Source organism: Nuphar pumila, chromosome 12 (genome assembly GCF_984573655.1).
Source record: "Nuphar pumila chromosome 12, dmNupPumi1.hap1.1, whole genome shotgun sequence".
In the NCBI taxonomy this organism is placed as follows: domain Eukaryota; kingdom Viridiplantae; phylum Streptophyta; class Magnoliopsida; order Nymphaeales; family Nymphaeaceae; genus Nuphar; species Nuphar pumila.
In genome coordinates, this window is record NC_143260.1 from 61,678,402 (window position 1) to 61,750,490 (window position 72,089).

General features: G+C 37.7%; 2 protein-coding genes across 2 annotated transcripts; both read left to right on the forward strand.

Annotated features, from left to right (window-relative positions):
* Positions 1-13,360: 13,360 nt before the first annotated feature.
* LOC149820974 (DEAD-box ATP-dependent RNA helicase 40-like) lies at positions 13,361-53,722 on the forward strand. Its single transcript, XM_089982205.1, has 8 exons — positions 13,361-13,496; positions 19,857-21,043; positions 26,913-27,134; positions 49,268-49,336; positions 49,879-50,148; positions 50,490-50,840; positions 51,955-52,232; positions 52,601-53,722. Exons 2-8 carry the CDS (start codon positions 19,859-19,861, stop codon positions 53,493-53,495), a joined length of 3,270 nt encoding a protein of 1,089 aa, XP_089838331.1. The 5' UTR covers positions 13,361-13,496; positions 19,857-19,858; the 3' UTR covers positions 53,496-53,722.
* A 9,604-nt stretch (positions 53,723-63,326) lies between these two features.
* On the forward strand, positions 63,327-66,295 carry LOC149820975 (dihydroorotate dehydrogenase). Its single transcript, XM_089982475.1, has 3 exons — positions 63,327-63,590; positions 65,214-65,285; positions 66,048-66,295. Exons 1-3 carry the CDS (start codon positions 63,363-63,365, stop codon positions 66,207-66,209), a joined length of 462 nt encoding a protein of 153 aa, XP_089838601.1. The 5' UTR covers positions 63,327-63,362; the 3' UTR covers positions 66,210-66,295.
* The last annotated feature ends 5,794 nt before the right edge of the window (positions 66,296-72,089 follow it).

Sequence of the window (72,089 nt, forward strand, 5' to 3'; positions counted from 1 at the left end):
GATACCTACAATTTTAGAAAAGTGAAGAAAAAAAAATTTACTGTGGTGGCATGAGATTTCTGAATTTGTTTTGAGAATGTCCATTACATGAAATATTTGTTCCAATTGTTTTCTTAATTGCCTAATATTCTTGAAAAGTCATTCCTGCATTTCATTGATGTTTATGGGTAGCATCTCTGCAGACCCTCACGAGACCTGACTCGTCCACTGGTGTAAGCCAGGGGTTTAAAGGGCTTGTTGCATACGCTAAATGCAACCGTGATTCCTACGAAAGTGAGTTAGTTTTGATGCATTCATGTTTAGCATTTCTTGTTTCTGTTGCATAGCATAGTTAGGGTTTGTTAAGGGACTAACAAACATTCAAGCATGGGGGTATTTGATGATGCATGAAATGCACATCATGTTAACAAGTTTTTTATGCATTTTGTAATGAGTTTAAGGTTTTAAACCCATGTTTAGATGTATTTTGATAGTAAGGGGTTGTGGTTCGAATTTCAGAGAAATCAGAGTTAAAATGAGAGAGTTATGGCTATTTTAGTGTTCGGGCACAGATTTTAAGGTAGATCGGATCCATATCCGACCTAATTAGGCTATTTGGACCTTGGATCAAACTTTAGAAAGCCCAAAATCCAACCCACATGTATATACATATCCATTTCAAATAGTTTTGCAGAAAACCCCTCAGAAAGTGGCGCCTAGTGAAATATTTTATTATAACCTTGTTTTTGAAATTCCAAAAAGTATAAATATACCTTTTAGAAGAACCCTAGGCGTCTTTGGCATTGAGATTGGCGCCCCCTACAGTGAATCTAGCTCCAGCCCCTTCCAACCTATCGTTCCATCACATTCTCCATTGAAGATTGGTTTATGCTTGGAAATCAAGTTTCTTTCTTTCTCCCGTTTCATCTCTATTCACTTCTTTATCTTCCTTGCTGCGTTTTCTCACCATTTTCTGTATTTTTGCAGGTGTAGCAGAGGTGGAGACCATTAATCTTGTTTGGAAGTGCGCAACACCCCAACAAGATGAGCCGGCCCTACCTCCATCCGGTTTTTTGAGCCCTCCGATTGCGAATTGGCCCCCGTTCCATCTTCGGTGGATCTCCAACGTATTGCAGCCGTGGAAATAGTGTTTGTGGTGATATTCCAGCATTCTCGAACTGTTCGAGACGTCAAACCAAGGCCAGTGTCCGCTCTTTTCTTCCCCGCGATCGTCGGATCACCCTTGAGGTAGGTCTTCTTCTCTCTTTTCTTCTAGATAAAGCCTAAATCGTGTGTGTTGTTTTTCTTTTATTATTTTCTGCGTGTTTATTTTATTTTTATTGTTCTATCCATAGTATAAAGCTCGTGCACAGACCAGCACGGTAGATCTAGGTTTTGTTTCATTGTTTTTGTTGTTGAGTCTTGATTTTCTACTATTTTCCCTAAAAACGTGAAAAACGGCTAGAACCCCTTCTAGTCGATTCTTCCATTCTGTCCAGCGTCTTTGTTATGTTCTTTTTACAGAAAAATCATTTCAAAAAGTTTCTTTTGAATTAGTTTAGTAGATGTGTTTGATTGATTATCGTTTCAATTAAAAAGAAAAGAAAAAAAAAATCGGCTAGATTACCTCTAGCCGATTCTTGTGTTTTAGAAAGTTTAGTCTTTGTGTTTTTTTTTTCTGTAGTTTTATTGCGTGATCTGAGTTTGCTCAGTTGTTTCCAGTGTCATTCATTTACGTTTTAGGTGAGATTTGAATTCTTAGGTGTTGTGTGAATGTTTTTCAAACAATCGTTGAATTAGAGTTCATTTTGTTAAGTGTGTGCGCTTTGATTGTGTAATCTGTATAGTTTGTAGTTTGTCTGCAGTTTAACAGACTTGTAAGGGTGTGTGATTCAAGTTTATTGCATTTGGGTCTCTCTAAATTTTGTTTTGATGTTTTAGTGTTTTTGGTGTTTAGTCATATTGAGAAAAATAAAAAATCGAGTGTATTCTTTTGGTTTATAGTCTTGTTCAGCCGGCTGTAGTAAATTTTCGTTTAGTTCCAGTTCGTTAAAGTCTTCTAATTTGTTGATTACTATTTTAGTGAAGGTAGAAATTCGTCTTTCTGATAGAGTTAGTGTTACTTGTGTTCAATGATTTGTGTTTAGATTAGGCGTGTAGCTAGATTACAATTAGAATACAAAAATTTAGCTCATCTTAAATCTCAATATATTAGATAAAATGTTTATAATTGCAGTAGTGTAATTAGTTAATTTCAGTTAGGTGTTAATTTAGTTTTATCACTCTTGTAGTAGTTTTAGTGTGATTTTAGTATTGTTTTGCTAGTCGTCTTCCCCAAGGAGAGGCGACAGCCATTAGAGCTCCATTAGAGCTCTAGGCTGTCTTTGGTAGGAGTTAATTGCAATTAGGTAGGTTTATTAGGGTGTCTACATTCATTGTATTAGGTTTTAGTGTTTTAGACGTTTTTTTGGAGTCCATTTAGGTAAGTCTTGAAGTAGGTGTAGCATTTATTTATTTTAGAAAGTTGTGTTTTCATTGAATTACTAACCTTTCATTACCCTAGGTAGTCTTTAAATTACTTAATCTAGAATAACCTTAATTAGGTATTGACGTTTTTTTTAGAAGAAGGGTAAGTAGGTAATCTTCATTAAAAAACGATTTTGGAAATTGGAAAAGCTATTCAAATTCGTGGACTTCCATTGGAGAAGAGTAACTCCTCTTTCAATTTTTGGAGTTGGAATTTCAATTCCCAAAATAGTTTTAGGGAAAGATTTTCAAAATCTCATTTATTGCTTTTAATGCATAACGAAAAACGTGTGAGGGTCTTTGTGCTGGACGGTTTCACTCTCTCCACTTACCCAAATCAGTTTTAAATGTCATTAAAGAAAATCATAACCTTTGGGTTGGACGATTTTGGATAATCCAAACTTTCCAAAATTTGTTAATTGGCATTTATCACCTTCTTTTCCAACCTTCTATATTAAATTCGATTAGATTGGAATTAATTTTAGGTTATTAAAGTAGTCAATCTAACCTAGCCAATCTAGGTGAATCGGGTATCTAGTCCTAGTCAAATGAGTCAACTTAGTTGACCCAGTTAGCTAAGTCAAGACCTAGCCTAAGTCAAGACCTAACCCAAGTCGAGTCAACCTAATCGAACCTACCCTAGTCAACCTAGTTGACTTAGTTAGGTGAGTCGGGTACCTAACCCTAGTCAAGTCCTAGTCCAAGCCAGGTCGAGTCAACCGAGTCAACTTAGTCGAACCTAGTCTAAGTCAACCCTTAAACTGCACCCCTTTGGTCTTTAGTTGTTCATTGGACTTTAGTTGTGATTAGTATTAGATATATGGTAAGTTAGCTTAGTTAATCATTTGCTTGATCTAACTAAATTTTAGAAACAAGTGTTTACTTACATCATGTTTGATTATTGCGTGTCGATTTCTATAGGTTATTTAGTTCTTTCTATCTACCTAATGTGCACCGTGATCAAACCATGACACAGGTAAAATAAAATAAAGAAAGAAAGCAGTAAACACACACGACACACTTGCACCCAAACAAATATTTTGCAAAAGGCAAACTATGAGCACAATATCAATCATGCACAGTCACCTCCTAGGGGTAGCCTAATAGGTGGGTCGTGCAGGAATAGTAGACTGGTCTCTAGGGTTCACAAGCACATGGTTCTATAATCCTAATTACTGAAATAAACTAGCAATCCTAAGTAAAATGAGAACACACAATGGGCAATAAAGTGAATACTCGTATCTTTCACCGTTCTCCGGCAACGATGCCAAAAATTTGGTGTAAGTTTTATGAAATAGATTTTTAAATAATATTTTTGATAAAAACAACTGTGAAAGCCAAACACCAAATACAAAAAATTGGCTCGCACGAGTGGTGGAGCCCGAGTCGATCTCAAGGAACAGGAGAAACACTTTGTATTCCACATAAAACTAAGCTACTCTTTATTGCCTTTAAAAATAAAAGAATTAATTAATTAAATAAGAGTGTGACTTTGTGCGGAGGGCTTAAACAAATAAAAATAAGTTAAGTGGCATTATTACAAACTCAGAATAGATAAATGAATAATTCTCAAGCTAAAAATAAATAAAAGGTCTTCAATGCTTGAGCTTCTAGTCCCTCTTGATGATTTTGATAAATATTCTTATTGCTTATTTGATTCATAAAGGGGCCCTTGAAGGCTCTCTAAAGGAGATTGAAGGGCCTTTTCAAGACCTCTGAGGGCTCTTCAAGGGCTCAAAAGAGGACTCACTGCACGTCTAAATGCTTTCCTGTAAAAACACAAATACGTAACAAAACAAAAACTGGACAGAAACTAAGAGTTAGTGAAATAAAAATCAGAAAAAAAGAATCTAGATAAGAACTAAACAAACTAACTAACACTAGAAGATGAAATAGTAAAACTAACTAACAAAATAAATAACAAACTCAAGCTATGCAGTACTAACTACTTAAAACAAATTAAATCAAACTACTTCTTGAAACAATCAACTAATAACTTAACAGACTACTTAACTATTTAACCAAAACACATGAACTCTAAAACTAATATAGCTCACTAATTGAATCTAATTACTTATACTACTTAACGGTAATGTAAAACACTTAAGAGCAAGAGACAGATTCACTAAGAATGTATTAAACTACAAAATATAATCAAACTATTATTTTATTAGACTACTCAAATAAGAAGAAAAGAAGGAAAACCACATTGTTGCTAAAACGCTAAAGTCAGCTAACTATGGTCGAATTTGAAAAAATAAAACAACTAATGAACTGAGCTAATAAAATAAAATTACTAATGAGATAAAATGACTAATTTGCTAAAACCCGAGAAATCAAACCTAAAACAACTAATGAAATCAAACGACCTATTCTAAAAACATGACTAACCAACTATGATATGCAGCGACACATGCAACAACAATGAAGTCAATCAGGCCTACTTAATTATTATTCTAAAAGAACCTCAATGAATCAGATTGAATGTATCAAATACTGCTAGAGTTGGACTGGTATTATCGTCAATCACGTTGAACCGTGATTGGCGATACTTCTTTAAGAAAACCTAAATAGCGTGAAACGTTGTACCTGCGTTCACGTTGGTTTCCAGATTCAAAGAAAATAAATATGAGCAGTTACGAACTTCTAGCCTTGGCTCAAGTCGATGGTTCAGACTGACTGAGCATTGGACCTGGTACACTGAGTGACCAAGATTCAGCTACTCCAAGGAAGATCACTTGATTCAAACCTGCTGGATCTGGCCCAACCTAGTAACAATCTTCATAGGTCGGCTCCAATGATTTCACGTTGGTGCAACCAGTCGTGAGGTCAGACATGTGAACTCAAGCATAGATTGGTTACTACCAGGTCTCACTTGGCTGGATTAGAACCAAATCAAACTCTACCAATCTAGTGAACTGAGTTTCAATCAGATTTGCAAAACTAGTCTAAAACAACAACAACAAAACAAAACTGACTATAAAAAAATGACACAGGATTTAACTACCCAACTATATGCTATATAGACAAAAATCAATCTTATGCTACCTATGCAATTCTGAACATTATTTTTATTTTTGCTTTTGATAAAACAAAAATTAACCTAAACTAGATGCACTCACTATGCCATGATCAGATTATGCTATATGCAATGATGATAAAAAAATTCAAATATGATGCATTAATATAAAAATGCTATGGAGATGGAGGAGAAGAAGCAAACCATGTAATTTACCTTTGATGGAGGGGTTCAGAAGAAGAACGTGGTTTTTCTTCTGAGCGGCACGTACCTCTGACAATGGGGATAAGGAGAAGTCGACGATAGCAGGGATTAGAAGTAAGACAAAACAAGAGGGAAAGAAGAAATGGGGGAGGAACCGGCCAAGAGTGAAACAAGCGAAGAAGAAAAAAGGGGGAGAGAGATAGTGGTTTGTGTTTTCCAAGAGAGAAGACACCCCTCTTAGCTGGAAAAATAGTTTTTATAACGACAAATCTAGGTCACACAATTTTTCATAAGCGGTTTGATTAATTTTCAAAATTTCCAAAAAACCACCTCTAGAAAAATATGTTTTCAAGGAGTGGACACTTCTGAACTAATTAAAATAATTATTCCAACTCTTAATCTAATTAAACTATAAATTAAAAAGTCTTAAACTAATCTAAACACTGGAAAATGCTTAAAAACACAGGGAAGAGCTTGAATATGCAGTTTTTCCTTTATTTTCAATTTAAAACAATTTCTCAAAAATGTTGATAAGAATGGATTTTTAATACGCTTTTTTGATTGATCATGCATAAAAATGTATGAATAAAATGCAAAATATTATGCATGATCAACATTGAGAAATGCTTTATCGTAAAGCACATACATAGTAGAGAGCAACTGTCAAATAAAGAACAACCAGAGTCGAGAAACAATGATCACACCACAGAAGGACCAGTTTAAGCTTGTGAAATGAAAGAAAACTGGTTTCTGAGAAAAAGTATGAAGCAAGGGTCATCTAACAATGCAATAATTCGTGCTTCATGAATCCTCACCTACAACAATTGTTTCTGCCTAATGCCTCTAGTACCCTAAATCTGTTATTAAGGAGGAGAAATAGTGCAAGGAAGAAAATTTTCACGTAAGAACAAAAAAAACTCTCAAAAAATTTATCAGATAAACATGATTCATCTAGGCTCACAAGACGTCAATCAGACTAAGATTCCTCTCCCAACGTCCCAAAATAAAAAGTTCATAAAAAAAAGATGACCTACCCCATACAACCTGTTTGGTCCCGACCCAAGGAGCAAATTAACAAGTCAATTGCTTGGTCATAGAAGGAAAAAATCACATCATCAAGCTTAGTCATGAGCTCATCATCCAGTTTAGTTCAAGTGTCAGTTAGAGACCTCTCTAAAAGGCCCAAGGTCTTCAAACCCGAAAGAAGGATTTATAATTATCACCTCAAGAGTCATCCTATGTACCAACATAAGCAAAAATATATAAATGGATGGAGAAACGCCTTGTGCATGGGGTACCAATCATTTAAGAGACTAAAAAAGTGAACAGGGCAGAAAAGAGTCTCTTTCAGTAGTGCAAAAAGTAGGAACCTAAGGTCTGGGCTACAAAGGACTTAAACAGAAAAGGGCCAACTGTCATTAGGTAAGTGAAGAGTTTAGTTGTATCTGAGAATACAGTTCCTTTGTGTCAACTCAGCCTCAACTCACAAAGGTCAAACAACAACTTAAGCTCCTATTTCATCCCTCTTAAAAAAGATCTGTGTGCTTAGAGAAGTTAATCACAAGTTAGGGCATATTCACAATGGTATGGAGGAGAAAGGACATCTTACACAATTCACTATCCCTCGACCCAAGTAAGTCTTTAAAACCTGGATTCTGTAAAACAGTCATTTGAAGAACAAAACAAAACTAAAATACCAAAAATCTTAAAAAAATAGAAAAGTTTTGAAAATCCCCAAAAAATAAAATATTTAAAAAAAAAAGTGAAAAATAAAAAAAAACTCAAAAATATTTTTCTTTATAGGGTCCAAACTATTCTCTTCATTGCAGGATCATACTAGTCATATTGGCAAGACGAAAAAAGCTTTTGTCAGACCTTTCTTTTGTTTTCTCTGACCATTCACAATGATGCATTTCTGTCTAAATCATGTGGGGGCATATCAAAGGAGATTAAACATATCTAAAACCCAAAAAGTCCAAATCTCTTAGAAAGAAGAAACTTCTAACAGTCAACCATACAAACAATCATTCTCAAACTGGCTCAACCTCGTTCGACGTGACCCAAATGGTCTTAAAAATTTGATTTACCTTTAGACATTGGTCTGACCTCATTCAGACCCACAATGGTCTCCACATTCGAGTTGTCTCAAACACTAGCTTGACCTCGTCCGACGAGACTACAAAATGATATCCACACTCTAGTCATCTTTAAACTGATTTGATCCCATTTAGCAAGACCCATAATGGTCTGGATAGTCTAGTTCACCTTTACTCCAATAATTATAGGAGGATAAAACTTTATCATGATGCAAGACATATCATTAAAAGATCACTAAATGTCAAAGATCATGTTTCAAATAGATCTAACTCTCTTCAAAATGGCCCTTTCCTCAAGTATATCCATGTACCCGAGAGTTTACCATATAAGGCGTCCAATCCTTAGGGTAATATAGGGCAACGATACTGTGAGACTAAAGTACTTTAATCCAATAATTTTAGCCTATAAGCATATAAGGATAACTTATAGGGGCATGAGATCATTATGAATGCATGTGTGTCAAGCCTGTAGAACCCACCTAGGTAACCAACACTCTAAAAAAAGGGCCAGGTGTTGAATACCCTCAATACTAATTTGCTTCATAAGTTGCCCCACAAAGGAGTCTTTTTCTTTTATCTTTATAGTAAAAAAATATCAAAAAAATAAAATAATCAAAGTACAAAAAAAATAGTGCATTTTATGCTAACACTTATTTTGAGTCCATGGCGAGGTGGCAAGCTTCGGTTATGAGATTGTCTTAAGGGTAGACATTGGAATAAAAAAATGAAAAATAGAAAAAAACCAATACTTACCTCTAGACCTATGACAAGGTGCCACACTCTGGTCATATAGCTTTTGGAGACAGGTTTGATAGTTAGGAGCATTTCACTTTGGCTGGGAAGCCATAAGACTCATGGTTGCTTTGTCAAGGCAGGTTGCTTTTCTTTGCAGAAGTTGTTGAAGGACAAGGAATGGTGTGGATGGCCTTATATCCTTGAAGTTCTCAATCTCACTTTCGACTCATCATTGAAACATGTCGTTTGGGTAAATCTTAATAAGATAAGAAACAACTTAGAAGGAAGGGGAAAACCAGCTGAGGTTCCTCAAGAGATTTTGTCCATATTGTACAGAATGAAAAATATTCAAGTGTACAGAGTTTTTTGTCATTCCAATTTTTTGGCTAGATAGATGGCTACCCAAATTGGCTAGAGCAGGGTTAACCAAATCCAAGAAGGATCACCCTCTGGTTTGGAACCCACAAGATGTGAGTCTCCTAGAAGGATCGCCCTCTGGATTGGAACTCACAAGATGAGAATCTGTAGTTGTAATTGCTCTTTAATCTTATCAATATAATAGGGGTCTGCCTAACCCAAGCTTGACTTTCGAGAGAAAAATCACAATTAAAAAGAATCATATTTTCACCTTGGAAAAACACAAAACACAAGATTGATCTCTAACAATCAGGCCATGCCAAACACATTCATGGGGTTAATAAATTGATTCCGTATAGCTTATACCAATGATATTTCATATAGATTTGTTGGATGCAATTATGATGAAATATTGACTTTGGTTGACTGTACCATACTCTAGGAAATACTTGGAGGTGCATGCTCTTTATCCATTTTTATGCCGCATACACATTTTCTCAATACATGTGAACTTTTTCTTTTCAATAATGAGATTTGGTTCCTTTATAAGGAACTAAACTTTGTTTTAGTAGTTAAAATCATTATTTTTGTCCCATCTTGAAAGGCTTTTGAAGCTCTTAAAAGGGATAATATTGGCTGCCCTTGATTGTATCATACTCTCTAGTAAAAACAACTCGTTTCTTCAAAATTTCTTGATTTTTTTTATGGATCAAACCTTATGGTTGTGATATATAAGGCTTGTTTAGTTGAAAACAAGTTTTATAACGTCCAATCATGTTATATAATTAGTTTTTAAAGGGGCTTCGAATTTCAATAGTCTACAATGCTTCAAAATTTTGTGATCGATAAAATCATGTTTTGTCGTCAAAACTACACAATCCAAAGTGCATTTCCTGGTAAATGGATTATGTTGAACCCATTTATGAGGTCAAATTGATCAAGTAAGGCTTGTGTCTATGAGTTTCAGCTAGAGGGTACGTTGCTCTAAACTGTAGCAAATATTTCCCCCTTTTAAAAAATTGTTTTATTTAACACAAGTGAATGAACAATATTATGTTTTTGACCGCTGATGCAACAAAGCAATACATGGTGAAAAAAGGAAAAGGTGGCTTTTACTGGAGAATACGGTACCATCAAAACAACAACAACAACAACTACGCCTTCATCCCAAAACAATTGGGGTCGGCGATATGAACCAACAAAGAAAATCATTATGGGTCTTCCACATGAATCCTTCTCCTCCATTCATTTCTATCCAATGACATGTCCTCGGTGAGGTTCAAAGCATTCATATCCTTTCTTATCACCTCCATCCATGTCTTCCTAGGCCTACCCCGACCTCTTTTAACTAATATATTTTCCCATTTCTCCATCCTTCTAACTGGAGCATCATTAGGCCTTCGTCGAATATGTCCAAACCACTGTAAACGATTCTCTCTCATCTTATTTTCAATGGGTGCAACGCCTACCTTCTTACGTATCTCCTCGTTCCGAATCTTATCTTTTATTGTATTTCCACACATCCATCTCAGCATACGCATCTCAGCTACACTCATTTTTTGAATATGATGTCTCTTGGCAGCCCAACATTCCGTACTATATAGTAAAGTGGGCCTAATAGTCGTCCTATAAAATTTTCCTTCAACCGCAATGGCATTCTACGATCGCACAACACTCCAGTTGCACTCTTCCATTTCATCCACCCAACCTTTATCCTATGATTTACATCTCCATCAATTTCTCCATACTTTTGAATGATAGATCCCAAATATTTGAAAGAATCATCCATCGGTATTTCGTGCTCACCAAGCTTCACTACACTCCCATCACTACTTCGTTGCTTACTAAATCGACATTCCATGTATTCTGTCTTACTCTTACTCAACTTAAAACCTCTTGCTTCCAATGTCTGTCTCCATAATTCTAACTTAGCATTAACCCCAGCTCTAGACTCATCAATCAAAACAATATCATCAGCAAACAACATACACCATGGCACATTTTCTTGAATTGATCTCGTAAGTTCATCCATCACTATAGTAAATAGGAAAGGGTTTAAAGAAAATCCTTGATGTAACCCAACCGTTATAGGAAAATTTGTTGTCACCCCTCCACAAGTGCGGACATTGGTTACTACTCCTTCATACATATCTTTAATTATACTAATGTACTTGAGAGAAACACCTTTCTTCATCATTGTCCACCAGAGAACGTCCCTAGGTACTCTATCGTAAGCCTTCTCCAAATCAATAAAAACCATATGCAAATCTTTGTTCCTCTCTCTATTTCTCTCAATAAGTTGTCTAAGAAGATGTATAGCTTCCATAGTAGATCTTCCAGGCATAAAACCAAATTGATTCTCCGATATCATGACAACCTTCCTTAACCTATTCAATCACCCTCTCCCAAAGTTTCATAGTATGACTCATGAGTTTTATACCACGATAGTTTGTGCAATCTTGTATATCACCCTTATTTTTATATAGAGGCACCAAAGTACTCTTCCTCCACTCATCAAGCATCTTATTTGTCCGCCAAATCTTGTTAAAAAATTTTGTCAACCATTCTAAACCTTTCTCTCCCAAGCATTTCCAAGCCTCGATAGGTATACCATCTGGGCCAACTGCCCTTCTTGATTTCATTTTCTTCAAAGCCTCTGCAATTTCTTTCTTTTGAATCTTGCGCATGAAGTCACGATTCATCTCATGAAAAGGAATGAAAAAGTCTCCATGATCCTGAGCATGACTTTCATTAAATAGCTTATCAAAATAATCTTTCCATCTCTCCTTAATCTCCTCATCTTTGACTAAAACCCTTTGCGTTTCATCTTTGATACATCTAACCATACCCAGATCCCTCGATTTACTATCTCTCATTTTTACAATCCTATAAATATCCTTCTCACCCTCTTTGGTGTCCAACTTGTCATAAACCTCCTTATATACCTTATCCCTCGCGTTCCGAACTACTTTTTTAGCTTCCTTCTTTGCTATCATATACTTCTCCAAATTCTCATTATCACGACTTTTACTTAGATTTCTATAACACTCTCTTTTAACCTTAATAGCTAATTTGACATCCTCGTTCCACCACGATGTATCCTTACCTAGCGGTGCACCGCCTTTTGACTCACCAATACCTCCTTAGCCACCTTTCTCATGCCACCCGCTATCTTATTCCACATAGATTCTGAATCCTCCTCGAGACACCAATCAACTTCCTTAACTACCCGCTCTACAAACATTCCTTGTTTAGCTCCTTTCAGTGCCCACCACTTAATTCTAGGATCTATCCTATGTCTATCCCTTTTGCGGCATTGTCTAATTCTAAGATCTAAAATTAAGACTCTATGTTGTGTAGCTACACTTTCTCCCGGTATAACCTTACAATCGATGCAACAACTCCTATCTCTCTTTCTAAGAAGGAAAAAATATATCTGACTCGTATTAACCCCACTTTTAAATGTTACTAGGTGAGACTCCCTCTTCCTAAACCAAGTGTTTGCTAAGATCATATCATAGGACAAACCAAAATCTAAAATCCTTTCTCCACTATTGTTTCTTTCTCCTATACCATAGCCTCCATGGATACTCTCAAATCCATCCCTACTAATGCCTACATGCCCATTAAGGTCACCGTCGATGAAAAGCCTTTCTCCATAAGATATCCCTTGTACTACTCCATCTAAATCTTCCCAAAATTGACACTTAGTGGAATCATCTAAACTTACTTGAGGTGCATAAACACTAATAATATTAATAATATCCGTACCTAATACTAATTTAATAAGTAAAATCCTATCACCCTTCCTACGGACCTCAACTACATTATCTATAAACTCACGACTCATAACAATCCCTACTCCATTCCTATTCCTATTTATTCCTGTATACCAAATCTTATATCCCCAAGGTTCTATCACTTTTGCTTTCTCACCTACCCATTTGGTCTCTTGTAGACATAAAATATCAATCTTTCTCCTACACATAACATCTACTAACTCTACCAACTTACCAGTTAAAGATCCTATGTTCCAAGTGGCTAACCTAATTTTATGGTCTTGGACTAACTTTTTTACCCCCACCCGTCCAACAAAGTGAGGGAACCCTTGCCTATTTGACATTACACCCGGGCGCCGGTGTGACGCGTCGCTTTCGGGCGACGACCTAACAACCCTTGCCCATTTATCACTACTTCCGGGCCTATAGAGTACAGAGCGTTGCTCAGTAAGAAATGCCCCAACGAAATTCTCATATTGGTTCATATCATATTGGTTCATATTCATAGGGTATGATTAAGTTTTTATGCTGGCTGTCAGAGGCCTACCGCAACCTATCCGAGCTTTGGACCGGGAGTGTATAACTAAACAGAATACGGTACCATCGCGTATGAAATATATTCTTTGTAATATTAATATATTATTGCGTTTGGAAGCAAAGGGCGCCGGGAAAAATAAAAGGAAAACATCGCTAGCCCTTCCCCTTTTTATTCCCTCATTTGTCCCGCCTTCTTCCCCTCTCTCTCTCTCGGTGGAGAAGGGAGAAAGGGGTGCGCCCATCTGATACTTTCGGGCGTAACAGGTACTCTCTCTCTCTAACCCAAACTGCTTTAGTCGTCTCGCTTGGTTTAGGGTTCTATTTTTTATCCGAGGAATCAGAAGGGGTTGAAATAAACGGCGCCCTTTGTTTTTTCTGTCGTTTTTTTTTCATCTTCTTCGTCTTTATTCTTCTTTTCTATTGGGTATTGTTGGTTTCACTGGTTCCGCGATGACAATCATCTGTTGCCCTCCCACTGTTCCCTTCGTACTGGAGACCCAAATCCTTTGATTGCTTTGTTCGGTTGAAATCACTGTTTGGATTCCTGTTGCCGTCGAGTGTAATTTTGGTGTCTGCAGCATCTCTTTTCTGTCCATCTTTGTTGCATGCAGTTTTCGGATATGATGCTCTTTCATGTTCATCTCGAAGCCATTTCATCGAGTTTTATCTTTTCGCATAGTTGATCTTTGTTGTAGACTTTGAACAGAGGTTGGTGCCTCGGATTCCAAGGGTGATGATATTTCATGGACACGTGAAGTTAATGATTAGCCGCACATAATAGTTGAGCTTCCACAGTTGCACGGGATTCAAATAGCAGATTATGGCTGTGTACCATAGTGGTTTATTTTCATATCCAATGCACATACATATATTTTTATTTGGATGGAAACTTGAGTTGGATTCATTTTTGTTCAGGAATTGAGCCAAGATTCTGCGGCTCCATCATTTGTAGAGCCAGCGGTAGGAACAACTTTTGGGGGGATTTGGTACTCTTGGCTGGTCGTATGTGGCCCGTTTACTGTAAAAATTGTACGACTCAAGAGTGTTGAATGCTGTAAACTAGTCTACTGCTTCGTGACTAGGATATGTTGGAACAAGTTATTTTTTATGTTTATATCAATATACAATGCCTACAGCCAAACTTCTGATTTGGTTGAATTAGTGAAATCATGATTTGTAGGTTGATTCTGCTTATACATTTATTGAAAATTGTCCCAACAGGAGGACTAGCTTTGGGATTTTCCCAACTTTCGTACTTTCTTTTCAAAGTCTCATCTGATTGGGGCCATTGATTAGCTGGAAGTTTTAGTTTGCCCAAAGTTATTTTTCCAGAAGATCAGTCTGATTGATGGCTGATTTTGGCCAGCATATGATCCTAACATAGTCTAAAATTTATTTGATACGATATAGTTCATGTTTTGATGGGGTTTTAGTCCAATCCAGCAAAGTGTTGGGGCAATACCAGATCTTACTGAGATGTCTTAATATGGAGAAACATTCTTATACGATCATCCTTTATCAAAATTGGATGGAAGAGCACAGCCTGATCCAAAATGTCTTTTCCTAATCAGATCTAGCAGCGGCTCAATAAATTTGAGTTAATATGAGTGCAACAAAACCTATGCCATGCAACACACTTAATCTAGGTGGGCGGGCAGGTTGTTCTGTGTGTGTGGGGTGGGGGGGGGGGTGGGGGGAGGGGTATGGTTTGTTGGGATGTGAAATTACGAAAGGCACTGTCTTTAAGTAGAAGTGAGGAAACATACTATGACAAGGTGGGGATTTGGTTATGGTTAAGTGTCTAGAATAAGAAAGGTAACAATGGTGTTTCTTTTTCTATTTTTTGCATTTAGGTGAAAATAGAACCTTAAATGAATGTGAGATGAAAAAAGATCACCGATTCTTAAAAAAGACTATAAATAATAGGGAAAATGCGACAGTGCTTACTATAAAAGATTTTTTTGTGGATGGGTGTGGGTGTGGAACGCATGGCACAACTATCCACATTAAGGCTTTGTTTGGGAGCACTGCACTGGAGCTGCGTTGTGAAATCCGCACCACCTCCAACCGTTTGGAACCAAGGGAAACAATAGATCATGGAAATAGGGAGGGATTCGACAACCCCAAATCCCTCCCCATCTCCGGGTTTCGACCCCCACTTCCAACAAGTGGGTTTTGCAGAACCCAGCTTCCGATGCACCTCTCAACATCATCCGGCGGTCTTCGGTGACCCACCTTAACTTCTTCACCACCCTCCATTGCTATCCAACCTGTGTCTAATCTTAACCCTAATTACCACCAAAATAACCACCAAAATAACCACCTTCCACTACTCTCCATTGCCAATATTAACACTGCCGCCCAAGACTGCACCTATTAGTTTTTTTTTTCATTTGGATTTATTTGTGTAGTTTCTAAAATGGGTAGAAGGATTGATTGTGTTTTTTTCTCATCTTTTTGTGTGTAGAAGAATGGTTTTATTTAGTTACTGAAAATTCCCATTTTGTTTTCTTTGGATTTCACTGTAGGGTTTCTGTGATGGAGAATGATTGATCGTGCCTTTTTTTTTTATCTTTTTGGATATAGAAAAATTGTTTTATTTACTTGTTGAAAATCCTTTTATTGGAGACATCATTTTCTTTTTTTCTTTAATTTTAAAAAAATATGTAACTAATAAAATTAAGGTCTAATATCGGAAGTTCTGCTAATGCAGCTAATGAAACTAGCAAAATTTTGATCTTTTCACTTTCTTCATACAATTTGCAAAATTTTTAATTTTATTTACATGCTATCCGCCACCCTTCTTAGGGACGCTTGGATGAAATTGGAAATTTTGGTCGTGTTTTTTATCAGTAGAAAGAAAATGAACTTTACTTTGTAATATTTTGTGCTTTGAATAATATGAACCCTCATAAATGGTTGAATAATCAAGAGTAGACAAAAATCACCAAAGACATGGTAAAATCCAACTTGTTTATAACTCTTTAAAACTCAATATTATGCTTAAACTTTGACTGTTTTTTACTCCAAAAGCCATACTTGTTTGGGAGTCAACTCCAATTCCGTGAAATGCCAAATCCATCTGAAAGCCAAAAAGAGCTCCCAAACAGCTTGTGGAGTTGGTAACCCCAAAACCATGTTTTGGCAATGCCTGGAATCCATGTTTAACCTACTAACCTTGGTATCTTGGGAAATTTTGGTATTGTGTAGGCTTCGGCTCTGCCTCCTAAGGTGATAGATTAAAAAATGTTTGTGAGCGCACACGTGCAAGTGTGCAATGTGTGTGTGTGTTTGTCTGTGCAAACCTGTGTTTCCATGCATGAACACATTCGTGTTATTAGGTTTTGGTTATCATTGGGGTTTCCATTCAGCCTTGTGATTTCAAAAAAATTATATAACTTTGCAGATATAAGATTATATGTTTTGATAAGAGAGTTGTTTGTAATCCCCAATTAGTGTGTCCTAATTTCTGCTTTAGAATATTCAATGTACATGTCAAGGTTTGTTGGTAAATTTTTTTTGCCTGTGTGGTAGTTAATCCTATATAGGTTTAGGTTGGAATGTGAATGTACCAAAATTTGACTTTGAACGATATTTTAGTCAGGTTGAAGATAGCGGTTTTACTGTAAAATTATTACCAAGAGTTTCCAATGTTTGAAGACTATTCTATTGTTGTGTGATTAGAGTGTCTTGCAATAATATCTTTGTTTTTTTTAACTATTTATTATTCTACCATGTGTTGAAGCAAAGTTGTGATTTGGCTGAATTAGTGGGCTATATGTCAGATTGTGGTTTGACTTGCAGTATGTCACACAGATACTCCATCTTGACTCCTGTTCTGTATCCCTTTATATACGTCATATTAGAAACTTCACAAAAATGGCTGTATCCTCGTATCCTCGGTCGTATCCATGTGACATAGGATCTGCTTATATATCATAAACTGTCTCAATAAAAGGAGTAGCTTATTTCTGATTCTTTATCCAACTTTTTAGCATGCTTTCAAATTTGATTAGGAAAAAAAATTGATTGGAAATTTGGCCAGTCTTTTTTTTCTCTTTGGAAGTTCTTAGTTTGATTGGTGAGTCAGTGACCAATGCTGACAAGCACTCAGTCCTAATTGACAGGATATCATTCGTGTTCTGATTGTATTTCAGTCCTGATACAGCACTATGCTGGAGAGATATTGTCCTATAAAGATGCATTTAAATATGGGGAAAGATTCTGATATTGCCCTCTATCAAATTTGGATAGAAAGCTGCATGGCTAATCTAAGTTTCCTTTTTCTAATCAAATCTAGTAGGGGCTTATTAAATTTTAGTTAATACAGTGGCAAAGCAAGGGTTTTTCTCTGGGAAATGCAACAAAGCCTATAGCATACAGGATATCATTCATAGGCCTTTTGTCTGAATGTGTGTGTGCACCAAGATTGCTAGACTAGGAAGCGAAAGTGGTAAACGATACGGGAAAAGCGAGGCATTTAAAACTTTGTAGGAAACGAGAATCGAGAAATTAAAAGAAAGCGTTATAAGAATTAAATGAAAATTGAAATGAAATTCCAATAAAAACTAAAATAAAAACGACTTCTTAAATTTCATGAATTTTTAGTGTAAGAATTAAATTTTTGTCAACATCTAAAAATGATGACTACCAATTTAGAGAAAGCATATGAAAATGAGTAAGAAGCATTAGAGAAAGCACTACTTGAAAGCTCAACATCGAAAGGTGATGGTGGGCTGGATGAATGAAATCTTTGAAAATGAGGTCGGGTGAAAGGCTAGGGGTGAAAGGCAGAAGGAATCAAACGCGCGCATCCGAATGCTTCATCTGTTCAAAGCATACATGGACATTGCAAATACACATGCAAGGACTTCCATGGATACATGTGCATGGACAAATACAAAGAACATATAAGAAGCATGGACGAAGTGTGTAGAAAGCAAAGTTGCCAATCGGGGAAGCGGGAGCGAGAAGCGATTCAGGGAGCGAAAGCGGGAAGCGAGGCACTACCAAAATTTTAGGAAGTAGGAAGCACGAGATGACTTAGAAGCAAACCAGGAATCGTCTCAGAAGTGAGAAGAAAAGCAAACCAAAAGCGACCTAGGAAGCAAAAAAAGGAAAAAAATAAATAAAAACAAGAAGAAAAAAATTAAAAAAAGAAAAAAGAAGGGGAAGCGAGCTTCTCAATTTTTTGGTGCTTTTCAACACGTTTTGGAAGCACGAAGTTTCGCGTTTCCGAAACACGCTTCGAGGAAACACGCTTTCTCAGGTCTTATGGCGCTTTCGGTAAACATGGTGGAAAGCATAGGAGATGCATGGGAGAATCAAGATTCCCATCAAGTTTCGGAAGTGAGGAGTATCAAATTTCCGATGTGAGTTTTCGGGAAGTGCTCTTTCCACCTATTTAACAAGCTTTTGGTAACTTTGGTGTGCACCTTTGCACATACATGTATGTGTGTATGGGTGAAGCACCAGATCGTGCTAAGATATATCTTAATATGGTCAAATATTATAATATTGTCTTATTCTTGACGAATTTAGATGGAAAACAACGTGATTTTTCTGTTTGTATCTGGTAGAAGCTTATTAAATTTGTGTTAATTTAGTGGCTGAGCAAGGATTTTTCTCTAGTAGCATGTTAAGCCTATGCTATGCACAATACTGAACCTGGGCCCTTGCGTGTGTGGTGGTTGGAGAGGGGAGAGATCAGTGTGACATGATCATCGATATATTGTCAATATAACACTATATTATCTTCACATAGAGAAAAAATTTAAAAAATCATAACAAACAAAACAATGATGAAATGCATAAAATGCAACCATAAAATCACATATGAAGCATTTATGTCTCTATGAGCTACATAGAACATCACCAATCATCAACTATGTCACAAGAACAATGCAAAATATTAATAAGGTTTTTTACCTTAACCCATTCTCTTGAGTGAAAAAATGGTGGAAATGCATTCTTACTTGATGAAATCGCAAAATCCCTCTCCCTTGTGCATGGATCAGCCTCCAATTGGCTCTCACGGCTCCTATAGTGCTCAATACCTCTTTAATGGCTTCTATACAAATGAGAGAGTCGGCCTTCAACAAGTGTTTAAAACCAAAAAAATGTGAAGTTATTTTTCAGCTATTTTTAAGGTACGCTGATATTGTATCGTACGATACGGTACAATACAGGACCACCTTGTACGGTACACACTCGTATCGCAATACGAGTGTGTATCATATAATTTTTCTAAAATAAGTTTTTGGGCCACTCTCCTTTTTCTGGGAACTCTTGGTATCAGTGTCACGTTTCGTCTCTTTTTTTTTTTCTTGCTATTCAATATTCATCTGTTTGTAATTGCATTTGGAACTTTTGGCTATTTCATTTTCCAAATTTCTCTTCATTGAGCCTGACAAGTGAATGTGGTAAACTTGTCTTTGTTTTATGTGCCTGTTAATTCAAACATAAACTTTGGTTTACAGTGTTTTTGGTGTTGAAGCTTGTATTATGACATTTTGTCTGCATTTTACTTGGCTTTGAAGCAAAGTTGTTGATTGATTGTAACTTCCAACCATGGTTCCATGATTTCTGGATTTGATAGCATCTTAAATTGTGTGGAAACTGCAGGCATGGATTCTTTGGGTCCACGATTTGCTCCCGAGGATCCTACTCTTCCCAATCCCTGGAAAGGACTGATTGATGGGAACACTGGTTATCTATATTACTGGAATCCAGAAACTAATGTTACACAGTATGAGAGGCCCTTCTCTCAGTTGCCTCCCCTCCCTGCTGGTCCTCATCCAACGGCTACACCAAAGTTGGCTCCTATCCCAGCAGCACAGACACATGATTTACCTTCCAAGCTGGGCCCTCAAACAGGGGTTTCTTCATCCCATGTTCAGCCAGCAGGCCTTGAATTGTCTCAACTTCAACAAGCCGGGCCAACTTTGACTCAGGCACAACAATCAGGACATGCTTTATCTCAGGTCCTACAGACAGGGCAACCTCTTTCTCAAGTTCAGCAAACAGGTCAGCTATTGGCTCAGATGCACCAAACATGTCCTGTTTTTTCCCAGGTTCAGCAAGTAAATACTGGTTCATCTCAGCTGCAACAAACAGAGTCTACTGTACAGCAGGCAGGACAGAATTCGTTTCAGATTCATCAAGCCAGGGTTCACTTAGCTTCCCAGCAAACAGGTGCCCCATTGCTAGAGGTCCAGCAAACGGGTGCCTCTTTATCCCAGGTCCAACAAAGAGTGGCACCTTCATCTCAGTTACAACAAACAGTTCCCATTTTTTCTCAGGCCCATAAAAAAGGGCCCCCATTTTCTCAGGTCTACCAATCTGGGATGCTTGTATCTCAGATCCAACAGGCAGGAGTATCATCTTTTCATGGCCTTCAAGCTGGGAACCATGCCATCCAAGTCCAGCAAATGGGAGTTAATAATGTTCAGACACAGAAAAGCAGCCTTCCTTCTGTCCAAGTAGAATCAGCTGGAATTTCTTCCATCCAGATGCAACAGTTTGGGCCTGGCCCTGTTCAGTTGCAAACTGGAATTAAATCTGCTCCTACACAGAATGCTGTTGATCCCCCTCCCCGTAGAACACTAGCAGGTGGTCCCATGATTCAGATGGCACCTCCAATAATCAACAGTCATCAGACAGCCAGATTGTCAGTGGCATCTGGTAGGAATCATGAAGATGATCGAAATGGAAGATCCAGTGGAAATCCTCTTTTGCAAAATAGCAGTGAAGGTGGCATGATGATGGCACAACCAAAGCTTGGGCCTATTCCCTTGATGCATGGTCTACAAGTATGTCTCTCACCTTTTCTTTTATTTGCTGCATGTGGTTCACGACTGTTCGCTTTGTGTTTTGCCTACTTTGGCTTTTCTTTCTTGATTAAATGCTCAATCCTGTTCCATAGACCTTATCAATGATCTATCTTATGGTCTTTGCCTTGCCGTTCATTTTTTTTTACAAAAAAGGCCAATTTTGTAAACTGGACATAACTGAGAAGAGTGGATAGTTGTGAACTAGTGCTCTAGATATCCTTTTTGATTTAGGGTTTAAAATCTATTCCTTCCTTGACTTGTTTTATGGATTTTGACCTGCAATCTTTTACATCTAGAATAAAGGGTTGCACTGTTGACTAGGAGTAACTAAGGGGTATGCAGAACTGAAAAAAATGGGTAGTTGTTAGTAAATGTTTTTATTTTCTAGGAGTAACTGAAGATGGTGCTTATGACTGAAACAGAAAAATTGCTGTGTTCATCAAATGGCCACATATCATGGTGACTAAACTTATGTTACTGTTAATCAGGAAACTTTTGATTTTGAACAACTTTCATAGATTTTCTTTTTATAGCATGACTCATCTCAATCACTTTATTTTTGTGTTGTTTGCTTATATTTCTAATATAATCAATGCATCCAGTTGGAATCGTTTTGCCACTTTAGGCCATAGAAATAGTGAAACATGAAATAACTTGAAAAATAGGGAAAATATTAATGAAGGTTAGACATGATAAAAACTGAAGAAAAATAACAAAAGTACATGATTAACTATACATGCTGCTGCCTTTATATTAGTTTCTCCATGTGAAGCATAAACCATAAGACTTTGATTATGGATAAGCTTTTGATTGCTGACTACAATCTTAAAAAACTAACTTAGAAAAACTGCACAGCTACTTAAATTTCATTGCAAGATGATGAGAAATCACCAAGTTAATAAGGTGCAAGAGAAAGGCAAAGATTCAGTTGTCCAAAAAAGCATAAGAGAGTGGAGATGGTGCCAGATTAGGCCACTTAATTTTTGCACGTATTATTTCATCTTTTGAGATATCACACAAGATTCTAGCCGAAGATCTATTGTGAAAGAGTCTTTGATTTCTCCTCGCACAAGATTCTAGCCAAAGATCTATTGTAAAATAGTGTTTGATTTCTCTCAGTCCAAACAGTCCACCAAGCTGCTTATTCAAATTATATGGGTCATATAAATAAAAACAAACAACACATATTTGGGTTATATGTTTCTGCATCCTTCTGAGTTTTGGCCAACTTTAGCTTTACTATTATGTCATCACCTCCAGTGTTTAAGCCTCTGCATATAGATAACACTCTTCCAAACTTGAAAGGTTTTCAAGCCAATAACCTGTCTAAGGTTGTAAATCTAAATGACCATTAATGGGCCATGACCTTGTGCTTGAGCATCATCTTGACAGTCTAATGGTACTTGCCTAATCATCCATGGTCAGTGTACTTATTTGTCTTCGTCATCACTGGACTCTTCCTATTCATCTGTTTTCTTTGTTTTGTTAAAAATTGACCTTGGAGCTTTATATTGCAGTTGGAGAAACACAAGAAAAAGTAGAGAAGATGCAGCTGGGGAACATCCAAAAGCATTAGGGCCACATTCCATATTTTGTTAATATCTCAATATTCCCATTCACAAGAACACCCTTACATTTTTTATGTATTACATCCTTAGTACCATCTCACTTGAATGACAAATATACCCTTGATAAGTAATACACATCTTGACTTAGTACACCCTCTCAAATTGGGCATTGTCATGAATTATAGACAATTGGACAAAAGCTTAATAAACAAATCAAGTTAATCAACACCTTGATTTTCTCCATGAATGAATGAATGGTGGTTGCAACCTATGTAACATGGGTACTTTCAAAAGGGTCCTTTGCTCGTGTCACCAAGGCATGATACTGGTACGAGTACTGGCACTTTATCGGTATGGGTTAGGCCAGTTTCGGATCTGACCTGTTCTAGACCTGGCCAGCTACCTGTTTTCTTACTGGCTGACACCTGTTCAAATATGTGGGGCCATGGATCTGACCTGTTTTAGACCTGGTCAGCTACCTGTTTTCTTAGTGGCTGATACCTGAGAGAGAGAGAGAGAGAGAGAGAGAGAGAGAGAGAGAGAGAGAGAGAGAGAGAGAGAGAGAGAGAGAGAGACTCTTATCTGTATCCATTGCCTTATATCTGTACATATTAGAATTTCCATGTCATACCCTGTGTACCTACATCCTTGTCCAGACGTGTGACATAGATTGCAATTCTTTGCCTCCAAACTTCTTTTGAAAAATTGTTGATCTAACTCCATGTGTTTCAACTTTTTAATAATTTCCCAGTATGTTGATGCAAAGAAGTGGGAAGATGTATTATTTGAAGAATCTCAATTATGACAGCAGCCATTATGCAATCTTATGCTTCTATACTTTAATGTATTTTGATGCAAAATTTTGGGAAGATGGATTATCCAAAGAGTCTGAACTATCCCCAGTTAGGGATGGCAATGGACCGGGGCGGGGGACAAGGTCTCCACCCCCGCCCCGTCTCAAAATCCGAACCTCCATCCCCGCCTCCATCCTCGCACGGGGATGAATTTTAACCTCCACCCCCGCTCCATCCCCGTTTCATGTCCTCCATCCCCGATCCAAACGGGGGTGAGGCGGGGCCTCATTTTCCCTCGGTTTAGTGTCATCCCTTAGAAGGATTGGGGATGGGGCGGGGCGGGACGGGGTGGGGCAAGGCAGGGATCGAGACGGGGACAAAGCGGGGCGGGGGAAAGCATAAGTCCATCCCCGCACGGGGATGGATTTTAACCTTCATCCCCGCCTCCATCCCCGTTTCATGCCCTTCATCCCCGGTCCAAACGGGGCGGGGCTCCACTTTCCCCCGGTCCACTGCCATCCCTATCCCCAGTTATTCCTCAAAAAAAAGTCTCAACTGTGACAACAGCCATTGCCCAGTATCGTTCTTCCGCACTTGTGTTTTGCTAGACACAAAAACTAGATGGAAACCGACATGTACTTCATATCTTGTCACTGATCTTTTGGTTATGGGTTCTCTCACCTAATTTTTCAAGTAAGTCTCCGTTACTAAAGAAATCCTCAACTGTTCTTCATTTCTTGTGTAGAGGGTCATCTATAATGGCTTCTTGAGGTACATTAAAGTTTGTCCTAGTTATGTCCATCTCACTCCTTGTCATTGTGAGACTTGTTTTTTTGTGTTAACCAAATCTACTTAATAAACATTCAATATCGACAACACACACTATACATAAAAATTTTCAGGTTCTTTAAACGGGTCATCACCTTCTTGGTTTGCATTTAATTATGCATTTGAGGGCACTAGTTTTGTTTAGGCTAATAATCAACATTCCTTTTGCAACACATAAAATCCAATGCATACTTATGTTGTACAACATCAAGGAGTTTTTCCGTTTTCCACTGATGCAACTGCACACTAAATGTGCCTTTGTGTGCTGTGAAAGGGAGCTCCACGGCAGCCTTTCCATGGAGCTCTCTTCTGCAGAACAGGAGTCCGACCACCCTCACATGGGAACCATTACCGCGGAAAGGGGGGTGGGACGTTGAAAACGAGCTCCTCTTTCCACGGGGAAAGAGGAGCCTGTGTTTGCATTGTGATGGCGAGCCTCACAGAAATGCACGGGGTTGTGTTTGTTTCTGCGGAAACCCAAAGGTTTCCGTGATACACAAATGGGCCCTAAGGAATTATATCAAGCAATCGAGATCCTACATGTGAAATTTGTGATTGTTCTTTTCAATTCTCCATTTCTTGCTGCACTCCTAATATTCCCACAAGTATTGGGGCCACAATAACATCAACTTTGTTTGTGAAAAAAATGATAAGGAGTAATATTGACTTCTTCCCGAACCTAGAGATGGAGTTATTACACTAGAAGTCTTAAACCTTGCTCTAGAGGCTTGTTTGGAACCATAAATTGCCTTGATTTTTACTGTGGATCTCCTTTAGGATAATGATATTGATGCTTTGCATATGTTTGTTCATGTAAGTTATGTGAAAATGGATTCTTGGCATCCAGCTGATAGAGCGTTCAATCAAAACTAGTTGCCAAAGATAATAATTGTATTATGTCCACCCTCTACATGGTTTAAGGTTTTATAAAATTCAACATTGCTTGTGGATATATCCTTTTATGACTGTTGCCATGAAGTTTTCTATGTTCCTATTTTCCTTATATTTAATTTCTAGACCCATAGACTGTAATGAGATATGCGAAAATACAAAGAGTGCTATAAGCACTTGCAATGTCCTACAATGGACAAACAAAAGAGACAATAGCCAAGTCCACAAAGGGACAACACATACACAAGCCTTGAGATAGGCAAAAATATAGAAGTCTCTTTATTGAAAAAGCGAGAGCTCTCTAGCATGAAAATATACAAAGGGGGTCACCCCTATTTATACACAGAATCAAGGGAAAAAAGGAGGGCCAAAAGCCTCAAAAGAAGAGCCCAAAAGGGGGCTCCCATGGAGCCGTTGGGAGCCCCCAACGACTCTATGGTGGGGCCCCTTTTTGGCTTTTACAAAAATAAGAAAAGAAAAATAAAAAATAAAAAGAATTTAAAAAACCTAATTTTAAAAAATATAGTTGTTTTATAAAACAACTATGTGAAAAGACATAAATACCCCTATCAGGTATTATATATATATGTACGAATATATATTTTAACATAGACAACATACTAAGTTCTTGTGAGTGTATTTCACTCATCTAGGGCTGAAATTTCCTCATTCATTGCATCTATCCAGCAGGTTGTTTCACTCTAAATTCAAAGATAAGGCCTTTTCTCTAATGGGTCTTCTTTGTTCTGTGATACTTATATTTCTTGGATCATAATTGACATAACTGGTTGGCATAGGTAAGGTTGAAAAGTGTTGGTCAACTTCACAAGATGCATCCATGTTTGATTTGGGAACATTGATGACACATGCGGCTGCCCATTATGGGAAGGCTGATTGATCAAGTTATCTTATTTCGCATGATAGCTTTTGGACAAAATTGAAACTGGTCATTTGTTTCTGCCCTTGGGATGCTAGCTCAGCTCTGTCACCAGTTGTTTGCTGCTCCATTGCTAGTTTTGGGACACATTGCATGGAAAGAATTTGTTGGGAGTACTCTGTAATCAACTAAAAGGTGGATAGAAGATTGAGGTTTCACAAGACTTATGTCACCGAATCACTGTCTTCATCCTCACTTTTATGTGGAACATGTCTTGATATAACTCACTTGGTCTCCTGCTGGAGACATCTGCATCCTTTAGAATTGCAATCATAGCTAATGAACTTGCAAATTTATGCCTGTGGAGAACCTTGTTGTGCATGTAATTATCAACATATGAAAAACACTTACATTCAAGGACATAACAATTAATGGTTGGGGATTTTTAAACAACACATAATAAGGCAAGTTCCATCCAAAGCAGTTAGGTGCATGCAATATCTGAAGTACTGCAGAGTTAAAGAATTTAAAGGTCTCATTTTGGCTTTAAATGACCATTATGAGGTCATCATCTGTGTTCTTTATCTTATAATCTTGATAGCGCTTCTACTAAAGGATTGCTTGCCTAATCCCCCATTGGTTAGGTGACTTACCTCTTCTAGTAATTATGCTTCCATGTCTAGTGGATACCTTTTAGTTTTTCTCCATCATTATGTATGTGGAGTTACTGTCTGACCCCTCTTTCATGTTTCTTGAAATGTCCACTTTGTTGGCAGAATCATATTTTCTTTACTTGGAGTCTTGGACATTAATGTGCATTCTGTTAGTTTGTTATTAGATTGAATTTACAAGTATATGGAGCTTCTTATTTATTTGCGATTGCTGTTCAGAATCAGGAAATGAGATCGAGTGGTGGTATTCCTCAGAATATGGCTGCACCTAATGCAGTAGCTGGATCTCCATTGCTCCACATGTATAATTATGGTCCTGGTGGACAGCCATATCCTAGTAATGGGCCTGTCAAGGCATCTTTAGGAGTTCATGGCCCTCCAGACATGGGCAATGTCTTGTCTGTTGAAGCATATATGCGGCATCATGAAGTTACTGCTATGGTTTGTCTTATCTTTTGCTTCTCTGGTTTAATATGTTGTATGATTTGGTTATTCTTGGTTGCCTGGTATTCTTCTTTTTTTTTAAATTGAGTTTTTTTTTGTTTTTCCCTTCAAATATCAGTCATCTGTTGTTAAGCCACCATGACAATACCATTATCAATTCATGTGCGGTCTTTTAATCGCAAAGTTTACTAACAGTTTCTTGGAGTGGATGTAACTTTAGCACTCTGAAGTTAGAAATTGCATCACTTTAGCACTCTGAAGTTAGAAACTGCATCTTTATATGTAAAAGATTTTCTGGAATACTGCATAATCAAAATTTGTCATTGCTGTGGAATGAACACCAGGGTTTCAATGAGGATACAAGATGAAAATATCTTGATATTTTCTCAGCATTTTAATTGAATGATTTATGCGGGTGTAGGGGCAAAAGCGGAAGAAAAAATAGAGGAAGAACATGAAGCAGGAAAAAGGGACTGACGGGATAGGTGGATTATGCCTGTTGTATTTATGCTATTCCGTTACATAGCTTAATATCAGTATTAAAACCTATATTATATTCATATTTCTGCATGCCTAATGTCAGTGATAAAGTTTATATTATATCCATATTTCCGAATGTGTTGCTCCTGGCCACAAAACATGAACTATTTACATTGTTATTTAAAATTTAATGTAACGCCAACATTCTTGTCTTACTGAGTCTCAAAGCACATTATAAATTCTTCATTTCCTTATTCTGTCTTTTGATAGCATCATTTTGTTGGTTAGGTGCAAAGACTCTTTACCTAGTCACTGTTAAGCTTGCTGACAATTTTTCAGGAAGGGACAGAGGCTACAATATTAGGCATTGGAGGGATCTTTCATTAACATTTGTGGAGTGGATCCTATTCCACCACCAATTCACCATTGAGGTGCAAGATGGAACAGTGGATGGAAAACAGAAAGCTTATATGCTAGTTCTTTGCATATGATTCTCTTTGTAGTCATCCATCGACATGAAACGACCATGTTTTTGTTGATGAGAATGGTTATACTGTGGGTGAAATGATTGTGGTTTTGGGTTTTGGTCTTTCAAAAGGTGTGATATAATGTCAATATTTTAGTGCATCTGACTTCAATTTAGCGGAGTGACTGAGTCTTGACCTTGTAAGAAGATGAGTTCTTGGATCATCACCAAACGAAGCTTCAAATAGCTCCAACCAAAATGCCGAAAAAGATCATTCATAAGAACCACAAGGGTTCATACAAAATACCCGAAAAATGATTTACAATAAAGAGAGAAAAAAATATTATTGAATGGGTAAACACCCTTGAGAAAAACATACATAGTGAGTGGGCTTTGCTCCATATTTATAATACATTGAGAGAGTAGAAGACGGAGTCGTTGGGCTCCCAACGGCTCTAAATAGAGCCGTTGGATCGTTGGGAGTCCAACGACCCTCTTGCTTTTTGACTAAGTCAAACATTGACTAGTCAAAAAGGTTAAAACAATACAAAAATAAAAAGAGAAAAAATCCTATTCTAACTAGACTAAAAAGTAAAACCATTCCTAGTTAGCCTAGGATATTATATATAATTTAACACTCCTCCTCAAACTTACGGTTGAATATCCGAAAGTTTGTCCAAGAGAAAGTGAAAACGAGGAGCAGCGAGAGGTTTGGTAAAGAAATTTGTCAGTTGATATTCTGAAGAAACATAGGGAAGATCAATGGTGCCGTGTAGAAATTCTTCTCGTACGTAGTGACAATCCATCTTAATATGCTTGGTTCGTTCATGGAATGTCTGGTTGTTGGCAATGTAAATAGAACTTTTGTTGTCGCAGTATAGTTGTGATGCTTCTGTACTCACACCATGTCATAAAACAATCGCCTTAGCCAGACTACTTCTATAGCGGTTGTAGCCATAATTCTATACTCGGCTTTGGTTGATGAGAGAGAGGCCTTTTGTTGCTTCTTGCATTTCCAAGAAATCAATGATTCATTTAAAAATATACAAAAACCAGTAGTTAAGTGTCGAGCATTGGGATCGCCTCCTTAATCTACATCAGTATAAGCAGTTAAATCTGAGGAGGAAGAAGCAGACAAGAAAAATGCTTGAAAAATGAAAGTTTTAATATATCTAATAATATGTAAACCAACTCTTATATGAACAATGTTAGGAGCATGCTGAAATTGGCTTGCTGTGTGAATGAAATGCGCAATGTCAAGTCTTGTAATGGAGAGATAAGACAACGCCCCGACAAGTTGTTTCTAAGGTGTTGGATTTTCAAGCGGTTCTCTATCATCAATCTTCATTTTGATATTTACAATTTTGGGAGTGTCAACCGTCTTTCATTTGAGATATAAGACCTCTCAACAATATCTAGAGCAAATTTAGATTGAGTTAGCAAATAGCCTCTAGAAGAATAGACAACTTCTATGCCAAGAAAGAATTTTTAAAAACGTAAATCACTCATTTCAAATTATGTTTTGAGAAACTTTTTAATGTTGTCAACTCCCTAATCATGTCGTTTACGTAGAGGAGAATAATAATAATACCTGTATCAGAATTCTTAACAAACAAAGTTGTGTCAGTAAGACAAACCAAAATCAAGTATAACCTGACTAGGCACCAAAGTACTCTTCCTTCACTCATTAGGCATCTTATTGGTCTGCCAAATCTTGTTAAAAAGATTTATCAACCATTCTAAACCTTTCTCTCCCAAGCATTTCCAAGCCTCGATAGGTATGCCATTTGGGTCAACTGCTCTTCTTGATTTCATTTTCTTCAAAACCTCTGCAATTTATTTCTTTTGAATCTTGCGCATGAAGTCACGATTCATCTCATGAAAAGGAAAGGAGAAGTCTCCAAGATCCTGAGCATGACTTCCATTAAGTAGCTTATCAAAATAATCTTTCCATCTCTCCTTAATCTCCTCATCTTTGACTAAAACCCTTTGCGTTTCATCTTTGATACATCTAACCATACCCAGATCCCTCGATTTACTATCTCTCATTTTTACAATCCTATAAATATCCTTCTCACCCTCTTTGGTGTCCAACTTGTCATAAACCTCCTTATATACCTTATCCCTCGCGTTCCGAACTACTTTTTTAGCTTCCTTCTTTGCTATCATATACTTCTCCAAATTCTCATCATCACGACTCTTACTTAGATTTCTATAAACTCTCTTTTAACCTTAATAGCTAATTTGACATCCTCGTTTCACCATGATGTATCCTTACCTAGCGGTGCACCGCCTTTAGACTCACTCAATACCTCCTTAGCCACCTTTCTCATGCCACCCGCTATCTTATTCCATATTGATTCTGAATCATCTTCGAGACACCAATCAACTTCCTTAACTACCTTCTCTACAAACATTCCTTGTTTAGTTTCTTTCAGTGCCCACAACTTAATTCTAGGATCTATTCTATGTCTATCCCTTTTGCGGCATTGTCTAATTCTAAGATCTAAAATTAAGACTCTATGTTGTGTAGCTACACTTTCTCTCGGTATAACCTTACCGTCGATGCAACAACTCCTATTTCTCTTTCTAAGTAGGAAAAAATCTATCTGACTCGTATTAACCCCACTTTTAAATGTTACTAGGTGAGACTCCCTCTTCCTAAACCAAGTGTTTGCTAAGATCATATCATAGGACAAACCAAAATCTAAAATCCTTTCTCCACTTTCGTTTCTTTCTCTTATACCATAACCTCCATGGATACTCTCAAATCCATCCCTACTAATGCTTAGATGTCCATTAAGGTCACCACCGATGAAAAGCTTTTCTCCATAAGATATCCTTTGTACTACTCCATCTAAATCTTCCCAAAATTGATGCTTAATGAAATCATCTAAACCTACTTGAGGTGCATAAACACTAATAATATTAATAATATCCGTACCTAATACTAATTTAATAAGTAAAATCCTATCACCCTTCCTACGGACCTCAACTACATTGTCTATAAACTCACGACTCATAACAATCCCTACTCCATTTCTATTCCTATTTATTCGTGTATACCGAATCTTATATCCCCAAGGTTCTATCACTTTTGCTTTCTCACCTATCCATTTGGTCTCTTGTAGACATAAAATATCAATCTTTCTCCTACACATAACATCTACTAACTCTACCAACTTACCAGTTAAAGACCCTATGTTCCAAGTGGCAAACCTAATTTTATGGTCTTGGACTAACTTCTTTACCCCCACCCGTCCAACAAAGTGAGGGAACCCTTGCCTATTTGACACCACACCCGGGCGTCGGTGTGACGCGTCACTTCTAGGTATTTTTGGAAATATTCTTTGACAACTAATCGGGCTTTAAACCTCTCAAGAGTGCCATCACTCTTGGTTTTAACTTATACACCTGTCGACAACCTATGGGCTTTTTGCCTGATGGAATATCTTGAATAGTTCAGGTATTTGACTTTTTAAGGCTTTTAATTCTGCTGTCATTGCTTTGACCCATTCGTGTTGTTCCTTTGCTGCAACATAGTTAGAAGGCACTACGTAGGAGTGTATTAAGGCAATGTAGGCTTGATACTTCAGTGAAAAAGATTCATAGGATACAATTTTTTCGGGAACTTTTGACACTCTAGATGACTTTCTAGCTGATATTTGTTCCTGATCTTTAGTATATTTTTCGAGAGCACATTTTTTCTAAATTTCCCCACCTAGAATATTGAATATAATCTTGATTATTACTAAATGATTATGTACTTATCATGTCATTTGGATCGTCTTGACTTTCATCAATATCACCTTCATCAATCTTTGGAACCAAGTCCAACAAAAAAGAATACTCATCTATTTTTTTTAGAGTTCTCACTTTAAAAAAAAATTCCTTTTCTTGGAAGGATACATTCTTTGATACATACAACTTTTTAGTTTTAAGGTCAAAACATTTATAGCCTTATTGGTGATTTGCATATCTTAAGAAAGTACAAGGAATAACACCAGGAGAGAGTTTGTCATTTTTGTTAAAAACATAAAACATTTGCACCAAAAAACCCTTAACCTAAAATAATCTGAAATTTGCTTGAAAGTTTTTCAACATGAGATATATTGTTTAGTGAAGAGAATGACATCTTCTTAATAAGATAAACTGCAGTTAGAGTGGCTTCAGCCCAACAAGTCTTTGGTACTTGATGTGTAATGAGTAAAGTTCTTATTGTTTCTATAATATGCTTATGTTTTCTTTTTGCTAAACCATTTTGTTGAGGTGTATAGGGTCATGATCTTTGATGTGTAATACCATGTAGGTTCAAATAATCTTTAAATTCTTTTGATAAAAACTTTTCCCCTGAATTGGTGCGAAAGATTAAAATATTATTCTTAAATTGATTTTTGACTAGGTTATGAAATATTTGAAAATGTGAGAAAACTTCAGATTTATGTTTAAGAAAATAAATCCAAGTATGTCTTGTAAAGTCATCTATGAAAATTACATCCGAATGCACTAACTCAAGTGGTCAAGAGACAAAGGTTCTTTTTTGAAAAGGTAATCTCTTTATTTTTCCAAGAATGCATTTTTCACATGTAAATGTTTCAAAATTCTAAAAGTTTTTCACCTTTGGAAAACACTGGTTCTTGGATACTAGGATGACCAAGTCTCTTGTGCCATAGATCCAAATCCATTTTCTGAACATTACAACATAATGTACTCTTGGGTATTTTAAAAATATTCATGTAGTATAAGCCTCTTTGTCTATAGCCTTCTTCAATCAGCTTTCATGATCGGTGATGCTGCACTCGACAACCACGAGAGGAGAATAAACCATTACACCATGGTCGGATAATTGAGAAAAAGATAAAAGATTTAGGTTAAGTTTAAGAATATATCTAATTTGTGGAATACCAAATCTTTTTGAGTTTTGAGAAATAATTTCAAAATTTTCTATTCCTTAGATTTCAAGAGATGTTCCATTGACGGTAAAAACATTTGACCCATTTGAGTTATGACATTCGGATAATATATCAATATTTGATGTCATATAAAAAGAAATACTTGAGTGAAGAAGCCAAAGAGATTTTCCGGCATCGGAAATGCCGACGGAAGATACTGCCACTCCAGTGGATGAAGATGCTCCTTTGAGTAGTGGTTGAAGTGCCTCCACTAATTGTGTTAAGGACATGCTTCCAATGGATGACTCACTTGATTCTTGTGAAGATCTAACATAATAAATTTTTTTTTCATAGGGTTTCTTTAATTTTGGACAATAAGTTTTCACATGTCTCAGTTCTCGACAATAGTAACAAATGACTTCTTTTTTCAAATTCATTTTCTTGTTTCTCATCATTTGTCCTCCCATAGTGTGGGGGTTCGTATGTACAAACATGATTTTTCGGTCTAGATACGGCTAAAACTGGGTCATCATCACACTTGAATATTTTCTTCTTAAGCGTATTCTCTTCCATGCTTAATTCTTCTATCGTGTATTCTATGAAAGAAACCTTTCCTCGATGAAGAATAACAAATTTTGTTGATTCAAATTTCGATCTTAACTCAATAATAATTTGAAAGAAGTGCTTCACATTTATTTGATTTTGGTTGAGTTCTATGTCTTGTGGACAAGCCACTTTGGTTTAAGGAGAGCCAACTCTTCCCATAATTTGGACAAGCTATTATAGTATTCTCTAATGTTCTTGTCTTCTTGAACAATGGTTCGAACTTTGTCTTATAAGTTGCACACATATGCAATGTCTTTAAGAGAATACATTATCTTAAGATATTTCCAAGTATTGTTTGCATATTCAAATTTTGCAAAACTTGAACATTTTTTTGATATTGGCACTACTTATGAGTTAAGACATCATCTTGGCATGTCCCTGTAAAATTGTCTACGAAGAGACAATACACATACAAGCACAAATACTTTATAAAAGAGGTGTACGAAGACACCCTCACAACACTTGAACAAAATATGCAAAAAGCGTAAAAATAGCAAACATGCAATAATGCATGTATTTCATAAAAGGAACAAATGCTTGAGACTCTCAAGCTTAGGAATTACAAGGGGGGAACACCCCTATTTATACAAGTGCCAAAAGGTGCAAAGGGGGGGCTCCCAAAGGAGTCGTTGGGAGCCTCCAACGGTCACATTTGTGACCGTTGGGGGCCCCCAACGACTCTATTGGGGGACCCCCAATGCACTTTAAATAATAACAAAAAATAAAAAATAAAAGTAAAAAAGAATAACAAAAAAATAAATAAGAAAATTACAACATATTCCAAATAGAATATGCGCAAAACAGGAAAAATACAAGAATACCCTTTTCGGGTAAGAATATATAAATATATATATTTATATATATAGAGATATATGTACATATAATATATTATATGTAAATGTATCTCTATGTATATAAATATATATATTTATATTTACAATAATGATTATAGGAGACACATTTTAACACCCCCCCTCAAACTTACAGTGTGATAACCGCAAGTTTGTCAAGGAGGAAATGAAATCTGGGCGAACATAAAGCTTTTGTGAAGAAGTCGGCAAGTTGATACTCAGACGTCACATATGGTAGATCAATGACCTTCTTCAAGTATTCTTCTTTGACATAATGACACTCCATCTCTATATGCTTTGTTCGCTCGTGAAAGATGTGATTCTTGGCAATATAGATTGCACTTTTATTGTCATAGCATAACTTTGTTGGTTCTTCGACAACCACTCCCATATCTTCCAAAAGACGTTGAATCCATACAATTTCCATGGTGGTAGATGCCATGACTTTATATTCGGCTTCAGTGGATGACAAAGAGACCTTCTGTTGCTTTTTACATCGCCATGAGATCAAAGATTCTCCTAAGAAAATACAAAAACCAGTGGTGGAGTGACGGTTACTAGGGTCACCTCTCCAATCTGAGTCAGTATAAACAAGCAATTTTAATTCAGAGGAAGAAGATAAAAATACTCCCTTGTTCATTGTTCTCTTCAAATATCTGATGATGCGAATGACAACACTCATATGAACGGTTGTAGGAGCGTGCTGGAACTGACTGGCGATGTGAATAGCATGCGACAAGTCGGGTAGAGTAATGCTAAGGTACATTAGAGAGCCTACCAGCTGCCTGTAAGGAGTAGGATCGGTTAAGGGAACACCGTTGTCAATCTTCATTTTTGATCCCACGACTTCTGGAGTTTCGCATACTTTGTCATCAGAAATTCCTGATCTGTCAATAATCTCACAAGCAAGCTTAGACTGAGATAAAAAATAACCACGTTGCGAATAGGCAACCTCAATTCCAAGAAAATATGTCAGAAAACCCAAGTCTGACATCTCAAATTTTGAAATCAAGACAAACTTAATACCCTTGACTCCTTGAACATCATCACCTGTAATTAACATGTCATCAACGTAGAGTAATAGAATCACAATTCCTGCATTAGATCTTTTGGTAAATAGAGCAGTGTCAGTATAGCATGAGGAAAAACCATTTTCCAACATTACACTGGTAAACCTGTCATACCAGGCCTTGGGGGCCTGTTTCAAACCATAGAGGGCCTTACGAAGACGAAGAACTTTATCTTTAGGAATCTTCATGCCTGGTGGAGCATCCATATATACCTATTCGTTAAGATCACCATTTAAAAAAGCATTTTTCACATCCATTTGAAAAATGTTCCAATTTTTAATAGATGCAATAGTAATAAGACATCTAACTGTAACCATTCGGGCTACAGGGGCAAAAGTTTCCTCATAATCAATTTCATACTCTTGCCCATACCCTTTAGCAACTAAACGAGCTTTATACCTTTCCAAGGATCCATCGCTTTTAGTTTTAACCTTAAAAACCCATCGACAACCTATAGTTTTCTTTGCTATGGGTAGAGTTTGGAAATCCCAAGTTTCAGCCCTTTTAAGGGCATTAAGTTCATTTTGCATAGCTTCTTGCCATTCTATACATTTTTTGGCTTCTTCAAAATTCCTTGGTTCAAAATAAGAGTGAATGACACTAAGGCAAGCCCTATATCGGGGTGAGAAAGAATCAAAAGAAGCAAAACGAGTTGGAGGTCTTCTATTCCTTTCAGATCTCCGGTGGTCGATAGTAGGAACAAGCTCACTATACTGGTCAATAGCACTTCTAAAGGTGTCTTGATTTCTACGAGAGTAGGTTATTAGATCACTTGAAAGTCTACTTTCTTGTTCATTGAGTGAGTTATGTTCACCAACGTCACCATCATTTTCCTCATCGTGATTTGATGATATATCATCATCACTAGATATATCATCATTATTAGACAATAGATCAAATAAGAAGAAATAATCAATTTTTTCTTGTTGAGAAACATTTTTTTCAAAGCCACTTTCATTTTCCAAAAAAGTTACATTTCTAGAGACATAACTTATCATCTCGAAGATCATAACAACGAAACCCTTTTTGAGTTTCAGAATATCCAAGAAACGCGCAAGGGATAGCCTTGAGAGATAGTTTGTCATTCTTATCCGTAGGTATAAAACACTTACACCCAAAGACTCGTAACCTATTATAATCCGGTTCAAGTTTATATAAAATCTCAAAAGGGGATATTTTTCCTAATATCCTAGATGGCAGGCGATTTATCAGATAAACAGAAGCAAGAGCTGCTTCTGCCCAAAATTTTTTAGGAATGTTTTGGGAAATAAGAAGAGTCCTAGTGGTCTCAATGATGTGCCTATGTTTTCTTTCGGCCAACCCATTCTGTTGAGGGGTTTTAGGACAAGACCTTTGATGGATAATTCCATGATCCTCAAGATATACTTTAAATTGATTGAAGAGATATTCCCCTCCAGAATCACTCCTAAATATCTTTATATTACTGTTGAATTGATTCTTGATCATTGAATGAAAGGTTTTAAAACACGAAAAAACTTCATGTTTGAACTTAAGAAAATAGATCCATGAGTATCTGGAAAAATCATCCACAAAAATGACATAATAAGAAAAGCCTCCTTTTGAAGTCACAGGTGCGGGTCCCCAAACATCCGAATGAACAATTTCGAAATTTTTAGAAGAGAACATGGTTCTTTGCTCAAAAGGTAAACTTTGCATTTTTCCGAGAATACAATCATTACAAGAAAATGAACTTTTACATAGGTCTTTTGCAAAATGCAAATAAGACAACTTGGTGATATTAGGATGACCAAGTCTTTTGTGCCATACATTTATATTTTTGTTTTAGGCCACATTACAAAAAGATTTTGGAACTCGAAGAGATTCCATATAGTATAAGTCTCCTTTTCTAAAGCCTTCCCCAATTAATTTCCCGGACCAACGATCCTGTATTAAACATTTATCACATGAGAACTTAATATCGCAACCATGGTCCGAGAGTTGAGAAACAGAAAGAAGATTTAAGTTTAGTTTAGGTATAAATCTAATTTTTGGAATAAAAAAATCTTGAGATTCGAAATTACCTATACCTTTAATTTCAAGAGATGTTCCATCCGCAGTGGAAACAAAAGAGGGAGAAACATTTTTTGAGAAATCGGAAAGTGAAAACATGTTTGGGGACATATGAAAAGATGCATCGGAGTCCAAAAGCCAAGAGACTTTACCTGGAAGAGATGAGGTAGACACAGCGGCACCAGAGGTAGCTCCCTTGAGTAGGGGTTGAAGGGCTTCCACTATTTGATTTAAAGAGAGTGACCCACTTGATGATGCCTCCTCTTTTTGTGGAACACCGGTGGTAGCCATTGCTAGAAGCTTTTTCCATTTGGGACATATGGGTTTGATATGTCCGGGTTCTTTACAAAAATGACAAATAATTTTGCTATAGTCCCTTTTTCCTCTTGGCCCACCATTTTCACCTTGATTTTGTGGTTTAAAATGAGGGGGACGATAGGTTCTTACATTGTTCCCGGGTCTTGATACGGCATTGACCTCATTACTTTTTTCGTGATTACAAGGAACCATAAGAACACTTGATCCTTGTTTACATAAACTCATATGAGTCTCCTCACCACTTAATTTGGTGAGTACATCTTCAAGAGAGGGATGAGAAAAAGAGGATAGAAGAGAGGACATTATTTGCTCAAATTCGGGCCTTAGCCCATTCAAAAAGTTGAAGAACCGATCTTCTTCAAGTTGCTTATGACGGAGTTCAATTGCTTCTTCACTCCATTTTGGTTCAAGCATGACAAGCTCATCCCAAATGGAAGAAAGATCGGCAAAATATTCCCTAATAGTCATTTCACCTTGAATAAGAGAGAGAGTCTTCTTTTGAAGATAATACTTATGAGATAGGTCCCTCGATGTATACATTTTTTCAAGATAATGCCAAGCTTCCGATGCCTTTTTGAATTTAATAATGTTGGCATTAATCTTGGTTTCAACAGATGAGAAGAACCAAGAAAGAATCTTGAAATTCTTCATTTCCCACTCATCGTGCTTCTTAGAATACTCTTCAAGAGCTCTATCCCTTTCTTCTCCTTCAAGAATCTTGATCTCACTTCTGTTTACCACGGTTATCTTGGGTTCCGGTTCCGGAATTGTGCCTTGCACATAACCCCATAGCCCCTTCCCTTTTACGTGAGCCTCCATGTTTTCGGCCCAAATATGATAGTTGGACCCATTTAATTTGAAGCCAAGAGTAAAGTGAGACTCTTTTTCGCCCATTATGAAGTAGAGAGAGAGGAAAATGGCGTACCAACACAATATCCCAAATGCTAGCTTGCGCAAGATTCTTCTAAAATATTTGAGAAGCAAGATCCACCACTTCAACCTCCAAAGGTCCGAAGGCACGCTTTTCGAGGTACTTGAAAAGAAGAGGATCCCACAATCCTCTATCACCAACCTTACTTTGATACCATGTAAAATTGTCTACGAAGAGACAATACGCATACAAGCACAAATACTTTATAAAAGAGGTGTACGAAGAGACCCTCACAACACTTGAACAAAATACTCAAAAAGCGTAAAAATAGCAAACATGCAATAATGCATGTATTTCATAAAAGGAACAAATGCTTGAGACTCTCAAGCTTAGAAATTACAAGGGGGGAACACCCCTATTTATACAAGTGCCAAAAGGTGCAAAGGGGGGGCTCCCAAAGGAGTCGTTGGGAGCCCCCAATTCACTTTAAATAATAACAAAAAATAAAAAAGAAAAAGTAAAAAAGAATAACAAAAAAATAAATAAGAAAATTACAACATATTCCAAATGGAATATGCGCAAAACAGGAAATTACAAGAATACCCTTTTTTGGGTAAGAATATATAAATATAGATATATGTACATATAATATATTATATGTAAATGTATCTCTATGTATATAAATATATATATATTTATATTTACAATAATGATTATAGGAGACACATTTTAACAGTCCCATTCTCCATTCCTTCAACTTTTTTTCATAAGTGGTAATGACTTTGTTTTTCTTAACCTTCGTAAAAGGTATTTCTTTCTCACCTTCTACCTTTGTAAGGATTAACTTAGGTTCCAAATCGGTCTCATCAACTAATTTTCACGACTCTTTTTTTCATCTTTTTCCATATAAGGTGCTTCTTAATTGAAGCCCATGTAACATAGTTAGAGTCATTGAGCTTAATGGGTTTAATTGTGACATTATCATTGTCATCCATTTTACAAGGCTTGAGAAAGAAAAAGAAAGAAAGAAGAAGAATAGAGAAGAAGAAGATAAGAGATAAAAGAGAGGATAATGAGTACTCGTGCTCCTCCAAGCTTTTTACACGATCACGATTCACATACACTTGAAAAGAACTTAGCTTTTTCTTCAAACTTTGAATGTCACGTTTCCTGATGCACCGAAAATAAACTTAGCTTGATCACCAAGCTCTGATACCATGTAAGAAGATGAGTTCTTGGATCGTCACCGAACAAAGCTTAGCTCCAACCAAAATGCCGAAAAAGATCATTCACAAGAACCACAAGGGTTCATACAAAATGCCCGAAAAAGAGTATACAATAAAGAGAGAAAAAATATATTATTGAATCGATAAACACCCTTTAGAAAAACATACATAGTGAGGGGGCTTTGCCCCATATTTATAATACATTGAAAGAGAGTAGAAGAGGGAGTCGTTGGGCTCCCAACGGGTCTAAATAAAGCCGTTGGGAGTCCAACGACTCTCTTGCTTTCTGACTAAGTCAAACATTGACTAGTCAAAAAGGCTAAAACAGTACAAAAAGAAAAAGAAAAAAAATCCTATTCTAACTAGACTAAAAAGAAAAACAATTCCTAGTTAGCCTAGGATATTACATATAATTTAACAGACCTTTCATAAACAAAGTTGCGATTGATATGTCCTTCATATTCTTATGGCCCTGTTGGTTCATGACATTAACACAGGCTCAGAGGCACTAGAACTTCTATCTGCGGGTCTATTTTAATGAATGTTTGTATAAAAAGGTTCCACATTTATATTCTGAAAAATATCTAAGAAAAGGAGCCCTGGATTGGCATCAGAATATGATACATGTATTATTATTATTTTTTAATTATTTGGGGAGAAATACATACTATTTAATGTACAAAAGTTTTGTGTGCCTGTCTGTGTTTGTCTTACTGGAAGCTCTGAAGTTACTGGGACTTTGTCTCCAGATAATATCAATGTTTCACATGTTATATTGATGTTTTTGTATGGGAAATATATGCACATTCAGTTAAAAGGCTTCCTTTAGGCGTAAAATGAAAGGCAGTTGTTTGGAGGAACGTGCAAATTCTTTTCCATGTGAGCATTCAATGATAACCCCAGGGGCTATTGCTACCCATTCTCCTGGATGTTGTTTTGTTCGAGGGGCATTTCTCCAACCTATACATGTTTTTTCGGAAAAGGGTTGCGTTTGGGGAGGGGAGGGGAGGGGAGGGGAAAAGTCAATGCTAAATATGGACTTGAATCAGCTCTTGAAACACAAGTTGGATCCAATAGTTTAAGCAGTCTGACCTCGTGTTGAACACAGGATATTACTGAATCCTACATGATACCGTATAGCCTGGATGGTTCAAGTGTTTGATAACTTGTTCCTTATTCCAAACAGTTGATAACTGGTTCTTATTGTTGTCTTCTTGTTCTTTGTCTTTGTCATCCTCTTCTTGCTATGACTATGATGACTTGGGGGAGGTGTCAACAATACACTATCATCAGCTGCTCTCCAGTTCACGTTTCTTTCTAGTATCTAAGAAAAATTTGGGCAATCTTTTTTGGCAACAGTTTGTTAATTGCAATATAAGTTGAATCGAGTGTAATCGGCTTATTATCTTCCTTTTGTCAATCCTTGGTGATTATGTGATCTCTTAGTGACCTTGATATTAAGGTAGAGTAACCGTTACTGTGAGTGGCTGATCTCCTCTGCTGCTTAAAGTTGTCTTTTGTGCAGGTCAAAATTTGAGCCCTGCTTGGAGAACTCTAAGACCTTTAAGAGTCCTGGGATTCTTCATATTCTTTGTTTGGAGCACTTAGAATTCACTAAAATTTGGATTCATAGAATCCATGGGAGTCTCCGACTTGTACCATTATATGTAGAATTAAGGGCATGTTTGCTTTGGTCACAGGTAGGATGAACAATCACAGCTGAGAAAGTAGAAGCTGTGATTGGTCACAATGTCAATCTTGTAACCAACTTTCACAATATTCAAGGCAAAACCAGTTGCAATGACAATTTGTACTTTTCTCATGTTTCTCTAACCTTGAGAAAGTATTATGATTGTGATTTACAATCACAGGATCTTCAGACAATCCAACAATCACAGGGCATTGCAAACATGCCCTAAGATTCCTGAAATCACATGATTTGAAAGGGATATGAAGACTCCTAGAATTTGCTAAGAAATTTTACACATCTTTAGTGGATTCCACACTTAAGTCAACATCAGTTCAACACTAATTGGTTCTAGACTCAGTAAAGCTAGTCCAAGTTTGGATGGCTTAGTATGAATTGGCTCCGAGAAAATTAAGATCTCAATCATCTACATATAATTTGCAACAATTAAGGATTTATTCACTCTAGTTCTTACCCATCTACGTCTAGGTCCAATGAAGCCGGCTACCTAGAGCTAGATCCAGACCATGTATAGATACACTAAACTGATATTCCACATCCATCTGGATCTGATATGCTTACATTCTTATTGCTGAGCCCTTTTGTAAGGCATAAAAGTTTATTTTTCCAAAACACCCTTGGCACTGTTCCATATATCTGTATTGAATGGTTGGTCCAAATCTAATTTATTTAATAGATATATCGTATACATTTGGGCTGGCTTGCAGTTGGCTGTTTCAGGTATCTATTGTTTTGAGCGATATAAGTCTTGGATCCATAGTTTCTGGAAGCACCTCCCTAGGGGCTATGTAGTCAAAAGCGCTAGGCGGTGCCTAGTCGGTAGACCCTTAAAAAGACTAGTCGAGGACTAGGCAGGACAAGTCGGACTAGTTGGTATCCCAATTAAATATAAAAAAGTACACAAAATATACATATTCTTTTACTAATAAGATGATTTCATTACAACAACAACAACAACAACTACTACTACTACAACTACGCCTTCATCCCAAAACAATTGGGGTTGGCGATATTAACCAAAAAAGAAAATCATTTTGGGTCTTCCACATGAATCCTTCTCCCCCAATCATTTCTATCCAATGCCATGTCCTCGGTGAGGTTCAAAGCATTCATATCCTTTCCTATCATCTCCATCCAAGTCTTCTTAGGCCTACCCCAACCTCTTTTAACTAATATATTTTCCCATTTCTCCATCCTTCTAACTGGAGCATCATTAGGCCTTCGCCGAATATGTCCAAACCATCGTAAACGATTCTCTCTCATCTTATTTTCAATGGATACAACGCCTACCTTCTTACGTATCTCCTCGTTTCGAATCTTATCTTTTATTGTATTTCCACACATCCATCTAAGCATACGCATCTCAGCTACACTCATTTTTTGAATATGATGTCTCTTGGCAACCCAACATTCCGTACCATATAGTAAAGCAGGCCTAATTGTCGTCCTATAAAACTTTCCCTTCAACCGCAATGGCATTCTACGATCGCACAACACTCCAGTTGCACTTTTCCATTTCATCCACCCAACCTTTATTCTATGATTTACATCTCCATCAATTTCTCTATACTTTTGAATGATAGATCCCAAATATTTGAAACAGTCATCCACCAGTATTTCTTGCTCACCAAGCTTCACTACACTCCCATCACTACTTCGTTGCTTACTAAACCGACATTCCATATATTCTGTCTTACTCTTAAACTTAAAACCTCTTGCTTCCAATGTCTGTCTCCATTCTAACTTAGCATTAACCCCAGCTCTAGACTCATCAATCAAAACAATATCATCAACAAACAACATACACCACGACACATTTTCTTGAATTGATCTCGTAAGCTCATCCATCACTATAACAAATAGGAAAGAGCTTAATGCAGATCCTTGATGTAACCCAACCGTTATAAGAAAATTGGTTGTCACCCCTCCACAAGTGCGGACATTGGTTACTACTCCTTCGTACATATCTTTAATTATACTAATGTACTTGAGAGAAACACCTTTTTTTATCATTGTCCACCACCAGAGAACATCCCTAGGTACTTTATCGTATGCCTTCTCCAAATCAATAAAAATCATATGCAAATCTTTGTTCCTCTTCTTATATCTCTCAATAAGTTGTCTAAGAAGATATATAGCTTCCATAGTTGATCTTTCAGGCATAAAACCAAATTGATTCTCCGATATCATGACAACCTTCCTCAACCTATACTCAATCACCCTCTCTCAAAGTTTCATAGTATGACTCATGACTTTTATACTAAGATAGTTTGTGCAATCTTGTATATCACCCTTATTCTTATATAGAGGCACCAAAGTACTCTTCCTCCACAAGTACAAAATTACACATGCTTTCACAATATATATATATACACAAATATATATATATATATATATATATATTTTCAATTATTTATAACATATTTAGTATAATAAAAAAATATGCTTTTGACATTTCACAGAAGCACAATAACACATACACATATAAATAGCATATTACATAATTCATAATGTTAAACATGCTCAGGCTTTTATAGAAAAATTCATCAGAAACAAAGTAACACACAACAACAAAACAACAACAACAACTACACCTTCATCCCAAAACAATTGGGGTCAGCGATATGAACCAAAAAAGAAATTCATTTTGGGTCTTCCACATGAATAATTTTCCTCCAATCATTCCTATCCAATGCCATGTCCTCGGAGAGGTTCAAAGCATTCATATCCTTTCCTATCATCTCCATCCAAGTCTTCCTAGGCCTACCCCGACCTCTTTTAACTGATATATTTTCCCATTTCTCCAACCTTCTAACTGGAGCATCATTAGGCCTTCGTCGAATATGTCCAAACCACCGTAAACGATTCTCTCTCATCTTATTTTCAATGGGTGCAACGCCTACCTTCTTACGTATCTCCTCGTTCCGAATCTTATCTTTTATTGTATTTCCACACATCCATCTAAGCATCCGCATCTCAGCTACACTCATTTTTTGAATATGATGTCTCTTGGCAGCCCAACATTCCGTACCATATAGTAAAGCGAGTCTAATAGTCCTCCTATAAAACTTTCCCTTCAACCGCAATGGCATTCTACGATCGCACAACACTCCAGTTGCACTTTTCCATTTCATCCACCCAACCTTTATCCTATGATTTACATCTCCATCAATTTCTCCATACTTTTGAATGATGGATCCCAAATATTTGAAATAATCATTCACCGGTATTTCTTGCTCACCAAGCTTCACTACACTCCCATCACTACTTCGTTGCTTACTAAACCGATATTCCATATATTCAGTCTTACTCTTACTCAACTTAAAACCTCTAGCTTCCAATGTCTGTCTCCATAATTCTAACTTAGCATTAACCCCAGCTTTAGACTCATCAATCAAAACAATATCATCAGCAAACAACATACACCACGGTACATTTTCTTGAATTGATCTCGTAAGCTCATCCATCACTATCGCAAATAGGAAAGGGCTTAAAACAGATCCTTGATGTAACCCAACCGTTATCGAAAAATTGGTTGTCACCCCTCCACAAGTGCGAACATTGGTTACTACTCCTTCATACATATCTTTAATTATACTAATGTACTTGAGAGAAACACCTTTCTTCATCATTGTCCATCAGAGAACGTCCCTAGGTACTCTATCGTATGCCTTCTCTAAATCAATAAAAACCATATGCAAATCTTTGTTCCTCTCTCTATATCTTTCAATAAGTTGTCTAAGAAGATGTATAGCTTCCATAGTTGATCTTCCAGGCATAAAACCAAATTGATTCTCCGATATCATGACAACCTTCCTCAACCTAGACTCAACCACCCTCTCCCAAAGTTTTATAGTATGACTCATGAGTTTTATACCACGATAGTTTGTGCAATCTTGTATATCACCCTTATTCTTATATAAAGGCACCAAAGTACTCTTCCTCCACTCATTAGGCATCTTATTTGTTCGCCAAATCAAGTTAAAAAGATTTGTCAACCATTCTAAACGTTTCTCTCCCAAGCATTTCCAAGCCTCGATAGGTATACCATCTAGGCCAACTGCCCTTCTTGATTTCATTTTCTTCAAAGCTTCTGCAATTTCTTTCTTTTGAATCTTGCGCATGAAGTCACAATTTATCTCATGAAAAGGAATGGAGAAGTCTCCAAGATCTTGAGCATGACTATCATTAAATAGCTTATCAAAATAATCTTTCCATCTCTCCTTAATCTCCTCATCTTTGACTAAAACCCTTTGCGTTTAATCTTTGATACATCTAACCATACCCAAATCCTTCGATTTCCTATCTCTCATCTTTGCAAGCCTATAAATATCCTTCTCGCCTTCTTTGGTATCCAACTTATCATAAACCTCCTTATATACCTTAGCCCTCGCGTTTCGAACTACTTTTTTAGCTTCCTTCTTTGCTATCATATACTTCTCCAAATTCTCATTATCACGACTCTTAGATTTCTATAACACTCTCTTTTAACCTTAATAGCTAATTTGACATCCTCGTTCCACCATGATGTATCCTTACCTAGTGGTGCAACGCCTTTAGACTCACCCAATACCTCCTTAGCCACTTTTCTCATGCCACCCGCTATCTTATTCCACATTGATTCTGAATCCTCCGCGAGACACCAATCATCTTCCTTAACTACCTGCTCTACAAACATTCCTTGTTTAGCTCCTTTCAGTGCCCACCACTTAATTCTAGGATCTATCCTATGTCTATCCCTTTTGCGGCATTGTCTAATTCTAAGATCTAAAATTAAGACTCTATGTTGTGTAGCTACACTTTCTCCCGGTATAACCTTACAATCGATGCAACAACCCCTATCTCTCTTTCTAAGTAGGAAAAAATCTATCTGACTCGTATTAACCCCACTTTTAAATGTTACTAGGTGAGACTCCCTCTTCCTAAACCAAGTGTTTGCTAAGATCATATCATAGGACAAACAAAAATCTAAAATCCTTTCTCCACTTTCATTTCTTTCTCCTATACCATAGCCTCCATGGATACTCTCAAATCCATCCCTACTAATGCCTACATGTCCATTAAGGTCACCGCCGATGAAAAACTTTTCTCCATAAGATATCCCTTGTACTACTCCATCTAAATCTTCCCAAAATTGATGCTTAATGGAATCATCTAAACCTACTTGAGGTGCATAAACACTAATAATATTAATAATATCCGTACCTAATACTAATTTAATAAGTAAAATTCTATCACCCTTCCTACGGACCTCAACTACATTATCTATAAACTGACGACTCATAACAATCCCTACTCCATTCCTATTCCTATTTATTCCTGTATACCAAATCTTATATCCCCAAGGTTCTATCACTTTCGCTTTCTCACCTACCCATTTGGTCTCTTGTAGACATAAAATATCAACCTTTCTCCTACACATAACATCTACTAACTCTACCAACTTACCAGTTAAAGACCCTATGTTCCAAGTGGCTAACCTAATTTTATGGTCTTGGACTAACTTCTTTACCCCCACCCGTCCAACAAAGTGAGGGAACCCTTGCCTATTTGACACCACACCCGGGCGCCGGTGTGACGCGTCGCTTCTGGGCGAAGACCTAGCAACCCTTGCCCATTTATCACTGCTTCCGGGCCTAGAGAGTACAGCGCGTCGCTCAGTAGGGAACGCCCCAACGAAATTCTCATATTGGTTCATTTTCATAGTGTATGACTAAGTTTTTATGCTGGCTGTCACAGGCCTACCGCAACCCTCCTCCTTTATCCGGGCTTGGGACCGGCAGTGTATAACTAAACAGTTATACACAGGCGGAGTTAAAAGTAACACACACATATATAAAAAACATAATCAATTAAAATTGATTATGCATGATTTAAATGTTTCACAAAAAAATCCCAAAAGCAAAGTAGTGCACACACATATATAAATACAATAACTAAGCATATTTTCATGATTTCACAGAACAAATCACACACACACATACATATAATTATATATATAAAAAATAACAAAAAATATATATGAATAATAAATAACTAAACCACCTTCGGGCCTAGTCAGAGGCAGCTTAGTCGGCGACTAGGCACCTTAGTCGGTGTCTAGTTGGCAAAATTGGTACCTTTTAAGGAACCCACCTAGGAAATGCAAAGCCTAGACATTTTACTTAGCCTAGACCGACTAGGCGGACTAGTCGGTGCCTAGTCGGGGCTTTTGACTACATAGCCTAAGGGGAGAAAGTGCACAACTGAAGTGTTTCCATAGTTGGCTGCTTCCCACTCGATTCTCTAATTGTTTACCTCTTGCTTCCCACTTGATTCCTATCGCTTCTCACTCGCTTCCCCCTTATTTTTTGTGTTTTAATATTGATTGTTTTTTGCTTCCCACTCGCCCCCGTTGCTTTTCCCTTGCTTTCTACACATTTCCTTTTTCACTTCTCCCACACTTCCACAATCACATTCAAAATGAATCATGATTCACGCTTCATACTACTTGTTAACACTTGCTTCCCTGCTTCTGCTTCATTCTATCCTGGTAACTATGCTTCAATGTAGTGTTATTTTGATTTATTTTTATTTTGGTATGTGGCAAAAATGATTCTACCAAGATTCAATTCATGTTTGATATTTCACTTGCTTTACTTGGTTCAATGTTATCCAACCAAGATTTTGCGTAATTCTAAGTTTGACCTACATAAAGGTCTATCAGGCAAAATAAGTATGTGTATAGATTAGCATAGTCTAGCTTAAATCTGACCCACTTTTTCTTGCTAGCTGGTTTGTCATTGGATGAGTTATCTAACTAGTTTCGGTATATCTAATCTGACCAAGATATATGTACAACTTGAGATATATTGAATTGAGCATGTAAGAGCCCAAAACCAATTGGGACAATTTCTGTTGCATATTGGGAGCATTTACTTAATAATACACACAGAGTACTTGAGATGGGTCGTTTTGGATCATGGTCACCTGGGTTGTAAGATGTGGGTCATGTAGGTAGAATATAATAAATGCCAGACCCTTGGGACATCCAGCACTGGCAACACCAGTATGACTAGGAGGGACGTTTAAGCTACTGGGATATCAATATGGATGATGAAGGAGATAATTATAGTGGATTGTGCAGCATAGTTCCTAAACTCGTCAATTTGTGACTTTACTTGCTCGGTCTTGATTTGGGACTCTTTTGTCAGCCCAATGACTTGGCTGAGTTTTGTGCACTCCTATATTAGTAAAATATTTATGATGTATTTTATAAATTGAAAAATTCATAGGCACATAGACATTTGAGAAGCAAATGCTGAGCTGCAGGAGAGTAGACAATTATTTATTGGCGGCTCCATCCTCTTTTTGATGGCACCTCCATTATTCCACTTGGGACAGATGAATTGGTTTTTATGTTGAACCTATTACCTGTTCACAGTCAGAACCTTCCAGTTTGAAGTACTTTAGCAGTCGGTACCTGGAGATAGGTGTTCCTTTGGTTTCTGAGTGCTACATCATGTTTCTTACCTTCTATGGTTTATTTGACACTGCTTTCTGCTGTTCTTCAGAGGGAGTTGTTTTTTCAGACAAATTTTTTGTATGAATAACTTTAATTGATTTTCTTAGGGAGAGAATGTTCCAGCTCCATTCATTACCTTTGAAGCAACCGGTTTTCCTCCAGAGATACTCAGAGAGGTACAATGTTTTAGGTTGCTGCATACTTTTTTCTTTCCCCCAACTTTTTGCTTGTAAATAAATTTAGGTACTTGAAACATTTACTCTTACCTTTTCTTTTTCGTATTTGCTGTAAGTTAAACTTATTGTCGCTTGTCGCAGATGCGATATCTGCTCCAGATGAGCATATGTCGTACGCTGTGTTGCTAGATATCCCTACTACAGCTACTGCAATGTTCTTTGGGAACTGAAAAATATTAGTTGGAGCCTTTCCTGTGGACAAGTTTCAGAGGGCGGGTTTCTTGAAATTGCATGTGGGGATTCCTATTTGTTGATTCCGCCACTATGTCCAAAATTCCCCTTTGCTGCTTCGAGTTGCTTCTGTAAGCAACAATGTACGCATGGGGTTTATTTCTTTTAACTAATTTCATCAAATGAAATTGCATCTTGTTGAGCAGTTGTTTCTTCCCTCGTAATTGGTTGCTTTGTGATTTCCTGAAATTTGTTCCACTGATTTCTTCTGAGCCTGAAATTATTTCCTTTGATTTTTGTCTTTCTTCCAGATCCATTCTGCTGGTTTTTCTTCCCCAACACCTATACAGGCACAGACTTGGCCTGTTGCCCTACAGGGGAGGGATATCGTTGCTATTGCTAAAACAGGTTCAGGAAAGACCTTGGGTTATCTCATTCCTGCTTTTATTCATCTGAGGCAATGTAGAAATAATCCTCAGATAGGTCCAACTGTGCTAGTTTTGGCTCCAACTCGAGAGCTTGCCACACAAATACAAGATGAGGTCATTAAGTTTGGGCAGTCATCAAGAATTTCTTGCACGGTATGCTCACCTTGCTTATTGCATTTATACTTCAAACTTTCTAACCTTGAAAGAGATTTCAGATTAGTCTAGTGATTGTTTTAGCCTGTTCCTGGAATTACTGAAATTACTCTTTTTGTTGTCTGCTTCTTAATTGGGACGCTTTGAGCCTATGGTGGAAGTTAATTTTCTTTGCCACCAAATGATGTTTTCCAATAAAATGCTTAACACTCATGATCATTCTAAAGCTGATCTCTTGATTAAATGTCTCTTTGAAATTCAAAATTGCAGTTCAGTCTTCTTCGATATTTAATTTTCTTGTATCACCTGTGCACTCTTAAGTGAACGTTTTATCTGTTTAGTGTTTATATGGGGGTGCTTCAAAGGGTCCTCAGCTGAGAGAGCTTGAGCGAGGAGCTGATATTGTAGTAGCAACTCCTGGACGACTGAATGACATTTTTGAGATGAGAAAGATTAACTTCCGTCAAGTTTCCTTTCTTGTGCTTGATGAAGCAGACCGTATGTTAGACATGGGTTTTGAACCCCAAATTCGCAAAATTGTGGATGAGATACCTTTGAGCAGGCAAACACTTATGTATACAGCAACCTGGCCCAAGGAGGTGAGGAAGATTGCTGGGGACTTGCTTCTGAATCCAGTACAGGTGAACATTGGGAGTGTGGATGAACTTGAGGCCAACAAAGCAATTACACAGGTACTCTCTCTCTCTCTCTCCATTTGGTTGGTTGGGACTCAAGGTTGTTGAATACAACAATTAGGAACTTCTGACTCATCAGAAGTTTGCTGTTGAGTACTAGTATATCATACAAGAAGCAAGTTAAGAATAAATAATCAGAAATATCAGTATGTCTTTGATCAGAATGTGGGAGTCCATTTTTTTGCAACTGTATAAGGAAAAAATTTGACCGGAATGTTCGAGTTGATTTTTGTGATTTTAAAGTGAAGACCATTTTCTCATCAGATTGATGGATTTTATGGTTGTAGCTCTTAACGTCTGTGATGCCCTATCTTGGTGGTCTGATCTGGATAGATCTGGAAAAGAGAAAGTTCAACGCAGTTTTATTGCTGACCAATCCACATCATATGATGCAAACAAGAAAGAGAGTCAAATTTCTTTATTTCTGTTTGTATCCGTTCCACCTTTCCTGACATTCTATATGGTTTCTGTTTTCAATGTCTTGTATATTCACATGAAATTTGGATGCAACTTGGATGTGTTACTTGTCTCTGCGGTATGAGTTGGACAAAAGTGGTGTTGTGCTTGGATAACTTTATTGTGGAATATCACACTATACATACTTTGCCTTTGTCATCCTCGATCCTTGTTGGGGGGAAAGGGTTGGAGACTCGGGGATATGGATCTTGTATTGAGGACCATGACTTAGTCTAAGGTATCATGAACTACTGGTGCACTCTTTTGGGATTCTTGTTGACTTGAGACACAAAGGCCAGGCTTTTCCAGGAGCTTAGTTCATCTTTCAAACTTCAGGTGCTGAAACTTGTTTGGTGAAAGAATATTGGGAAATCTAGCAGAAGTTAGTGGTTACATGTACTTCATAATCATATAATACTTTAATAATTGGTCAGTTGTAATGCAAATGTTTTGTGTTTAGTGTGATGCTAAGGAACTGTCAATGATTTGGTGCACGTCAATGAACACTGCACACATAAAACCTGCATCAACTTGCACGTGGATGCAAACACATGGTTCCGTATGGCTGATCTCTTTTGTACCTCTGAAAATAGTTTCACATTGTTTCTTCATTCTTATGAAGCTCGATTTTTCTGTTCCTTCCCATCATTTGTAGTATGTTGAGGTGGTTCCCCAACCGGAGAAACAAAGGCGTCTGGCGCAGATCCTTAGATCTCAAGAACAGGGATCCAAGGTCATTATCTTCTGTTCAACAAAGAGGTTATGTGACCAGCTTGCTCGTAGCATTGGACGAGACTTTCGTGCAGCTGCTATTCATGGAGATAAGTCTCAAGGTGAGAGAGATTGGGTGCTGAATGAGTTCCGTGCCGGCAGATCTCCGGTATTAGTTGCCACAGATGTTGCTGCTAGAGGACTTGATATCAAAGATATAAGGTTAGATTTGCTTCTCATGGTTACCATAAAATTGTGTCATTAGCAATGGTTGACTTGCTTGGCAATTCTTAACAAGCAAATTGAACCTGCCCAAGATGGTCGGTTATTGTTGAGACATGGACAGAACTGAGATCAGGTTGTAGAATTCATGTTCATCCATGCAAGTGTCTACCTATTTAGATGACTCGGTTGACAGTCAGAAGTTTAGTCAGGTGGACATGCCTCATCACATCTGACCCTTGCTGCATTTCATGCGTGATAGTGCTTGTTTTGCCAGCTGAATAAGCATGCATTGCAGTTTTTGTGTCATGCTGCTGTTTATATATTTACGGTTGAACCATTCTTCATGCAAACTAATTATGCCTCAGGGTGGTGATCAATTATGATTTTCCAACCGGTATCGAGGATTATGTTCATCGGATTGGCCGAACAGGAAGGGCTGGTGCTACTGGTGTGTCCTATACCTTCTTTTCTGACCAAGATTGGAAGTATGCTGCAGATCTGATCAAGGTCCTGGAGGGAGCTAACCAACGGGTGCCTCCAGAAGTGAGGGAGATAGCCTCACGTGGGAATTCTGGAAAAGGTGGCCGTAGTGGAGGCTTCACCCGATGGGATTCAGGTGGCCGGGGAACCCGTGATGGTGCAGGTGGTCGTGTTGGTGGGTTCGGTGGCCGTGGTGGTGGTGGGCACCGTGACTTTCCTGGTGGTGGTGGGTACCATGACTTTCCTGGTGGCCGTGGTGGTGGTGGTCGTGGTGATGTGTTTGGCGGCCGTGGAAATCGAGGAAGAGGTTTTTCTGGGCCCCCTGGTGGGCGTGGTCGGTATGATCGTGGCCCACATGATCGATTTAATGGTATGAATACACGTGGAAGGTTTGACGGTCGAAGGGCTGGTGGTGATCGAAGTAGAGGACATAGTTGCAGTTCAAGCCCAGAGAAGGTACGGACATGGGGCTATAATAGGAGCCGAAGTCGGAGTAGGAGCAGAAGCAGGAGCCAAAGTCGAAGCAGGAGCTGGAGCCGGAGCCGCAGCAGGAGCAGAAGCCGGAGCTACGACCGCCTCCCAAGAAGGGATGACCCACCAGAAAGGGCGAGGTCTCCATTGCTGGAGCCATTACCTTATGTCACCAATCCACCAGGTGGTGAATTGGCCCCTCCAGCAATACTGGCACAACTTGAGCAGTTGCCTCCTGAAAGTTTGCATGGAGTGCCCGTAACCGAACCAGGGGTTGAGCTGATTCAACAACCAGCGGTTGCACCGTGAAGCGTCTTCCATTAACAATTTAGCCCTAGAGGCTTGTTTTTTGGGATATATTTCTTTGTTATAATGAATGTCTACCTGATTTCGATGTTATAAAATGTGTAACGTTAATGATCAGGTCCGGGAAAGCGAGAAGGTTAAAGCAAAAAACAAAGGAAATTGTGAGAAAGTGACTGATTTTTGGTCTCTCGAGTATTCCTATGAGATTATTGAAAATTATTTTGCTGCCATGACCTAACTGTGTTCCCTTTATGCGGTGAGTTCCTGTGGTTTGTTCTTGTGTAAATATGTCGTATCAGGAGTTGATTGTATTGTATTGTGTTCTTGGTAGTCTTTGGCACAATTCGCTTTATCAACTTAATGCCTGCAGCCACCGTAAAACTACGCAGCTTCACAACACCCCCCCCCCCCACCACCACCACAATCTTTTGCATACTTCCCATTAATCTCCAAAGTAACTGTCTTTGTACAAGCAAAAACAATTTAGTCTTTGGTGTTTGCCTCTGTTGTGGCTGCTCATCTTCTTACACAAAAGGAACATTGTTGCTTCACTCAGTCGCAATTTTGAAAAATATGCCATAAACTTTTGCGGCCAAGATTTCGTGATCTGCGACCAAACGATGTTAACCTGTGAAAGCTTTTCTTCAAGCCTTTTAAGCTTAATAAGTACCTCTGATTGTATACAAGGTGCCTAAACCAATTACAGTTAAAAACCTAATAGGACTGGGACTTGACTGTTACTGGTATCTGAATCCATATATAACTGATCACAAAGAGATATAAAACATGTTGGTTCGGTTCCCATTAGGAAATACCTATATCCCATTCCATTAAGTCCCACATCAAAGGTGCAAGATTTCCTTGATGTTAATGTTAAAACTTGCTCATCGACAACCCCAAAAGTCAAGTTCATCAATACAGGGATGCCAATTGCTTCGATTTGGCTCTGCTTGTCTGGTAGGAGCAGCTAGTGCACATCACCTTGTGTCAGGACGTTGGAGGCTCAAAACCCAATGGTATAGTTATATAACTGGTAAGGGGTCTGCCTAACCCCAGCTTGCCTTTAAATTTTTTTTTTTTGCTTCTATTTGGCTCAGATATCTGACCCAATTTGAATCCATTTAGTTAAATTCAGAGAGTAAGGAAAGTCCAGCTAACAATCACCCTCGATCAGGTTCAAAGTTTTACATCCCCTTCAAACCAAATCGGAATCTGATTACATACTTGATTAAATATTTAAGCTAGTTGAATCCAGTTTTAGTATAAGCTTTTTCCTTCTGACATCAGAACTGATCAGGCAAAAATTGATTAGGTCGTTTACATCCCTAACCACCCACCACAAGTAGGGTTGCACACGAGCCAAGCTTGGGATATTTGAGCTTGGACCAGTTAAAAAAGGAATTAGGAATGTTTAAGCTCAATTCGAGCTCGAGCGAAAATTAAACAGCCTTGTTCAAGGTCCATTCAGCTTGAGCTAATTGATCTTATCAAAAGATAGTAGAAAAGTGCGTTTGAGGGTTTGAGATTTGTGCCTGCCATGCCTTTCAGTGGGTCGGATCCAGGATGGAGGTTTTGTAACTTTTGACTGTTCTTGATCCAAACTGGATTGGACTCCCCACGTATTTAGCTGTTCCGGATTTGACTCATTTGCATCCCTCCTACCAATGCCTTGGAGAGGAACTTTTTTTTTTTGGTCTTCTGCAGAACAAAAAGTCTATATGATCATATTCATGTACACATAATGGAGCTGATCAGGCTTGGCTTGTTTACGCAACCTGAGCTAAGTCATCCTACTCGAGCTTAATCAATGGAGCTGATTAGGCTCGGCTTGTGAGCTCGATAGACAATGTTGTGCACCACCACACCGAAGACCTGAAGGGGAAAAGGGATTAGGTGATCAGGGTCATCATCGACCTCCTCTAGCGGCGTTTGAAATGCAGGACAAAAACCACCCATGGACAATGTGGTCCCCACACTTGCCTTGCATTTGCAAAATCTGTGGATGCTAGAATCAGACTAGGGTCCTCGCGTCAAACACCACTATGATCAACCGATTCTGTGTTGTATCATTACCAGAAAATGAAATGGAATGCGCAAAATGGAAGCAAGTGTTAAAAAGTAGTAGAAAGCGGGATACAATTATGAAGCTACTATGTAAGTGCATAAAAAAATGTAAAGAAAATATGTAGAAAGCAATATTAATCATGGGTAGAATCAAATAAGAAATGACTTGTAACACCAAGCTCTGCATGTTGGTAGGAACTGTCAGTGCACGTCCCCATGTGGTGGGACGTTGCAGGTTCAAAACCCCAATTGAATAATTGGTGGGGGTCTGCCTAACCTCAGCTTGCTTTTAAAAATATATATATATAAATGATATAAAACCAACATTCAAACTCCTTGTAAAAAAATTATTTAATTTTTTAATATGAAAAAACTTAAGAAGTTACAAGAAGCAAGAGAAAAACTTTAAGAAAGTGAAAGGAAATCGATTTAAGAAACAAAGAGAAAGCGATCCAACTTTCGAAGCCAGCTTTGGGGCTCAACAATCTTAAACAACATTGGCTGATTCCGGTGATCCAGAAGCGATCACTGATCTTGGAGGGAGGATCAAGTGCAATGGGATTGCATCCTTTTAGCGTTCTGCTGCACCTGATCACCCACCATGTCAGCCGTATTCTAAAGATTGTTGTGTTGGGTTAAACCACCACGTTGGTGGTGGTTACCCACGATGTGAGTAACGCTTCCTCACATGAATGTGCTCCTTCCGTTAAACCTGCAATCAGAGGGAACAATTACTCAACCGTTCCCATTTTGAGCTTATAAAAGGGTTTCATGAGCGACCCTTTAAGAGAGCGCAAATACAGAAATTTAAGGAGGGAAGAGGTCGACTCACCGGTAGCATTCGGAGGCCTGCGCTTGTGGTGGCTGCAGACCGGCTGAGTTGAAGAGAGCCCTTCTCCGGCAACGTCCTCCGCCTTTGACCAATGGCCGCCTCATGTACGTTGTGTATTTTCTTTTTCTGTAGAGGCTGTTTGCAAGGTGATGGCAGAACCGCCGGAGCACCGGACCGGCGGTGGAAACCTCGACCGACCCAACATTGGGTTATGGGCCCACACCCCGCTTCCGCTGCGTGGTGTGCCTTTGGCCGTCCAGCAAAGCAGGTCACCGTGGGGTGACACTGCTGCTGGTCGCCAGAATCCGGCGACTGTCGCCATTGGGCGACAGACATGCGTATAAAAAAAAAACCGTGTTACCTCTTTTGGGGGTTTTCTGTCGGTGAGGACACCACCGGCGTTTCCCTTCTTCATCCACCATTAAAACGCTGCTGGAACCGTCACCGACGACTATTGAGTCACCAGATTTCTGAAAAAGGCTCCTGCAGTTTCCAGTTTTTCGCCGGCGGATGGATGGCTGCTTTTGCCGGAGGAGAGACGCCATTAGCAGTGGCATTGGTCGCCGGCTGACAGGCGGCATAGGTCCCCAGCGTTGATCGCCGGCAGGCGACGACGTTGGTCGCCGGCAGGCAGCGACGACCATCGCCCTCTACAAATGCGATGAGTGAAACTGCGAAATAGGGTTTTGAAAACTCTATTTCGTATTTCACATTTTTAACGGGATCCATTTTCGGATCCGGTATGTACCGGGTCCGACCCAGATCAAGGAACCCCCGGGTCAGACCCGGATCCGGTATGTACCGGGTCCGACCCAGATCAAGGAGCCTCCGGGTCAGACCCGAATATGGTAGTTACCGGGTCAGACCCGAATCTGGTCTATACCAGGTCCGACCCGGATCCAGTTATTACCGGGTCTGACCCAGATAAGGTTAATACCGGGTCCGACCCAGATCCAGTTAATACCGGGTCCGACCTGAATCCAGTTAATACCGGGTCCGACCTGGATCCAGTTAATACAGGGTCCGACCCAGATCTGGTTATTACCGGGTCCGACCTGGATTCAGTCTGTACCTGGTTAGACCCGGATCTGGTTAGTACCGGGTCTGACCCGGATCCGGTTATTACCGGGTCTGACCCGAATCCAGTCTGTACCGGGTCCGACCCAGATCCGGTTAGTATCGGGTCCGACCCATATCCAGTTATTATCGGGTCCGACCCAGATTCGATTCTTACCGGGTCCGACCCAGATCCGGTTACAGTCGGGTCTGACCCGGATCCAGAAGGGTCCAGGCACTATTTGGCCTGAACCGGATCAGGGACTGATTCAGCCCCCTTCCGGGACCGGTTCAGAGCCGTTTTGACCGATTTCTTCCAGTTTCTCACCGGTTCCGAGATGCTAAGACCCTGTTTTCTTAAATATAAGAAAATACAGGGATTTTGGCATACAATTATAGGGTTTTAATGAACTTTTGTTCATACTTGACCCGGTTCATAAGGTTCAGAACCGATTCGGACCCTTGGATGACCGGTTCAGGGTCGTTTCAGACAGGTTCAGAGTGCTTTAAGACCGGTTCGTGAAACATATGACATGTTCATTCAGTTTTAGAACCATTTCGAGAGTCATATGTCTGGTCCATTCGGTTTACGAACTATTTTAAGATATTATTTTGTATATAATATTGACATTAAGGATAGTTAGATAACTTAGTGTATTCATGTCACCAAAGTGACTGAATACACGTATGTTGTCAAAATGTTGTACTATCATATGGTTTTAGTCAATATTACTGTTGTACTTATATTCATGAAACGTTAAATGACCCAAAGGTAGTTTTATCGTGTTTGAAATTTAAGTAGGGTAAAATAAGGTAAATGTGTCGAGATACATCACACATGAGTATCCAAAGGTACCTTGTGTTGATGATCTAACTTCACAAGAACTTTAGTTTTACCGAATATGGTCGGTAGACGAAGTGGTTTCGCGTGTCGAAGCTCTTACCAAAGTAGGACTCCGATGACCCTCTTCACTCGCATGGAAAGAAGCACATAAAGGGCCTTTTATTAATTTTGCTTTTTCCACTAAAGTTTTAGTCTCGTATGAATGTTTCTTGATACGTGTCTTTTGTCATGCAGTTTCTAGTTCTGTTATTTTAGATGGCTCTAGCTTTATACCTTTTCTAGATGAATCTAATTTTAGTGATTGGAAAGAAACTGTTCTTTTTGCATTAGGGTATATGGATCTAGATCTGACCCTAAGGATAGATGAACCCGCTGCCCTCACTGATCAGAGCACTGCTGATCAAAAGATTGCTTTTGAGAAGTGGGAGCGCTCGAATAGACTTAGCTTGTTGCTTTTGCAATCTAAAGTAGCTAAGAACATTCAAAGTGCTATCCCACAATGCAGAACAGTGAGAGAATTCATGAATGCCATTAAGGCACAGTTTGTGAGTTCAAACAAGGCCAGAGCCAGTACCCTGATGTCAAAACTCATATCTATGAAATATACTGGAGGAAGAAACATTCGTCAGCATATTTTGGAGATGAGGAACATAGCATCTCAGCTGAATGACATGAAGCTCACCATCTCTGATTCTTTTCTAGTGCATTTAGTCCTAACATCCTTACCTTTGGAATAGAGACCTTTCAAAATCTCGTACAACACACATAATGATGAATGAACATTTAATGAACTCATGTCTAAGTGTGTTGAAGAAGAAGAGAGGATGAAAGGTGAGAAGGTGCAGAGTGCACATATGACTTCTCATACGTTCAAGGTAAGACCAAGGAAGAATGCATTTAAGAGAAATGCTAGGAAGAAGCCAACTGGGGATAAGTCATCCTATGACAAGCAATCCAATACTGCTCCCATAAAGTGCTTCTTTTGCAAGAAGAAGGGACACATAAAGGCAGATTGCATAAAGTACAAGAAGTGGTTGGAAAAGAGAGGTAATTTGTCATTAGTTTCTCATGAATGTAATTTATTACACATTCCTGAAAATAGCTGGTGGATTGATTCTAGTGCTACTGTTCATATTTCCAACTGTCTACAGCTGTTCCTGAGCAGAAGGGAACCAACAATGCATGAGAAAAACATCTATTCGGGAAACAAGATGCGTTCACATGTGAAAGGTGTTGAAACCTGCAAGATTACTCTGGATATGGACGTAGTCTTAGATCTTCATGATGTCTTTTATATTCCATCATATAGTAGAAACTTAAGTTTAATTTCAAAGTTGGATAAATTTGGATATTGTTTTAAGTTTGAAAATTCCAAATTGTTTATATTCAGAAATTCAATTGAAATTGGTTCTGCATCAGTTTATGATGATTTATATAGATTGAATGTGAAGATCCAAACTCAGGAGTCTCTGACTTTTGAATATGCATTGGTTGGAAATAAACGTAGCATGACAGATGATAAATCTTACATGCTTTGGCATCGAAGGTTGGGTCATATCTCTGAAAAGAGAATAAAGAGACTTGTAAATGAAGGAATCTTGCAATCTCTAGATTTTACTGACAATGACCCATGTGTTGATTGCATAAAGACTAAGCATACAAACACATATAAAGAGGGTGCCAAACGCAGTAGTGAGATATTATAAATAGTCCATACGGATGTATGTGGACCATTTTCCCCCTGTTACACAGGCGAAAAATATTTCGTTACCTTTATTGATGACTATTCTCGGTATATGTATCTCTACTTGATTTTTGAAAAATCTGATGTTTTTCAGATGTTTAAAGAATTTAAGAAAGAGGTAGAGAAACAAACTGATAAGGTTATTAAGATAGTCAGGTCTGATAGAGGTGGCGAATATTATGGTAGATTTACTGAGATGGGGCAAAGGGAAGGACCATTAGCGCGATTTCTTAAAGAGAAAGGCATTGTGCCTCAATATACCATGCCTGGTAGTACCTATCAGAATGATGTAGCTGAAAGGAGAAATCATACGCTTAAGAAAATGGTCAGAGCTATGTTGAATTATTCAACACTTCCCATAAAGTTGTGGGGTGAAGCCTTAAGGACTGCTGTGCATATTTTGAATAAGGTTCCTACGAAATCTGTGCCTAAAACTCCTTACGATCTGTGGACAGGTAGGAAACCATCACTGTCTTATATGCACATATGGGGATGTCCTGTAGAGGCTAAACTGTATAATCCCCACATTAAAGCTTTTGATTCAAGAACAACCAGTGGATATTTTATTGGTTATCCAGAAAGATCAAAAGGGTACTAGTTTTATTGCCCATCTCACTCACCACAGATTGTTGAAACGGATAAGGCAAAATTCCTAGAAAATGGTTCAGTAAGATTGAGTGCACTTCAAAGCCTTGGTTTTGAGGAAGTACATGATCCAGTTTCGTCACCTGTTAAGGAAAACATCAAAATATACCACATTGTTATTCCTAATGATGGTGTGGTTGATCATTCGATTGTTAATGCACAAATCCAAAGTGAACCTATTGTGGACAATGCGGAAGAACACAAACAGGATGATCAGGTTCAATCTGAGCCCAAGGAACGACCTGTTTGGAGATCCACAATGATTAGGAGATCTGCCATACATCCTGATTATGTGGTGTACCTTCAGGAGCCTGGTGATTTCATAGATATGTATGATGACCCGTTGACTTTTATGGAAGCTGTTGAAAGCAAACAATCTTCGCACTGGATAGAAGCCATGAAAGAAGAGTTAGACTCTATGGCTAAAAATCAAGTGTGAGATCTTGTCATGTTACCAAAAGGAGTAAAGCCCGTAGGGTGTAAATGGGTCTTTAAGACCAAGAAGGACTCCAAAGGTAACATAGAGAGACATAAAGCAAGATTGATTGCTAAAGGATTCACCCAAATGGAGGGCATTGACTATAATGAGACATTTTCTCATGTTTCAACTAAGGAGTCAATGAGGATTATTTTGGCCCTCGTAGCTCATTATGATTTAGAGCTACATCAGATGGATGTGAAAACAACGTTCCTCAACGAGGATCTGAATGAAGAGGTATACATGGAACAACCTCTTGGTTTCTCTGAAAATGATCGTTTGGTTTGTAAGCTTAACAAATCAATATATGGACTTAAACAGGCCTCCCGACAATGGTATATTAAATTTTCCTAAGTCATTGTGACTTTCGGGTTTACAAAAAACATTATTGATCAATGTATAATACCTTAAGGAAAGTGAGAGTAAGTTCATTATATTGATGTTATATGTGGATGACATCTTACTTGCAACCAACGATATAAAGTTGCTTTCAGAGACTAAACAATTTCTTGCATCACATTTTGATATGAAAGATATGGGTGAGGCTGCTTATGCTCTTGGCATAAAAATTCGTCGAGACAGAGCAAAAGGTGTTCTAGGCCACTCTTAGAGATCCTATATAGATAATGTATTAAAGCGATATGGGATGGAGAATTGTTCTCCTGGTTCTACACCCATATCAAAAGGTGATAAGCTTAGCCTAAAGGATTGTCCATAGAACGATATTAACAAAGCACAGATGAGTGCTTATCCATATGCATCAGTTGTTGGCAGCTTGTAGAGTGCGCAGACATGTTCTCGACCAGATATTTTTTTTGCAGTAGGGGTACTTGGCAGATTTCAGTCTAACCCAGGTTTACCCCATTGGAAGGCTGCCAAGAAAGTCTTGTGATACTTGCAAGGGACAAAAGACTATATGTTAACATATCATAAAGTTGATCACCTCGAGGTCATTGGCTACTCAGATGCGGATTTAGGAGGATGCCTTGATAGTAGAAAGTCTACTACTGGGTACGTCTTCTTACTTGCTGGGGGAGCGATCTCTTGGAGGAGTGGAAAGCAGACGACCACTGCTGCCCACACTATGGAGGCAAAATTCATAGCATTGTACGAGACTACATCGCAGGCTATATGGTTAAAGAACTTCATATCACAGTTAAAGGTGGTCGATTCCATTGGGAAGCCACTGAAGGTCTACTGTGATAATGAAGCTGCAGTGTCCTTTTCGAACAACAACAAAAGTACGACATCATGCAAGCATATGAAATTGATGTATTTTGTTGTTAAAGAAAGGACGAAGAATCATTTAGTGCATATTGTCAATATTGGTACCAAAAAGAGATGATCACTGATCCTCTTACTAAAGGGCTAGCACTGAGATTATATTCCGAACATGTAATGAGGATGGGATTGTTAAACTTTTTTTTGACATATGCATATAAATAAAGTGATCACTTTCTGTTTTTGATTCTCATTATGGTTGTTGTCAATCTCCTAAGGATTAGAGATTCAACTAAGGACCTTTAGAATAGAATAAAAAAGTCATTCTATTTATCAAGTTATTCCCATAAAGTTTTTCTGGTTAAAGGGTTTATCGTCAGAACAAGTGGGAGAATGTTGGGTTAAACCACCACGTTGGTGGTGGTTACCCACGATGTGGGTAACGCTTCCCCACGATGTGGGTAACGCTTCCCCACATGAATGTGCTCCTTCCGTTAAACCTGCAATCAGAGGGAACAATTACTCAACCGTTCTCATTTTGAGCTTATAAAAGGGTTTCATGAGCGACCCTTTAAGAGAGCGCAAATACAGAAATTTAAGGAGGGAAGAGGTCGACTCACCGATAGCATTCGGAAGTGGTGACTGCAGACCGACTGAGTTGAAGAGAGCCCTTCTCCGGCAACGTCCTCCGCCTTTTGCCAATGGCTGCCTCAAGTACGCTGTGTGTTTTCTTTTTCTGCAGAGGCTGTTTGCAAGGTGATGGCAGAACCGCCGGAGCACCGGACCGGCGGTGGAAACCTCGGCCGACCCAACATGTTGGTGATCCGGTGCAGCAGCACACTTAGAGTGTGCAACAACATTGCATCTGATCTCAATAACAATGCGTTTTGGTGTTCCGGAGCCACCTGGAACCATAAAACAATTATCGCCAACGTGTCCTCAATGTTCTCAGTTGACTCCATAAGTATCCCCGTTTCGTAGAGCCGATGGCAAGGGGCATAGATTTCGTGTTCAGGGTCTTCGCTCTACAAAGGCAAAGGGTCGTATATAGCTACAGTTCCTCCTTCCTCATGGCCGGAGAAGGAGAAGGCGTAGATTTCGTGTACAGGATCAGCACGAGCAGAGAGTGGGAGGAGTTGCAGAAGAATGGTTCCACTCGTGGTGGTGAACTGGACCGAACCACTGGTTGTATCCACCTTAGCAAGCTCTCTCAGGTTCGCCCTTCCATTTTTTTCAGCCCCCAAAAAATCTGGTTCGGTTTTTCATTGATCTTTTCATAAGTACATGTTTTAATGGCCGGATTTTGTTGTTGTTATCAGACTTTGGTTTTGTTTATGGCCTTTCATCTTCGTGTCTTGTTGTACTGAGGCAATTGTACTCTTTTTTCGATGAAATTGCAGTGCTAGTTTAGTTGTTAAGACTGTTTGCGTATGTTCTATGGTTTGACGGTGGCCCAGGAAGTGACCATATTGTAGTGTTTTCCTCTAACATTCCAATATTGCATGTTAGGTATATCTTTTGTTGGTAATGTGGTGGCTCATCTCATGGGTGAGTTAGCCTTGGGAGAGATCACCAACTTTAGGTCTTTTGGACCATAGTAAAAGAGAATGTGTTTCCTCCCGCATTGAAGGAAGGACCACACTTTACTCGATTTTAACTAGATATTTCACAACATTTTCCGGTTATCCCTTTTCAAATACCCCAAGTCTAGTATGATGTTCCTGCAAGAGAAAAAATATATATTTATTGGAGAGCCCGATCGTCTTCAGAAGGAGCATATATGGTGCTTACTGTCCAAAAACCCGGATTCACTATTTTAAAAGGAACTCCATGACAATGGAGCAGGATGATTTCTCGAATGGCAGTAATCTTCGATCCAGATATTAGACTGTGTGTCTAATCGATCTAATAGAATTGACCAGCTGCTGCTGAATCACAGCATAGGAGCAGGATGATTTCTAAGGAGCCCATTTTCTATCAGTTGACAAAGATGATTTTCAGATTCATTTTTTATTTTTTTAGCATGTATTATGGTCTGCCTACTTATACAGATAAATGATATAAACCATACTTCATTTTGCTGCAAGATGCAATCCCCAACTTATCCAATTTCTCTGGATATGCAGGGCTATCCAAGAAAAGCTTATAGCTTCCTCTTTAATTTTCAGTTCAGAGCTATGTAGATCTGGAAATCCAAAATTTAGTGGCACTAGTATTTCCATTGGATAAGTTTCCTGCTGACCTAGTGCGTAATTTCATATTGGTTGCTTCTCTGTTTAGGTTGTCTATTAAAATAGTTAGCGTTGCATTATTTCAAATTGGTTTCTTTATTTTTTTATCAATGATTATACTTAAGCCTGACTTTCTGTAATCATATAGGTGCTTTCTGTGATGATGATTTCCACAAAAGTGGTTGGTATTATAAGCTCATGCATAGTTGAGTTTGAAACTTTCGAGTTTTAGTAGCCTTTCATTAGTCTTCTTCTTGGTGGACCGACATTTTGACCTTTAGTGGCCTGATTTGCGTATTTCGTTCTGGAACATGATTACCACTGCTTTCTATTCTACTTAACCTGTGGATTATGCCTTTTATTTTCTTCTTTTGTCTGATTGAATAATTCCATTAAGTAAACATGATAAGCTATATGCTTTATTTTACTTAGGCAATAAGGAAATAAAGTAGAAAGACTAGAAATAAGTAGATCAAGAAAAATAAAAGAGTATTTTTAATCTCTGTCATATCATAGAAACTGTACCGGCTTTCATTAACTTGGACCTTTTCTTATCCATGAAGAGGAACGATTTTCTTTTTTAAATTAAACTTATTAAATTTTCAGGTGAAGGGTGTTTTAAAGAACTTTTTCCAGGGAAGGGAAGATCTATACCTTCTTGAAGTAGATACAGCAAAGGTATGGAAGAAAAATAGATAAACTCTTTATGATAAATTATTTGATTGCTTGCACATTACTTTTCATTTACAAAGAAAATCCTTATCATGATTCTAATAAGGTATATTTTCTAGCTTATAATCGCTGAAACCTTCCTCACTCTTAAAGTTATCTCCTTCACTCTGTATTTTTCTACCTGCTTTTTGGGTTCTTAGCTCATTTATGTACACGATATCATTTTTGTCATTTCAAAAGCTGAAGATGTTTTGAATTTGCTCTTGCCAAAGCTGGGTTTCAGTTGCTTCTCATGCATCATCAATTGGTCAGACAATTTGTCTTGTTTTCTCTTTAACTGGTTATGGGTCGGTCTACTCACACAAGCTTCTCCAAATTAGTTGGGCTGAATGGGGCAGTGGCTCCCATCCAAGAAATGGTTGGTGGCTGGAAGGAGCAGAGGTGCTCCACTGGATCACATAATATGTTATACTGGCAATTGTGAGCATAGTAGTACTTCCAAATTATATCCCACCAGGTACTTGTACATGTGATCGACATTTACCATGGATTTCCAAGATTAACAGTCAACTATTATCCATACTGTTAGTTGAAATAATTGTTTCTGATCAATATTGTTTTTAATTGCTTGAGAGGCCAAAGAATTGCATCCTTGTTTTATTTTGTTATCCAATATTCCTAACCATATGTGCATTTCTCCCCTTAAGATAATTGTTTATGAAGGAAACTTTTTATTCTTCTCTCTTACATATCTATTTCCAATGGCAGCTTGGGGAAGGATTAATTTATGAATCTGTCGATAACGAGAATTTCTTCCCTCACTTCTATGGGCCTGGTAAAAGTTTCAGCCCGCTCAAGCTTGAAGTAGTGACCAAGGCTGAGAAACTGCAGTTGGTTGGTGATGAGCTTACATGTAATTTTCTCAGTTGAACATTTACTTAATTCATTTAATCTATTTTCCTGTATTGATTAGTCCATAAACAGTAAACATATTTGCATAATAAAATTAATCGGTATCACTCGCCACTCATGGTACAGGCTTATGGCCTTGCAATTGGATCTATTTAAATGATATCACTGAGGTTTGCATTTTAAAGCCACCCCCTCCTCCCCCGTGCTTTTTTCGAAAGGCCCCACAATTTTTGCTGTTCTTCCCATGTTAAAAATTGCAAATATATGGTTTTAAAAAGACCTTTTTACCTTTCGTACATGCATTTTTTTAAATATATGTGAATTTTCTCTTAAATGTGATTTTTTTACTGAACAAACTTTATTCTTAGATCTATATCTCTTTGATCCGACGTTAAAAACTTACGTTTTTACAGTCATTGGAAAGGTGAAACATAGACCTATGATTTTTTTGTTTTTAGTCCGAACCAAAGGGGTTTTCGTTTTTGCATTCCAAAACTAGAATAGAAATATGCTCTGCAAACTGAAACAGATGTGACTGCACATTTTTTGTCAGTTCTATGCTAATTTTCAGTTGCATACGCCGAAAATTGAGAAAAATATAAAAAATAACAGAGATAGACTAAGATGTTAGCTTTTCAACGCCACCAAGATCACCATCTGATGAGCGATTGAGAAGAAACGTCATTTGAAAAATAAAGTTTAATTGTGCCTCTTTGAAATTTCAATATTATTGTTGTAAGCATTTGACTTTGAAAGTAAAGCTGGACACTTCTCTATCAGGAGGTTTTTCCAGCATGTAGTAAAATATGCATTATTCTAACCCGTAGGATGATGAGTGATCATCAATTACTAAAGAGGCTTAGCTATAAGTTCCCCTTTAAAAAGGAAGAGAAGTATTTCTATAACAATGATTGATGACATTATAACAAGCCGGGGCAGGGCAGCTAGGGGAAAACAACTGACAGCAAACAGAAATAAAGAGGGAAGAGAAGTATCATTCTACACTTCTAGATACAATAAGCTCATCCTGAGGGTCATTCCAATAGAAAGACTGCTATTTCACAAAGGCAAAGTTGGTAGTTACCTACTGACCCCCAAATACTCGGAACATTTTTTTGTTAAATAAACGAATGAATACATACAAGAGAGAAAATAAACACTGTAGATTACATTTTTTCTGTCAGTTTTACAAATGTGAACTACATAGTCAGCAACGAGAATAGGACAAATCAATACCAATACACAAGACGGTTGTCTCATTCTGCTTATTTTTATGCCATAAGTAGTGTCAAGGTGTACTAATAAAATTTGTAGTGCCTTTCGAACATCAATGCATCATAGTAGTTGTCCTAAATATAAACAACACATGAAAAACATTTTTTGAGAATATAAAACAACTATGTTAATGTATAGGACATTGAGCATCAGCCAATCAGTTGCACCATGATGAGGCATCACCCTGCCATAAACAGTAAGAGAAGAAATAAAAAAAAACACAATTTAAAAAAAAACCAGCAATCAATGTGCACCTCTACTTTTCAATTGATGAACTTGTGCAGAGCCTCCCAATCCTCGAAGGGTTGAACACCCACTAAAGCTACTGAAGTTCAGTAGGTAGCCCCAAAAAACATGTTACTGTTGTCCAACAACTGTGATTTGAGCCCAACTCCACCTTCTAATTTAGTAACATTACAATAGGACTGCAACCAATTACAACGTGTTGTGACGGTGGACCCTGTTGGTGATGCTGGTAGAATTTTAGCAGAATTGTTTATCCATGAATCATACAAAGATGAGGATGGAGCAGAAGAGCTGTTAAGTGCTGTGAAATTGTAATGATGATACATGAACAACAACCATGGTTGTGAGAATAATTGATGCCCATTACACACACACACACTCAGGCATCCAATGACCACACAAAATACATGCTTTACACACACATGCGCACGCCTCTTCCTAAAGCCACACACACACTCATCCTCACACTCATAGGATGCATGCAGACCAGTTTTTCCATCAACTAGACTACATACCAACCTCACTTTTTCGTGCTAACCCAGCCCCCTTGGGCTTCCCCTGCAGGACTGCAACTACCAATCCACTTGAGATCCATGCTCGACCATTTGTTATAAGCCAATTCTGATTCTTGCTGTAGAATGGAATAAATGACTATGATGCCTCTTTTTCTATCTTCAAGAAAACATTCTCTCTCAAACTAATTAACTCTCCATGCCAAGTGAAACTTGGGAAATGAATGTTACAGAACAAGTATTGTAAATGACCAAGACAACCGATCTAACAGTAAGATTCATGGCTATGGAAACATACCTATTATTATAGTTTAAAATATGCAAATGAAGCTTAAATATAAAGCCAAAGAAAAATAACAATCAACAACCTGGGCCATAAAATAGAAATCTAATACCAGTTTATATCTTCATGTCACAACACTTATCCAGAAGCAAAATTGTTTCGAACCATCTTGGTAAATGCATTCCCATCTAAAGTGGAAAATCTTAAAATCCTAGGAAAACATGTGCATTACATTATAATTCAAAAACGACCGCATATAAAAAGGTGAAACACATTAAAGCAAATTGTCAAGACAATTTAGAAAGAGCCAAAAGCAATATTGGATGCTAGGTGAAGGAAACCCATCATAGACCACTCTAGCACTCCTATCTGAAATCCCAGAATGATTGGAAATCAATAAAAAACTGCTTTCCTAATTGGCATTGAGCACACAGGGAACATTATCTCAAACACCAATAAAAAAATGACACTAAATAGGAAAAGCTGGTTTCCTAGGGCAAAAATAAAAAGCTGGAAAATTAAAATTAAAAAATTGGATTAGGAAAAAATGATACCATATGAGAAAAATTAGGAAATATTTCACGTTTGAAGACCCCAAACACAATAAACAGCAAAAAAAAAGTCTGAGAACAAAAATTAGGAAATATTTAACGGTTTGAAGACCCCCAAACAAAACAAACATAAAAAAAGTGTCTACATCTAATTGACAAACAGAAAAAAATGTCTACACGAAAAATTTGGAAATAACGGTTTCAAGACCCCCCCCCCCCAAACACAATAAACAGAAAAAAAAAAGAACGGTTTCAAGACCCCTAAACACAACAAACCGAAAAACAAAAGTCTGAATCTATCCCCTAATTGGTACCATATGAGAAAAACAAATAGAGGAAAAAAACTCTGTACCCCTGACAAATAAAAAAATTATCTACATGAATCCCTAATTTAGATTAGACTAGTTTCATACCTAGCTAAGGGACGTGAGCCCTAAAGTCAAGTCAACCCTAAGCCATCCTTAGTAACTCTAATTAGGTCCTCTAACCCAACTAGGCTCAAGTTAGTTGTTGAATTAAATTTAGTGTTTTTGGACTGGGGAGTCAAGTAGTTAAGTCACATTAAGTTAAGTATATGTGGTTGTTAAGTTCATTAGTTTAATTGTATGCATTCTTAGTTCTATCATAAGATCAACATATGTGTGTAGTAACGTATAGTCTACTTCGTAGTTTGAATATTAACTTAGGTTTATTCAAGTATTCGGTAGTTGTTTTAGATTTCAATATTCGTAAAATAGTTAATGTTAATGCTGTTATTTCGTACATAGTGGGTCGGTTAATGACTGTTAGCATATACATTCACATCCAATTCATACCGTGCATTCTGATTAAGTGAATAGTGCATTGAAAACTAACCCGAATTTTATGTTCTTTTCCAATTGTTATTTCATGTGTGTTTTTTCTGAGTTTTTTGAAACTTTTTGTTCTATTCTATTCTGTGGGGTGTTCACTATTAACAGTCCAAAAATCAGCTCCATTGGATTTGATTTGGTCTGAGTTTTAAGCGTTTTTCAGAAACTGGTTTTCTTTTTTTTTTCGATTTTGGGACGGGCGTTTTTCAGGATTTTTGCCGGATTTGAAACACTTATATCCGGAGCTTCCGGAGGAGTTTTTCAAATCCGTAAAATCTGACAGATTTTTGAATCTGTTAGGAATAGAACAAAATAGATTTCGGGACTTTTGGATGCCGTCTTCCCCTCAAAACCATCTGTTTTCGAAAACCTGTCAGAATGCATGGTTGAAATACATTAAGGGCAAAATAATCATTTAATTAAGTAGTTAATTTTCAATAGTTTTTCTTGTTTTCTGCATAGGAATTCATGTTATTACAGTAGTTCAATTAGTTAGATTTAATAAAATTAGTTAAGTTAATTAGATATTGCATTTGACCTGTTTTTAGTTTAATTATAATTTAGTTTAGTGGTTACTTGTAGAATTGGTTTTATTGTGATTCTTAGAATTACTTATTGGAATTTTGTACTGACTTTTTATTTTCATGGTTTAGGTTGACAAGCAGATACATGTTAAGGGCTAATTTCGTCAAACATGAGAAAAGGAGAATTGGTGAAATGATAGAATTACCCCTGTGATCTGGAGAAGCTTGAACATTTCAGTTAGAATCTGTTTTAGTTAGTTTTCATTTTGTAACTTAATTGTAGTGTTGCAATTCATTGTAGACAATAGTTCTTGTAATAAATTAAAACTTTTTTAGAGTTAATTCAAATATTCTCCCGTTCCTTGAGTTCGACCCGTACTTGCCACGTATGCGGAAAGTTAGTTATTTATATTTGGTTGTCAATTTTCCAACGTCTTTATTGAAAAATATCTTTTAAAAATTATTCTTATAAAAATACAACTAAACAACAAAAATAATATCTCACAAATTGACACTAGAAAATACATAATATCTTACAAATCGATATATGGTAATTTAGCATAATATATTACAAATTGATATTAACAAACAAAACAATATCTCATAATTCGACACTGGAAAACACATAATATCCTACAAATCGATATACGACAATTCAACATAATATATTATAAATCGATATTAACAAACAAAACAATATCTCACAAATTGTCACTAGAAAACACATAATATCTTACAAATCGATATACGGTAATTCAACATAATATATTACAAATTGATATTAACAAACAAAACAATATCTAACAAATCGACAATAGAAAACACATAATATCTTACAAATCGATATACGACAATTCAATATAATATATTACAAATCGATATTAACAAACAAAACAATAACTCAAAAAAATCGATATAATATCCTATAAATTTATAGTAGACATTGTGTTAGGAAGCAATATTTGTAAATCAATGATAAAATATCGTAAAAATCGAGAGGGAAATTCCTATTAATAGCTTAAAAATCGATATTAAGAATAAGCATACAAACCAATATTAAGAATCAATTTGTAATATATTATGCAATATTATATCCATTTATAAAGATGTGTCAATTTGCAAGATATTTGTATTATGATTTTGAAATGTGTGCCTACATAATTTACATTTTTGCAATTTGCGCGCTTGAGGTGGCATTTTGCGTATTCAACACACGTGTGCCAGGTGCGTAATTTTGGTTTATGGATCAATGTGAATTTTGTACAGTCTTACAAAATTTGTATACATAGTATACAAAATCTGTTACAAATGTCTATACACAAAAAAATTGTCGTGTTCAGGAAATTAAATGTTGAACCAAAAATTGCTCTCTCTCTCAGCAGTAGAATGTAACCCTCTTCACGTTATCCTTGAGAATAGGTAGATGTTTAAAATGACTTCCTCTTATTCTTGGGGGCCTCACGTCTTTCTTTGCTTTCTAGGTAATCTTCCAGTCTGGGTTTTTGTATCTTCTGCAATTAGAAAATCCATCATTTTTTTGCATAGTTATGTGAGGAATCCAGGTATATCATCCTGGAAAAAAAATGAAAGTCAGACCAATATAGAAATGTAGTCACCAATAATATAGGATAATAAAACATGTTTAAGTGTACAACA

Bases quoted from the DNA above. Each gene is read 5' to 3' on its own strand.
- LOC149820974 (XM_089982205.1), top strand. From the start codon at position 19,859: ATGGATTCTTTGGGTCCACGATTTGCTCCCGAGGATCCTACTCTTCCC. The intron at 21,044-26,912 runs GTATGTCTCTCA...ATTGCTGTTCAG, and splicing joins CCTTGATGCATGGTCTACAA to AATCAGGAAATGAGATCGAG. The intron at 49,337-49,878 runs GTACAATGTTTT...TCTTTCTTCCAG, and splicing joins CTCCAGAGATACTCAGAGAG to ATCCATTCTGCTGGTTTTTC.
- LOC149820975 (XM_089982475.1), top strand. From the start codon at position 63,363: ATGGCAAGGGGCATAGATTTCGTGTTCAGGGTCTTCGCTCTACAAAGG. The intron at 63,591-65,213 runs GTTCGCCCTTCC...TTAAATTTTCAG, and splicing joins ACCTTAGCAAGCTCTCTCAG to GTGAAGGGTGTTTTAAAGAA. The intron at 65,286-66,047 runs GTATGGAAGAAA...TTCCAATGGCAG, and splicing joins TTGAAGTAGATACAGCAAAG to CTTGGGGAAGGATTAATTTA.